Source organism: Dermacentor silvarum, chromosome 8 (genome assembly GCF_013339745.2).
Source record: "Dermacentor silvarum isolate Dsil-2018 chromosome 8, BIME_Dsil_1.4, whole genome shotgun sequence".
Lineage (NCBI taxonomy): Eukaryota > Metazoa > Arthropoda > Arachnida > Ixodida > Ixodidae > Dermacentor > Dermacentor silvarum.
The window spans coordinates 168,338,311-168,410,399 of NC_051161.1; the positions used below are offsets into that span (position 1 = coordinate 168,338,311).

At 50.2% G+C, this 72,089-nt stretch overlaps 1 long non-coding RNA gene and 1 pseudogene across 1 annotated transcript; one reads left to right on the top strand and one right to left on the bottom strand.

Moving 5' to 3' along the window:
* Nucleotides 1-24,254: 24,254 nt before the first annotated feature.
* On the bottom strand, nt 24,255-42,738 carry LOC125947826 (uncharacterized). The gene is made up of 3 exons (XR_007468523.1): nt 42,624-42,738; nt 37,627-37,716; nt 24,255-24,479 (listed from the first exon to the last, which is right to left on the bottom strand). It is a non-coding gene; the product is annotated as an uncharacterized LOC125947826 (long non-coding RNA).
* A 12,872-nt stretch (nt 42,739-55,610) lies between these two features.
* LOC119462572 (uncharacterized) lies at nt 55,611-57,647 on the top strand (annotated as a pseudogene).
* Nucleotides 57,648-72,089: the final 14,442 nt, after the last annotated feature.

Consider the following 72,089-nt stretch of genomic DNA (forward strand, 5'->3'; position numbering starts at 1 on the left):
ATCTCTCGGCGTCAGCTCGTCCCCATTTGCTGGTTTTAAATTCCGTGTCCTTGTATTCTGCCTTCGTCTTGTAGAGAAACCTGTAATCCAGTACAGTTTCCAGTAATCTCCTTATTGGAATCTTCCTAACGATGTAGCGAGATCGCACGGAGAAAGCCACGGAGCGAAAAGCGGACGTCGCCGTCGCCGCGGGAGTCAGGCTGGGGGCAAGCCGACGTATCCAAGGCCACCATTCCTGCGTCGCTGATTGGTCACGTCGGCTTGCGGCAGCCGGAGAACGGCGCAAAAATGGATATTGGATCCATTGTCTGCACGGCAAAGAAACCTTGACAGGTGCCAGCACAACCGCCCGCGAACGTCAGCCTGAGAACGTCAAACGGTGCACGGCAAGTCACCGTGCCGCTAACGCGAACGTGCCTTTATCCCGCAGGCGTGAAAGAGCGCGCGTCAGCCACCGCTGCGGCGCCTTGCGCAATGTTGCCTAAACTCGAGCAACAAGGGACATAGGCGACAAACACTAGTATGAAAGGTAAGGTCAATATTGGCAAAAACAAAACAAAGGAAAACAGAGCAGATCTTCGTTCTTTCACAGTGCCGGGGTTCGATTCCCTGCGGCCGTCGGCGACTGCGCGTCAGCGCCATGGTTTGAATACCGGCTATGCGCGGTTCCTTTCATCGCGACCCCCAGCAGCAGAGCAACCGGACGACGCACTATACGTTTTATCAAGCGTGGCAAGACGCAGAGCGAGAGCGAGGGAGAAGCTTGACGTCACCCACGGCACTCTCGACCCAAGCGCGCGGAGCAAGACAGCAGCGCCCCGTTGTGGCCAGGCAGCCGCTCCGGCCACCGGAGCCGTGGTCCGTTTACTTTCTTGGCCGATAGTACGTTTACACGAAGCCACTTCAGTGGAGCAACCGGCATCGCATCCTGAGCCAGAACTCTGTGCAGCGCAGCCTTCAAGCATCACCACGGCTTCAACCATGGCATCACCCGAAGAGGCCCCTTTGAGAAGAAGTAATTGCACAAGACGTTCGCCTGACCGCTATCACGATTCCAATTATGATCGCGGAAATAAACGCGTGTAGCTTTAAATTAAGATGGAAGGAATGTTCTGTATCGGCCACGCGGTCTGATGAGATTGTACCAGCGATGACGTGTGCGTGACCAGAATGCAGCATTATCTATAAAATTGCGCTGCTGTCCTGAATAAAAGTTCTCTTTTTTGTGTTGCTGCCACTGCTGCCCATGCGTTATCTGCTGCTTAGAACAGAACAAACACTATATATATAGCCATCACTTTTTATGGCTACGCATAAGAGCGTTTTGATGACATTACATACGGTAATTCAACTTCGGCATATCTCAGCAGGAGGAGGAGGAGGAGGAGAGAAAGAGAAGGCAGGGATGTTAACCAGAAATGCGTCTGGTTGGCTACCCTACTCTGGGGGACGGGAATGAGGGAATAGAAAGATGAGATAGAGAGAGGAGGGGGAGTGAGGAAGGATATGGTGAGCTCGCGCACGCACGCGGAGGGCCTGAGCAATTCAAAGGCGTTCACATAGGCCAGTCGTCCTGAAGTAAGACAACAGTGCCTTCACAGCTTTGTGGGCTGACGAGCGATGGGGACGGTCTTCAAGGAGCACCTGCACGGACAACGGTCGATCGTCAAGTCGTCGCAATGCGTTCGATAAAGTTTGTCTTTCCGACTGAAATCGATCGCAGTGACACAATAAATGTTTTATGTTCTCTTCGCTGCCGCAGACGTCGCACGTGGCACTTTCGGTCATTGCAATCAAAGCACAGTACGCCTTCCTGAAAGCCACTCCCAACCACAGCCGGTATAGAAGCGATGCCTCACGTCGGTGAATCCCGGGTGGAGGTCGGAGTTGGAGCGAAGGGTTCTGTTCGTGTAACCTCGTGCGCCTTATATTTGGGGTGTTCCACCCTGTTAAAGAGAGCTTGCGTGCCAGGTGACGAAGCTGCCTTCCAGCGTCTGTCCTGGAAAGAGGAATGGGAACGCTGTGTTGTTCTTGATGTGACTCTCGGGCAGCTTTGTCAGCGAGATCGTTTCCACTGATCCCGCAATGGCTAGGTAGCCAATAGAAAATAATTTCGTGGCCTTTCTGTTTGACGTCGTGGTGAAGTTTGACAATTTCATACGTTAGTTGTTCGTGGGCTCCACGTCGGAGAACTGCCTGCATACTTTGTAAAGCCGGTCTCGAGTCGGAAAACACGGCCCATGTACCAGGACTCTCTGCGTCTATAAATTGAAGTGCACTGCGCAGAGTCGTGAGCTCTGCAGCCGTGGACGTCGTGACATGTGAGGTCTTGAATCGCATTGTTACTCCTCTCGTCGGTATAAACACAGCACCGCCAGAACTGGTCGATGTAGTCGATCCGTCCGTATATACGTGCACGTGACTGCTGTATCTCTCGTACAACAGAAGTAAGCTCAATTGTTTTAGTGCAGACGGTGATAAATCTGACTTTTTCTGAAGTCCTGGAATTCTAAGTCGGACTTCAGGGCGGCACAAACACCATGGAGGAGACACCAGCATGGCCGGAGGTGCGTACCCCGATGTAATCGAGGCACGATATGCACTGACAGTTGTGCTATATGACGTGCGGGGTCTTTCCACGGTGAGTGCGGCGAGGTGGTGGCGAGGAGTCCGGGCAATGTGCCTGACATGTGCACGCATTGCCTCGATGGCGATGTGCGTTGTGATTGAATAATCTTGAGCAATGGCGATAGTTTCAGCCGTTGACGCACTGCGTGGTACTCCAAGGCATATCCTAAGAGCTTGCGCCTCAATGCTTTGAATTGTACGCTAATTAGTTTTGCAGGTGTTGGATATAACAGGTAGGCTGTACCGGAGGAACCGAACAAACAACACCCTGTATAGCTGTAACATGGGTTGTGTGGATACCCCCCAGTTCTTTCCTGCAAGGAACTTGAACAGATGACAAATAGCCATCAGGCACTTTTTCACGTGGTTGACGTGAGGAGTCCAGGACAGATCTCTGTCAATCACAACTCCCAAGAACCTGTGACTCTTGCTGAACGGTATCACTTGTCGGTTGATTGATATGCCGTATGCAGACATTGGCTTCCGCGTAAATGCCACCACTGCGCACTTTTCCCACGTCACCTCCAGTCCTTGTTTACGAAGGTAGCATGATGTCGATGAGGCCGCCTTCTGTAGCCGAGCGCGAAGCTGAAGCCGTGTCACCCCCGACGTCCAGATACAGATGTCGTCGGCGTCCATAGAGAGTCGAACGGTGCTTGGCAGGTTCTCCGTTAGTCCAATAAGGGTCAGATTAAAAAGCGTCGGGCTTAGCACTCCGCCTTGAGGGACTCCGCGGCTACTGTAATACTGGGGTGTCGGGCCATCCCCGGTGAGTACGTAGAATGATTGCATCTGTAGGTAGCTGCGAACCCAGAGGTATGTCTTGCCACCAAGTCCTATTACTTCTAGCGCTTTAAGGATGGCTTCATGGGTGACGTTGTCGTAAGCTCCTTTAACGTCTAGAAACAAGGCAGCAGACAAGCGTTTACAGGCCTTCTGGAATTCGACGTACGTTACCAAATCGACAACGTTGTCTATAGACGAACGGCCGCGCCTGAATCCTCTTAACGTGTCTGGGTAAATTTCATAGTGCTCTAGGTACCACTGCAGTCACGCGAGAACCATCCGTTCCATTACTTTTCCTACACAACTTGCAAGCGCGATCGGACGATATGACGAACTGTCCAAAGGCGACTTGCCAGCTTTGAGGAGCGGAATCAGGCGACTTGATTTCCATTCCTGGGGAACGGTGCCTGTCTGCCACGAGTCGTTGTACAGGAGCAAGAGTGCCATTCGAGCTCGTTCACCAAGGTTACACAAAGCGCGGTATGTAATGCCATCTGGTCCTGGGGCTGAGGAACGCCTGCATAAAGCGAGCGCAGCTTCAAGTTCGTCCAGAGAAAAAGGGCACTCCATACGGGGATCACCTGAGGATGGTGAGTGGTCAGGAGGCTGCGTTCCAGTGGAACTTGCTACACCGGCAATCCTCCTACAGAAGGATTCTGCGACTTCAATCTCGCTGCATTGTAGGTAAAGGGTGAGGCAATTAAATGGGTGGCGCTGTCCAGGGGTTGCACGGAGGCCCCGAACAGTTCTCCATATAAGAGACAAAGGCTTTCGGGGATCCAGAGACTCGCAGAAAGACGCCCATCGTTGTGAAGCCAGCTTATTCATTCGACGCTGTATTTTCTTCTGTGTGCGTCTGGCCAATCTCAAATCATGAATGGACTTTGTGCGCCTATATCTTCGTTCCGCACGGCGTCGAAGTGCGCGAAGTTTCTCTAGCTCGATGTCGAATTCGGTGCGTTTGGAGCTTTTCAAAGTCGAATGTGTGGAAACCTGTAAGGCACCTTTTATTGCGTCCCCTAGGCTGGATGGCATCTCGTCTCGACAGCGGTCTTCCAGGATTGATTTAAATTTCGGCCAGTCGATGGACAATTGGACGGCACCGGAGCACTTGGAGCTAGTCAGCCCCTCAATCGTGAGATAAGTTGGGATGTGGTCACTTCCCCGCGTTTCCAAGTCCGAGAACCATTTAACTCTTCTGTTAAAGGAGGGCGAAACAAAGCTGAGTTCAAGACAGCTACTATACGCCGTTCCTCGCAGATAGGTGGGGCTTCCGTCATTTAACAAGCAAAGTTCTTGTTCAGAAGCAACCGACAGCAATCCTCTGCCCCTCGAGTTCATCTTGGAGCTCCCCCAGAGGTAATGGTGGGCATTGAAATCCCCAGTGATAACCCATGGCTGTGGAGTCGTTGTCAAAATTTCCCGTAAGCGCTCGCAGTTTAGACGACTTGATGGTGATAGGCAGGCTCCCAGAATTGTGAAGGTGACCTTGCTCTTCTTCACAGTCAAACACACGTACTGGTTTTCATTGTCAGGTGGCATTGGATGATGAACATATGTCAAGTCACAGCGTATGAAAACAATAACCTTGCTGCATTGCCCTGGGTGGAAGACGTAATGCACTCATACCCGGACAGTCTGATGGGATACGACAGGTTTGGCTCACAAATGACAATAATGAGAAACTGATTTACGAATACAAACTGTCGAAAATCGGACATACGCGACTTAAGTCATCTGGCGTTCCATTCAAAGACAGATGCATTCTGGACCTCCTCTCTGAACGATGACTTCTGGCGGGCCATTCCTTTACCCTAGGGCCGCAAGCACTGGACCCAGGGCATCCAGCACCTGCAGCGCGCTCTGCGCCGACGGGGTTTTCATGTTGCTGAGTAGAACTCGCATAGCATCCATCAGTGACCGCAGCATTATTATAACTTGGCGATAATCAGTCGTCGTTGGAGCAGGGGTTGGTGAGGGTGTCGATGGAGGTGGCATTCGAGGTGTCTCCGTGGCAGGTTGTGCACTTGGAAGTGCGGGCCACTCTTCGGGATGATCGACACTTCTCAGCAGGTATCTCAGCATCTTGACAATCTCAGCAGGCATCGCCAGAAAGCAGGCAACTTCAGAAAGCCTGCACAGGTTTGTATTCATGATTATTCTGGGATGGAAGCAACGAACCTGTGACTTCAGATTTTTCTATTATAATGGAATTGTCTGTACTTTTTCAAATGTTTCCTCTGGAGACGTATTGGAGGCATAATTTTCAATAACTATTGTTTCCCCGGGAGACGTAATCGCGCTTGAATCGCACGACCATAATTGATGTGCCTGCTCATCGGCTTGGAACCGCATTTCAGCCTCGCCTTCGCGACCATATTGCCGCGACGCTATCTGTGCCCAACCACGCTGACGACAAAGACGACGACCTCGAGCTTGCAAGCGAGGTGCTAGAGAAGACGAAGTTTTGAACTGAGCGCTTTGTTCTCATTGCCTCAATTAAATACCGCTCTTCGCTCTTGTCTCCAGTGAGCCGTGACACTGGTGGAAGTGCTGGGTATCGCATCCTCGCCTAATGATTGGGACGACTCCGGCGAGTAGCCCTGCATCCAGCCCTTCAAGACATCATCCACGCGTCGAGACACCTGTGCACCGCGCAAGCCGCCGCCTGCAAGGTCTGTGCCCGGAATTCGGTCTCTTGCAAGGAAGTTTGTCAGCGACCGCACCGACTCAGGAAATGGCGCTTGCAAGTACAACACAGGTGACTGTTCAGAACAATCTAGTCCCCAAAAGCTTCCGCGGTGACACGTATGAAGACGCCGAAGACTGGCTGGACCAGTACGAACGCGTGGCTAGGGTCAATCAGTGGCGTCCGGACCAGAAGCTTTCCAATGTGTACTTCGCTCTTGACGGTAGCGCAAGGACGTGGTTTCAAAACCGCGAGGCACATTTGACAACGTGGGACGAATTTTGCCGTCGGCTAATTGATACCTTCGGAAGCACTGATCGCCGAGATAATGCACAACGCCTTCTCGAGTTGCGCATTCAGAAACCTAACGAAAGTGTCTCCATGTTTGCCGAGGACATGTCTCGTTTGTTTCGCCGCGCGGATCCCAACATGCCTGATTCGAAGAAGCTGAGCCATCTCATGCGCGGCGTCAAAGAACAGCTATTCGCTGGTCTCGTGCGAAACCCGCCTACAACAGTGGAAGAATTTATTAAGGAAGCCACAGCAATTGAGCGGGCACTCCAGCAGCGTAGCCGGCAAAACGAACGCCTAACTAACGATGCACCTGCAGGAGCCGCAGTTCTGGCACTGACCGACGAGACCTCGCTGCGTCAGCTGATCAGAGACATTGTTCGCGAGGAGATTGCGAAGCAAACTGCGACACCGAAGGAGTTTACTGTTGCTTCGGTCGCTGAAGTTGTCCGCCAAGAAATCCGGCAAGCATTTGCATCTCCTGAGCCACTCCCTGAACCGTGTCCCGAGCCGCGCTTCGAGCCACGCTACGAGCCACGATACGAGCCACGCTTCGAGCCACGCTACGAGCCACGTGCATATAGCTACGCAGACGCTGTCCGTCGCCCTCTTTCTACCGTGCCAGTACAGCAGTACCACCAGCGGCCACCTACTGCTGCCTGGATACAGAGAGAGCATTTCAGGTGACCCCAGCTTCGCAGGACCGACGTATGGCGCACTGCTGATCGCCGACCATTGTGTTTTCACTGTGGCGAACCAGGGCACATTTATCGTTTTTGCCCTCATCGCCAGGGTGGCATCCAGGAAATGTCACCTGCTACACCGCGACAGTTTCCAGAGAGAAATCCACGCTTCGACGACAGCATCACTCGGGAACAAGGCAGCTCAGCTAATCTCCGGTCGCGCTCGCCGTCACCGTTACGCTATTCTTCGCCGGACCGTCGCAGTTTCGCCGACGTGGTAAGAGGCCGCTCTCCAAGCCCACGGCGGGGAAACTGAAATCAGCGACCTCCGGGGGGAAGGTTGCAAGTCGTCGAACCGCCGAAAATCCCCCATTACTGAGCGAGGAGCAGAGCAACCCGGAGAAACGGAACACCGACGAATTTGTGAGTGCCGACCTACTCTTAACGATTGATGGACACGACGTGACAGCTTTGGTTGATACTGGCGCAGACTTTTCGATAATGAGTGAGCAGTTGGCAGACCGGCTTAAGAAAGTCAAAACGCAATGGACGGGCCCTCATATTCGAAATGCCGGGGGCCAGATAATGACACCTACAGGAAAGTGTACTGCACGACTCCAGATAGGAAATACAGCTTTTGTCGCCTCTTTTATGATTTTAAAAGAGTGCTGAAGATCACTCATCCTTGGAATGGACTTCTTGCGGGAGTACGGCGCCGTGGTTAACATACGGGATGGCGAGATAACCTTATCGAACAGTATAGACACGAGCCACGACGACGAGCGCCAACGTACATCGTTACGTGTCGCCGACGATGACGTCTGCATACCACCTCTATCATGCAGTCTTGTCTCCGTCAGTTGCGGAGAACAGTTTCACAAGGACGGTGTAGCCGAACAATTAACTGCACTTCTGTTCCATCAAGGTGTTGCTATCGCTCGGGGTATCGTCAGCCTAATCGGTGGTCGCACAGAGGTACTACTGACAAATTTTACTATTGAACGCCGGCACATCAGTAAAGGCACCGCTGTGGCATACTTTGACGAAATTGACCACGTTCAATACTGCTTTGCTGTCAAAGAGGAATCAACCACCGATACGATGCCACATGCACCCGTCGTCGACGTTGACCCAGGTTTAGCGCCGCAACAGAAACAAAGTCTCAGGGAACTGCTTGACCATTTTAAGGACTGCTTTTCTACAACGTCCCGAGTGCGTCAAACACCACTGACGAAACACCGCATTATTACGGAGGAAACAGCAATACCCATCCGGCAGCATCCGTATCGCGTGGCTGAGAAAGAGCGTGAAGCAATACAGCAGCAAGTCAAGAAAATGCTAGAAGATGATGTCATCCAGCCGTCAAAAAGTCCTTGGGCGTCACCCGTGGTACTCGTTAAGAAGAAGGATGGTAGCCTGCGGTTTTGTATCGATTATCGCAAGCTCAATCGGATTATGAAAAAAGACGTGTATCCCTTACCACGCATCGACGATTCCCTCGACAGGCTACGGCATGCTCGGTACTTCTCGTCAATGGACTTAAAGAGTGGGTACTGGCAAATAGAGATCGATGAACGGGATCGCGAAAAGACTGCTTTTGTGACGCCTGATGGGCTCTATGAATTCAAAGTTCTCCATTTTGGTTTGTGCTCCGCCCCAGCCACGTTCCAAAGGCTAATGGATACCGTTCTCTCTGACCTTAAGTGGAAGACTTGTTTAGTGTACCTAGACGATGTGATTGTTTATTCTGCCACATTTGATGAACATCTCAGACGGCTACGGTTAGTCCTTCAAGCCATACGGTCCGCTGGGCTTACTTTAAAACCTGAAAAGTGTCACTTTGGCTATGAAGAACTGCAGTTTTTGGGTCACGTTGTAAGTCACACAGGTGTCAGACCTGATCCTGAGAAAATCGCAGCTGTCGCAAAGTTTTCAAGGCCTACGGACAAGAAGGCAGTCAGACGCTTCCTGGGCCTATGCGCATATTACCGGCGATTTATTGCGGGTTTTGCACGCATCGCCTCACCGCTGACTTGCCTAACCAGAGAAGATGTCGCGTTTGTGTGGGGCGAGGAGCAGGAGGCGGCATTTAACGAGTTGCAGCACCGTCTACAAACTCCACCTGTTCTTGCCCACTTTGACGTGGATGCGCCCACAATGATCCACACCGACGCCAGCAACGTGGGTCTAGGCGCCGTCCTGGTTCAGCGGCAAGACGGCGCTGAGCGAGTCATCGCTTACGCGAGTAGAACACTGTCACGTGCCGAATCGAACTACTCCACCACAGAGAAGGAATGCTTGGCTGTAGTATGGGCCGTTACCAAGTTCCGCCCGTACATATACGGCCGCCCATTCCAAGTCATAAGTGACCACCATTCTCTCTGTTGGTTGACCAACATGAAAGATCCATCTGCACGTTTGGCACGCTGGGCCCTACGGCTTCAAGAGTACGACATGACAGTGGTCTATAAATCGGGACGGCAGCACTTAGATGCTGACTGCCTTTTCAGATCGCCGATCGAGTCGTCAGGCGGAGATGATGAAGAATCCATAGGCTTTTTAGGAGTTGTTGATGCGGCCACCATCTCTCAACAACAACAAGAGGACCAGGAGCTCGCTTCTGTAATTGATTTCTTAGAAGGCCGCACCACAAACAAGCCTGGATTGTTCTCAAGGGACCTGTCATCATTCTGTATACGCAACAGTGTTCTTTTTAGAAAGAACTTCTCTTCAACAGGGAACCGATATCTACTAGTCGTCCCTAAAACTCTCCGCAATGAAATATTGCAGGCCTGTCACGATGAAGCTACCTCAGGCCACCTCGGGTACACAAGAACATTAGCGCGGATCAAAGAGAAGTACTACTGGCCACGGCTTGCAGCACAGGTGAAGCACTACGTTCGAACGTGCCTTGACTGCCAGCGACGAAAAGTACCACCTGCGAAACCTGCCGGACTATTACATCCTGTTCCAGTGCCGGAAACGCCGTTTGCACAAATTGGGATGGACCTTTTGGGCCCATTCCCAATATCTGCCGCCGGAAATAAGTGGATCATAGTTGCGACAGACTACCTTACGCGATATGCAGAAACCAAGGCACTTCCGAGCAGCACAGCAGCCGAGGCCGCACAGTTCTTCATTGAAAACGTCGTCCTGAGGCACGGTGCTCCAGCGGTCATCGTAACCGACAGGGGAACCACGTTCACGGCTGAACTTTTGCGAACTGTACTAACGCTCAGTGGCACGGCACATAGAAGGACGACAGCCTATCACCCGCAAAGCAATGGACTTACGGAGCGCCTCAACAAGACTCTCGCAGACATGCTGTGCATGTATGTCGATGTGGACCACAAGAACTGGGACCAAATATTACCCTACGTCACGTTCGCTTATAACACGGCTCGGCAAGAAACAACAAAAATGACACCATTCAGTCTCCTCCACGGTCGAGAAGTGACTACAATGCTGGATGCTATGCTGCCTCATGATTCCAGCGATTCCGAGACTGACGCCGCAGATTTTACAGCGCGCGCCGAAGAAGCAAGACAGCTCGCGCGCGTTCGCATAACTGGCCAGCAAGAGCGAGATGCTCGACGTTACAATCAACACCATCGATGCGTCGTCTACCATCCCGGCCAAAGAGTCTGGGTTTGGACTCCCGTACGCCGCCGGGGCCTCGCGGAGAAACTTCTACGCCGATACTTCGGACCATACAAGGTTCTACGACGCCTTAGCGACGTCAACTATGAAGTTGTTCCTGACAGCCCATCCTGCTCGAGGCGCCGTATGAACCTGCCTGAGACTGTGCACGTGGTGCGCATGAAACCTTATGTTTCTGAATGACATGGGTACTCTCAGGTTTGCTGATCACCGGGTGCTACCCGCCGAGCATCGGGTCGATGCTCCTTATGGAGGGGGCAAATGCCGCGACGCTATCTGTGCCCAACCACGCTGACGACAAAGACGACGACCTCGAGCTTGCAAGCGAGGTGCTAGAGAAGGCGAAGTTTTGAACTGAGCGCTTTGTTCTCATTGCCTCAATTAAATACCGCTCTTCGCTCTTGTCTCCAGTGAGCCGTGACAATATGAATTGACCTTGGGCTGTGGTCGTGCTCTCTTGCAGGTCCGCTGGCCGCGCGGCAACATTGGCCAAATCGCGGAACAGAACCCGCTGAAGTGTGTTGTGTTTAGGAAGCGCTTTTTTTCAGCCGCATTTACCTTGCAAGCTTCTATTCATTTCTTTAAACCACCGCGGCGTTGCTCGTACACACCAGTGCCAAGCAATTATAATGAGAAATGTTTATACCAAACCGTCGTTAACTACCAATATTTGCTGTTAAAATGGTGCATTTCGTCATTTCGTGAAAATACTTTGAAATGCCTAACTTGGGGTTAAGTTAAGGGCTACAGTTCAACTAGTCCGCAGATACCCGAGTGAGGGCTGCATAAAGAAAATAACTTAATAGCACCATCATTCGTTAATTTTGTTCGTGTGTTGTGAAGTGGATCAACTAAAGCTGGCCAATTTCTCAGTCAGCCAAAACTGAACACAAGTAAAATTCGTACGTTTTCATTTTATTCACACATTTCGTACTGGAAAAAGACTGACCTTCACGCAGTGCGAAAGTGTCAGTCTGTAGAAGCAATTTTCATTAACAGCGGAAATTTGTACAAACTAAGCGAATATAGATTCTAGAAGATCCAAACCAATGTGAAAATTAATAACCACCACGGCTGTGTCTTCCTTTTTTTGTTTACTCTAACCTTGGCTGTGTATGTCAAAAAAGTATAGAGTGAACAAAATGTATAGCCCAACAAACATGCACTCAAGCCCTTCATTACAAGTATTTCACTGGTGGCAGATGGGCTGCCATCATGACAAATAAATCGAGTGACACTGCTCGATTCATTCAGTCCACTCAGGCTCAGTCAGTCCACTCAGGCTTGCACGAAACTGGTTTACTCATGCAAAATGAATACCTGTTCAGAAAATACAGTGGGATACTTGTGCTTACCTGTTACCATTAGGGAACCTGACAAACTTCGTAGAACTGGAAATCTCCGTGTTAGAACATCACGCAGCCGCACAAGACATGTGATGCCGCGATTTAGCCATCTTCGTCTAACGCTTGGTTGGCCTGGCTTCACGTGTCTTCCGTTCCTTGCACCCCTAAGGCTCTATTCTCGACACGCATGGCGGCTGCACGGCCGCCATTATCCGCCATCTTGGCTGTCTCAGTCTGTCCAGAGGTCACATGTTTTGAAATTTGTACCGGGAAACGGAAGTTTTGCAAAATGCAATTTTGCGTTTTCCTCAGAATGACGAAACGTGACTTGGAGCTGCAAATTTTATCGACTAATACTTTGTTGTGATCCTTGGCACCTATATTGTGACTTTAGCGCTTTAAAAAGAAATGTGGTCGCAGTTTCACCTGAAAGGCGAAGCATCAATTGCGATAGCAAATTTGTAGAGAGCTATACGGAGTAATGATAGCAGCTTTATCAGCCGTATAAACTTGGAATGCAGCAGCACCGGCAACACGCAGAACTGTTGTCGACGCCGTCGGCGTTTTGCACGCGTTCGCACAAAATGCGTGCGGCGTTGGTTGACTGTTGCCGGAGCCTCTGATATAAATAGGCACTTGGTGCTGCAGCTAAGCGTCGCCTCCCTTCCCTCCCCCTGCCCCCCCCCCCCCCCCAAGGCCTTTCGCGCATCGGAAGAAGGCGCGTTTGCGCTACATATATGGTGATTGTAAAAGAGGAAAAAGACGCCTACTTCCGCAGCCCTTCAGGAAGCACGGCGCAGAACGCGCGTTTGTTCGCCGTGCGTTCACTCCCCGTGAAAGCGCGCGTCCCTTGCGCTTTTTCACTCGCACATACAGCGTTCGGCGTGTGGCGACGGACTCTATCCCTTCTTTCGTTCCCACTTACCCCTCCCCGTTGGCGCTGAGCCGTGCTCTCTCAAGGGCTGCAGAAGATAGCGCCAACCTTTCCCTTTCCCTCAAGAACCACTTATCATGGCGACGATTTCATCTCCATTGACGTCTTACGGAACCTCACGGCGACGGCGACGGTGACGCCGACGGCAGCAATCTGCTTTGGAGTGTCCATATAATTGCTATCGCAATAAAAGTGGACGGTAGCGTGACGGTAGCCCGTGCAAAGCATCTGCAATTTCGCGAATCTGTGGCGGCGTTCCAAGATAGCCGGCATGTCAGCTTGTTGATTGCCTGAAGGAATATCCCGAGAAGAGCGTCACAGGAAGGGCCGCTTTGTAAACATCAATTTGTCGTTGCGTGACGTTGCGCTGGGCCACCATTGCAGAAATTTTCCGCCATAATTTGTGCTGTGACGAGCCACGCGAATTATGGTAATGAGCGGTAAATCGCCGCATTTTCCCTGTCATTTAAGACCATGAAAATGTTTTGATCACAACGTGTGCTCATAGCATTTGCATCGCTATCGGGTGGTGTTGGCATTTGTCTTTTGAACCATTATTATTGCGATAGCAATTATATGGACACTCAAAAGCAGATTTCTGCCGTCGGCGTCGCCGTCGCCGTCGCCGTCGCTGTCGCCGTCGCCGTGAGGTTCCGTATGACGTCATTTGGAGAAGAAATCGTCGCCGATGATGATGATAAGTGGTTCTTGAGGGAAAGGGAAAGGTTGGCGCCGAACGCTGTATGTGCGAGTGAAAGGGCGCGAGGCGCGCGTCTTTCACGGGGAGTGAACGCACGGCGGAGAACAAACGCGCGTTCCGCGCCGTGCTCGCTTAAGGGCTGCAGAAGTATGCGTCTCTTTTCTCCTTTACAATCACCATATATGTAGAGCAAACGCACCTTCTTCCGACGCGCGAGAAGCCGTGGGGGAGGGGGAGGGAAGGGAGGCGACGTATAGCCACAGAACACCCATACAAACTTAGAGAAGGGAAACTGTACCTTCCACAGTGCAACGAAAATAAGCGTAGCGGTGGCGTTGTGAACTAAAGTATGCGACCGAGAGATGGCGCTGGCAGAATCGAAACTAATATCATCATCATTATGTAGTGAGCAATATGGCCGCTGCGGTAGCGGTTCGTAGGGCTGGTCGCGCTGCTCGCTCGCTGCTTTGGGGCGTTTTGTTACCGCTTTCGGGGAGGTATTCGTGTGTACTGTACTCTAACATGACTACAGATATCTTCATTATGTCGCCAGGTGACCGAGAGGCCTCAACTGGCAATAAAACACTTCAAACAAGTAAGCTCACATTGTTTATTGTCAATGGTGAATGAGGCAGTACATGAGCACAATTTTCGTACAGCTCAGGTGGACTTAATGTTGTCCGTCACTGAGTTTACAACATACAGAAACACAGATAACCATCTGTTTATTGGGACCCAAAGCTGAAATCGAGCGAAGTTTTCTCATCGTGTTCGGCGTGCCGTAAAGCAGGGAGAACGAAGGTTCAGTCAGTGACATTTATGCTGAGCTGCCCTCGTACTTGGATTGCGTACAGTGCTGCTTGGCGTTTTACATTATCTGCGTTCGACGATTTCAGCTAGATTAAAGAAAGGAACACAAAAAATTGCTCGGCAAAAATGTACTGTCAGCAAGATAAGCTCGAGCTGCAATGTCTCACTTCTCTCATAACACATTGGCGAGAGGCACGAAGTGTAGGAGGGGGGCGTTATGCTAAATTTTACATCACATTTCCTGCTCTTGATATTTTTCTGCTGCACATTTAGTGCTCAGGTGCGGCAGCAAAGGCTTTGACACAAGTGGAGCACTTGTAAGGAAACCAAGGAACGTTATGGAGACAGCAGTGCTTACAAGGACTTCTGGAAATATTGTGTGAATAAACAAGGGCACTAAATCAACATATAAGCAAGCCCAATTAATGCTCACAGATCCTTGGAAAACGGAATTTGTGGTTTCATGGTGAAAAATAATCTCGGTATATGTATTCAAACAGAGCAAAGAGATGAACACTTCAGTTGAGTAACAGGTGACCAAGGGAAGCCTCAGCTTGGAGCCAGCGTTTCACCAAGCAAACATATTTGTGAGGGCCGAGACGAAGACCAGTTCCCACGCTGAGGTTTCCCTTGCTCGTTCACTGTTGATTAGCTGAATGTTAAGCTGAACTTATTCTGCGAATACATTTCAAAATATTTTTGGGAGCACACCGTGCGCAGGTTTTGTCATCTGCTGTTTGAAGAGAAAGAAAATTTGCTTTTAGTGATTTCTCAAGTTTGTGAAGTGTGAAATAGGCTGGCCGGTTGTGTGAGCTTGCCTTTTCTAGCTATCTCTTATGGTGCAGTACTAGCCTAGTTATTTATTTCATGCAAACTGTATATGAGCCTCTTGTAGTAAGCAAATGTAAAATCATGCGCATTTCCAGATCTAATTCAAATCCTAGCACTTGCCATGCTAACGTTCCCTTAGATTTTGTCATGTCATATAAATAACTTAAATTGGGCCAATAATATAGAGTACGTTATTAGCAGTGCTAATCGCATGCTCGGTTACTTATGGCGTAACTTTTCCAAAGCACCGTCTGCTTTAGAACTACAGCTTTACAAGACTAATTCGCTGGAAACTTGAATATGCATCTGCAATACGGGATCCCAGTCGCGTTAATCTTATTACTTCACTTGAACTAGTACAAAATTTTATTTTATTATATTATTTATTTTATTTATCAATACTGCAATCCCCAGTGGGGATTTTAGCAGGGTGGGAAACAATACATATGTAAAGAACACTATAGCATAGGCAACGAACACAATACAAATCAGGTCAACAGAGCTTGAAACATAGCAGTAACACAGCAAGATAACAAATTTTTACTCAATACTTGAAACAAATGCCGAAAGTGATGATTTTAAAACTTGGTCATTGGTTAGGTGATTCCATTCAACGACTGTTCGTGGGAAGAAAGAATACTTAAAACAATTATTACGCGTAATAAATGGGGTTATTGTTCGGCTATGTCGTTGCCTAGTAGCATAACCCGATGAAAAAGTAATTATTCCCGTGAGATCTGTCTTATAATGACCATTGATGAGCTGAAAAAGGAATTTTAGTCGTGATAGACGGTTTCTTTGAATTAATGGTGGCAGGTTTGCTTTCGTTAAGAGGTCTGTTACTGAAGTGCGTCCGAAGCTGTTATAAATAAAACGAGCTGCTTTTCTTTGCACCATTTCTATCTTGTTAGTGCCAGTTTTAGTAAAAGGGTCCCAAATTACACATGCATAGTCTAGCATCGGCAGAATTATAGCTTTATATGCCAGTAGGCGTACAGTGGGAGTAGAAAGTTTCAAGGCCCTCCTTAAAAAAAAGAGCTTGCGGTTAGCATTAGCTATTACATATTCACGGTGCTTAGTCCAAGTGAGGTCATTTGTGATCCAGAGTCCAAGATACTTATAATGTGTTACTTCGGAAAGAATGATGTTATTAATACCGTACGGAAACGTTAGTTTATGCTTCTTATGTGAAATGGACATAAAAACAGTTTTATCGTAATTAATCGACATTTGCCAGGCATCGCACCAGTCGACAATTTGTCGAAAAGCATTGTTCAGCAACTCCTGGTCAGTAATATTGTCTATTTCTGAGTACAATACACAGTCATCAGCATAAAGCTTAACCATAACTGGAATACCATGCAGCATATCATTAATAAATAAAAGGAACAAGAGAGGTCCAAGGACCGAGCCCTGCGGAACACCAGAGTCTACCGGAAGTCGTTGAGAAGAATTATTATTAAAAACAACAAATTGTTCTCTGCCATCAAGGTATGCTGTGAGCCAATTAATTAGTCGGGAGTTTTTCAGTATCTTGCTCAATTTGTAAAGTAGTTTTTTGTGAGAGACCTTGTCGAAAGCCTTTGAAAAATCCATGAAAATAGCATCTATTTGTTTCCCATTGTTAATTGCTTTCGCAAAGTCGTGCACTGTTAAAACCAATTGGGTAATTGTAGAGTAGCCTTTTCTGAATCCGTGTTGATGCTTTGTTAGTATATTATTGTTATCCAAGAATTCTGAGATATGATTATGGATTATGTGTTCCAAAAGTTTACATACCGTAGATGTTAAAGAAATTGGACGGTAGTTTTGAATGCAGTGCTTTTTTCCTGTTTTGTGTAGTGGCTTCACTCTGGCCGTCCTCCAGTCACTCGGTACTTGTCCCTCGCACAATGACCTTGTGAACAGAACGTGCAAGTACTTAGATGCCCATTCTGCATACCGTTTTAAAAATGCGTTTGGAATGTTGTCCGGGCCAGAAGATTTTTTAATGTTCAGTTGTAAGAGCATGTTTAGTATACCTGGTTCGCTTATTTGGACATCGGATATAGGCGGCACAGACATTTCGAAAGGCGGCATTACATCATTATCACTTGTATAGACGGACTTGAAGTGTTTATTAAACGCATTTGCTATTTCTTTGCTTTCGTGAACTGCATTACCATCAACATGAAATACAACACATTCCTTGGAGGTCGGAGAAATAGAACGCCAAAATTTCTCTGGAGCCGTGGTTACGAAAGTTGGCAGCGATTCACCATAGTAGCGTTGTTTATCGGCATGTACTTGACTTTTAAGCTGAGAGGAAATGGCGTCGATCTTTTGTTTTACCGACTGCTCGTTTTCAATTTTTAATTTTTTCTTTACACGTTTCAGTTTCCTTTGGAGCCGCAATGTCTCGCGGGAGATCCACGGATTATTGCGATTTTTCTTTTTAATCGACAACGGCACAAAGCGATCAATGCACTCTTTTACTATTTTTTTAAACCTGCACCACAGCGACACTACGTCTTCCGCGCTACTCGAAAAGTCGTCAAAATTAAGCGAAAGTATATCAATAATTGATACATCATCGGCTCGAGAGAAATTTCGGTAAGATGAACATTCAGATTTCTTTTCTAACACGGCGTCTGCAACGGTGAGTAGTACAGCCTCGTGATCCGATATGCCAGGTACTATCTCGCAATTAGTTTTGGCGCTAATTGATCCGCTGACAAAAAAAAGGTCGAGCATTGACTGAGAACTGCCTTGAATTCGTGTGCTTTGTTCCACAATTTGCAATAAGTCAAAGGAAAAAGCAATGTCCAGCATAGCTTCCCCTAGAGGGTCATGTTTTTTAAGTGAGAATGTTACCCAGTCTACATTAGGCAAATTAAAATCTCCTGATAATATAATGCGATTACCAGGTTTTACATTCGTACACAGATATTGCCTCAGCTCATCAAATACGGCAATGGTAGAATTAGGGGGTCGGTATATTGCCGCAATAACATACCTAATATTTGCATAGTAAGCTGTACAGAAAATACACTCTACATTGGGTATTTCAGGCATTAAAAAAATTCGCAAGGATGATTTAAAAAGTATGCTAACACCCCCACCTCTAGCATCACGGTCTTTTCGATACGAACTGTAGCCGGTGGGAACGAACTCACTGTCAAACACAGTGTCATTTAGCCAGGTCTCAGTCAAGACTGCTATATCCGGGTTGTGCAAGAGCAGAAGAGCCTCCAACTGAGTGGTCTTGTTGAGTATACTCCTACAATTGACATTTAATACTTTCAGGGTCCGGGATGTCTTAGTCGAAAGTCAGTTTGATTTTCTTTTAAGCCTGTAGCGAGAACCCTTTGATTCGTCCCAACCAAATAGGACGCTATCAATGCTTAGTTTGTCGAAAGTTAGTTTTACCTTGGCTCCATCTGCTCTTTCTTTCTCACAACTTTTCCAGAGTTGTTTGCGTATTTCCCGAACTCGCTTTGAATAGTCCTCGGCTATCGATATTCCTGAGCCTTTGAGCTTATGACATGATCGTAATATTGACATTTTTTCACGAAAGTCGAGGAGTTTCAAAATAACTGGTCGCACCCTGCCTGCTTGCTTTTTACCCAGTCTATGGCATCTTTCGACGCCACTCACCGTTAAACCAATTTTTTTCTGAAAAACTTCATCGGTTACTTTCATTTCCAGTTCCTGACCAGACTCCATGCTATCTTCCTCTATACCATAAATGATCAGGTTATTTCTCCTGCCTCTGTTTTCCAAGTCGTCCATCTGGTTCCTAACTGAAGTGAGCTGCCCCTGAAGTTCTGATATTGCGGCTTCCATATCTTGTACCTTCGTGGCTAAGACTTTCAGGCTGGATAACTGTCTCTCAATACCGTCAATCCGCTCAGTTAAAGAGGAAAGTTTGTCCTCTATCTTGTTCTGGGATACCTGCAGGTACTCCATTGTTGAATTCATCTTGCTCTGGCCAGATAGTAATTCCACTAGCATCTCTTTTTCTGTCGGACCAGGATTTGATTCAATATCGCCGCAACACAACAGATCTTTTGATAATGAAAAGACAGAAGACAGAAGGCTCTGAACACCTAGTGGGCAGGGCAGCAGCACTAAAAAACGGTCGTCACTTCGGTAACAATGTTCAGATTTAAAATCACTAACCTGCAGCGCAAAGCAAAAAGGATTGCTCAGCATGTTGCCGTGTCTGCTGCTACCATGCCCACTGGCGAAGAATGGCTCCGGCGGTAGTCTTATAGTCGTTGGAAGTGCCACGTGACATGACGTCGCCGATGTCGTCAAAGGTATAGTCGCTGATAGCCAAGGATGATCCTGTCCTGGGATGACACCGTCGTAGAGCAGTGTCACTGATGCAGCATCAAATTCTTGAAAATGGTCGCCACGTGTCGTTTGATGAAGATCAGGCGGCGTCAGCAGAGTTCCGAGAAAGACCTGCAGCGCAAAGCAAAAAGGATTGCTCAGCATGTTGCCGTGTCTGCTGCTACCATGCCCACTGGCGAAGAATGGCTCCGGCGGTAGTCTTATAGTCGTTGGAAGTGCCACGTGACATGACGTCGCCGATGTCGTCAAAGGTATAGTCGCTGATAGCCAAGGATGATCCTGTCCTGGGATGACACCGTCGTAGAGCAGTGTCACTGATGCAGCATCAAATTCTTGAAAATGGTCGCCACGTGTCGTTTGATGAAGATCAGGCGGCGTCAGCAGAGTTCCGAGAAAGACCTGCAGCGCAAAGCAAAAAGGATTGCTCAGCATGTTGCCGTGTCTGCTGCTACCATGCCCACTGTACTATAACTATACTTGTTAATAAATAACTATACTCGTTTCATTATTTCTAATTATAACCGTACCGCGAGTATAACTTCAATGTAAACTGGCCTAGCACTCATTCCACTAGCTAATCACCGTAAAGTCGGCCATCGTTTGCTATTTCATAAAATTTTCTATCACACCACACTTCATGACGACTTCATACTGCGGCCTCAGTGCATTTCAAACTGCGTCAATCATCGCAGTAAGGTAGGAATTGATTCATGTAACACGAAGTCTTTCTTTCATGCCCCGTACATCTCAGAAATGGAACCACCAAGTATCGTAGCCATCACAGATAACAAACTTTTTTTTGCAAAACATTAGCTAACATTGTATAATCAGGAGAATCATTATGTTACAAGAACTCACTGCACTTGTTTGTTTTACTCTACTACTTTGTAACCACTCCCCTCTTTAATGCCTGTGGCCCTGAGGGTACTTTAAGCAAAAAATAAAATGAGTTTCAATCAACATGAAGTGTCATTTCCTTAAAATTGCATTAAGCGCTTTTGATCATTTTAAAATTCTTTGCATTTTCATGTAACAAATTATCGTTGTGAGGGAGCATGTGATACTTCGTGGTACTAATGCCCGTCAAATTGATTTGCAAATAGCAGATGACAGAGTTTGTGCATTAGCAAGTGGGGAGCTTGCTACATTGTTTCTGTTCTGGTCGTCATGGCTATAATGACTGCAAAAGAAACAAGTTGGGACTCAACATGTTACTTCTCCGATTGTCATAAAGCGCCCTTAAAAGCAACTAAGCTTGTATGTCAAATTTCTCATTCCCGCTCAGTATGATACAGAACTGTAGACTGCTGTTTTCCTAATAGGGGTCACACCTCTCTATCTGGTAAACTTCCAAACATTTCATAGTGAGGCACGTAGTTCAAGAGGACCTGTTGTCATTGTGGCGGCAGTTGAGCATCTTGTGGCTTAGCTTGGGCAGCATGCAGACCAATAATCTCTCTTTTGTCCGTCTTCCTGAAAAGAGAAATGACAAAGCCATGACACACAAGCAAGCAAAAAATGGTGAAACAAAAGTTAGTCCCATAAATGAAGAAAAATCACGGTTCTAGTTGAAGTGTTCAGAAACATACCCTGTGAGGATTCTGGCCCTTGATGTTACTTCCAGTGGAGACACGTTCACGGTTGACTTCTATGTCCAGAGACAATAGAGTCCAAAGGGATGAGTCCAAATATGAGCAGCGTCTTGGAGGCTGGAGTCGAAAGAAAAAAGAGCCTCAATTACTATGGTGGAAGTGTGCGTGAGTTTGTGATTCATGTATGACAGAGAACAGTGCACGAAACGCTCCATGACAGAAAAATGCACAAACACACACACACAACACTGTTTTGAGTGTGCATTTCTTTCAGTGGTGTCCTTGTGTGGGCTGTGCTTAGTCAAGTCTCGATTAGATTACAATTGTTTCTGCCAGATACTAGTAATAAACACAGTCATCTTATTATGTCTCAAATGCAGTTAATCTAACTGTATCACGGGAAGTACACTTGTCACTAATGTGCAGTGAATTTATCGCGGTGTATCATTTATGCAGAAACAGCCAAAACTTTATTATTTATGCTGTACTCATGTTAGCAATTTTAGCAACTTGGCAAAGTAGCAAGAGCCTCGTTTGAATTGCTTTGAAAGGGCAATAACTTTATAATTATTACTATTTTCTACTTTTAAGACATGACGACAGGAATCAGCTTTATCCGCCTCGCACGCAAAGAAATTCAAAGTTGAAAATGCGAAGCACTGCTTTTTTACTCACCGGCGCACAAGCCCAGGGGCTGCAAGGTTAATCCGCTTTCGTGGGTAGTCTTCAAGCAGACTGTGCTCGGTTCCAGCGATGAATTTTCGTGCTGGCCAGCACGTTTTTTCGAGCAACCAGACGCAACGCGGCCAGACGCGGCAGATCACAAACGGCGGAAGCCGTGCATGCAGCCGCCAGTGAAACGCCGCAGCTGATAAAGTTCACCGTCTTTAAACACGTTCGCTTGGCGGCAGCTATCGAATGTTGGACGCATAAACTGGCTGAGGTATTATTGATATCTAATTAAAATGAACCTGCGTGATGCTACTCAAAGGAAACGACCACGCCGTTCGCAAATATAACCGCCGTACAATTTGAATCGATAAACGGCACGGACTGCAATCGATACCAGTGGGCTGCCGCTGATCACATGTCAGTGAGGCCACAAAACCTTTATTCACGTAACAAAGCACGGACTTTAATAACATAAGTCCAATAAAAACAATGGACTGCTTATTTTGTAAAAAAATGACACTGTAACTGTGTCTGTCGGTAATTATATGTACATTAATCGCTCAAATATTGAGTCGTGTTGAGCGCCCCTAGCAGAAAAAATACAAACTAAAGTATTCGACCAAATTACAGTAGCTCCACTTGCGCGCTTATGCTGGAACGCGCCGCGGTTGATTTTTCGCCCTCTGTGGCCATTTGGTGAACTCGAGAGTTTCCGGGGCCTGGTATAGCTGCGGCACCAAGTGCCTATTTATATCACAGGCTCCGGCAACAGTCACCAACGCCGCACGCATTTTGAGCGAACGCGGGCAAAACGCCGATGGCGTCGACAACAGTTCTGCGTGTTGCCGATGCTGCTGCATGTCCAAGTTTATACAGCTGATAAAGCTAATATCATTACTCCGTATAGCTCTCTACAAGTTTGCTATCGCAATTGATGCTTCGCCTTTCAGGTGAAACTGCGACCACTTTTTTTTATGAAAAACGCGTTTATTTAAAATATTATTGATTGAAACTAGCAAACTGTCTGTGAAATTTTGCACTTTTCACTACTGCGTTTGTATTGCAATCAATATTAATTACTTTTCGCGTCATCAAAGGCTATGACAACGGTGACTTCTTAATTTATAAAAAGAAATGTACGCAAGGTGGCACCTTGAAGTTTCCTCTCAACGTGCGAGTAAGCAGCGAAGTGCCCAGGAGATGGCGTCGCGCAAGCGGATACCTGTGGCGCGCGCAACGCTATCGATGATATTCGGTCGGGCTGAGTCACTTGCGTTTGACGATATAGTGGTAACGCGACCTAGAGCTTGCGCTGATCATCACTGGCAGGTCACGTATGTTGTCTCAAGGTATAAAGCAAGTGCAAGCGCTACTCATTCCGTTTCCCGAGGACATTTGAAATGAAATGAGACACGCATCCTAGCTAATGAAGCAGACAGCTTGTGCGCATGCAGACGACGGAAGCGAGAGACGATTTTGATGGAATAATCGTACGCTTTGAGCCAGCTGCTTTATTTTTACTACGGAAGAAAACTGTTTTTCTTTATCAAGAATGCTAGATCCAATGCCTACATTACAGTTTCTTATGCGAAACGTCAAATTTGCGTCACGTTACGAAAGCAAAACGGGGCCATCAGCGCCATTTTGTAAGCGTCGCGCCTACGTGTCGTCTCAAAGAAAATGGCGGAATGTCCAGAATAGAGCCTCTGATCAAGTATGTCACATCTTCATACTTCGCACGACAACCGAAGCAGGGGCGCGATCTTGTACGCGTTCCAAAATGGAACGGAGGCGTTCCGTTCCATCGAGCCGCACACGATTGGTCAATTTGAACGTCGCGGTTGAAATTGGCCAATCGTGTGCGGCTCGATGGAACGGAACGCCTCCGTTCCATTTTGGAACGCGTACAAGATCGCGCCCCAGGTGACCGAGCGCGATCCGACTTGTGATATCGCTGAGCGAGTGGCAAGGGTGAGCGAAGGCAAGTTCGAAGGATGCACGAAGACAACCAATTCCCCCGCTTCGCCCGATTTAAAATTAACAAAAAGATAAATAATCAAATAACTTAGGATGTCTGGCAACCACTAGGAGCGCGCATGTTCCTTGAAACCGAAACTCGCACTCGTCTTTCGGGCATTGCTTATACACGCGCGAAGATTGCACATTGTTCTTAGAGCCATCCACGCACTCGCACAGCAATTGGCAGGACAGTCATTCTCGGTACACATGCACAGAGAGTGATCATCCTTTTGTAATCAAAAGTCAACACTCGCTTTCTAACTTGTAGCATTTTTTATTGCGTATGAATAACTGTGGGCCTCCTATGTCCATACGGGAGACAATTCCTTATTTATGCGGACAAATCTCCAGACGTTCCAAACTGCAGCGGACTGCCATGCTATCTTTATTGCACGCTGCTGGTTTGATTTGGCTAGCATCTTTTCCTAGCGTCGCCATGTACGTCGGCACTTGCGCTGAATGCAGACAAATGGGACGCAACATTGGCTCTTGGCTATACACTGGAATGGAAAGTGTAATACATCTTTCAGTCACATATACAGCGGCAGTGCAAAACCACGCACGAAACACAGAGCACTAAACGTGTCGTTCAAACCTGGCTTTCGAACATATAGGTTTTCGTGTTTGGTTCGATTCGGGCTTCTGAATATTTTCCGGTTTCGTTCAGGTTCAGCTCCGAAGCAAAAAAAAATTATTGTTAGAACCGATTCAAACTGGTTCAAGCGGGTTCATACGAGTTAATAACACTTCGGAATTAATGAAATGGTTTCGAAAACAACGTCTTTCAGCCTCCCTCGTGAATTTACATGAGGAATGACAGTTTATTTGTACCATTAGATGACGCGTACCAATGTAGTACGAGGCTTGTTTTAAAAGGTTATGCAGTGAGCCCGCAAAAAAGCAGGAGACTCAAACACAGATGCAAGCAAGGAACGAAATGGCAGAAGCAGCAACGTCAACACGAGCAGGAAGGGTAAGGAATCTAACAAACAAACAAACAAACACAAGCAAGCAGCAAGCAATTTGCATACTGCCTGTCATAGGTGAGAAAGGTCGTATCATTGACTCAAAATGCAACATTCTTGAAAAAAAAATGTTTTATCAGCTTCGTGTATTTAGATAGAGGACCTACTCTTCTCATCAAATGCGCTCACAAGTTTTATTATTATTACTATTATTATTATTATTATTATTATTATTATTATTATTATTATTATTATTATTATTATTATTGTCGCAGTGACCCGCATTCAGTGCTAAATTAAAAGTATCACTGAAAAAATTCGCGGTTTTGCCCGAAAGGGGCAGTATCAATTGCGATAGCAAATTAGTAGACAGCTATGTAAAGTCAGGATAGTAGGTTTATCGGTCGTATAAATTCGCAAACATTCATTTGCTAACAAGCATGGTGTCACGCGCGCACAGGCAAACATAAACACATCGCACTCGATAAGCTAGGACACTCGCAGTCAAAACACTGGCGTAAGGAAGAGCGCCCGCAGCAGCGAGCGAATTGACTTTCGTGCGATTTAACAAAGCTTGTTGCTGAGCCAAACTTGTAGCTGAACTGTTGTTCAACTAATTGGTATGGTGCGATCCGCGCGTGGCACCGCCGTATACGCAGCCGCCGCCGGAGTTGGACGCCCCTTCTCCCTCGCCTCCTCCCGGTGCCTTCCGCACGATGGAAGACAGCGCGCTTCCTCTTCGCTTTCCTCCCTTGCGCGCGCGAGATGGAGCCGCCTTCGTCGGCTGACCTTAGCACGCTTTCATTCACACAGCCGCATACGGCGGTCGGCGATAATGTTATCGCCCTTATACCCCTGACACACGGGCAAATGTAAAGTCCTTTGCAGGAAGCCCCTTTTGTTACTCTGAAGGACCCTTTGCAAAAAGGAGTTGCGCCGATTACACACGGCAGCGCAATAACTTCTTCAGGTGGTTCCTCAAATGAACGCCGAAAAAAAAGAAAAAAACGCTGCTTGTTAAAGCAGCAAGAGAGAAAACATTTACAAGAAGTTGCGCGTGTAGATTACATTTAGTGATTGTAGAACCTAAAAATATTTTTTCACATTTTTGATGGCTTATAATGCGCATATTTGGAATTTAACATGGCGGCGCTAGCGACGTGGTGCGGGCGTTTGAGAGTATAGCTAGAGTAAATCTTCACTGTTCGACAAATCGCATTACCCGCTAAAATTTAAAACATTTTCCAAAATAAAACCAATACTTACAGGGCACCTTAGTTATGCAACAGGTTTTCTTCTATTGGGCCAGTATTTTGTAGCGATGCCTTTCCGGTAATAATGCCTTCTCGCGCTTATCGCGCTTTGTCAGTGGCAAGAGTGACGGTCCGCTCGCGTTATCAAGGGGATCCGCCGGCCGTGAGCGGTGGATGATAAGACTAGTGTAGAATAAGTCGTAAGGCATCGCTACAACATCGCGGCCCAAGATGAGTTGTGCACGCTGTATGCGAGAGTACACCTTTACGCTTGAAAAGTAGATGCCCGATCTTCTTTCCCGCAAAGGAACTTTCCCGGGAGGGAGATACTCCTTTGTCGTGTGTCACTGCGCTTGAACGCCTATGCAGTAGATGTCCCCTTACCTAAAAGAACGCCAGTGTTTTGACTGCGAGTGCCCGTGTGTCAGGGGTATTAGACGTACTTTGTGCGGAACATCATGATGACGGCGACGACGATCACAGAAAAACGCCTGGATTCTACCACGCCGATTGAGCATCGTCAGTGCTCTATCGACAATTTGAAACGCTGCTTTCCAGACCTTCCGCGCCGCTCACGGACACATGTCACCATCGGACGTGAAGGAGAGGAGGAGGAATAAACTTTATTTAGAGATGAGCAGACGGTAAGATCGTCCGAGGTGGGCGGCGTCCCTAGTCCAGGATGCCGTGGGCCTGAGCTGATAGCTTGGCCCTGCTCACCAGGCGATGCTGGTCTTCAGGGCTCGGGCTTGTCAGCTGGGCCTCCCACTGCTCGACGGTTGGTCCGGTGATGGGTGGTGTCGATGGGTTTTGTCGACATTCCCATACCATGTGGTAGAGAGTATTGGGCGCAGAGCAGAAGGCGCATTTGTGAGTATAGCTCGTAGGATACATGGCGTGTAGCAGGGTGCCGTGCGGGAATGTGCCTGTCTGAAGTTTGCGGAAGATCACCGCTTCTTCTCATGTCAGCTTGGGATGCGGGGGTGGTAGATCCTCCTACCCAGTCTGTATTGATTCAGGATATCGGCGTATCTTTTCGGGATGCTATCATGTTGGTCTACCGGTGGTCGTGAACCCGGTGGGATAGCTCGGAGAATGTGATCTCGGGCAGTGGCGTTAGCCGCTACATTACCCGCAAGGGACTCGAGTCCCGGGGCCCAGACAATGTACAGTTCTTGAAAATTGTCTAGTTTTTTGAGGATGCTCAGGGCTTGTTTGGAAATGCGGCCCTTTTAGTAATTTCTACATGCTGTTTGTGAGTCCGTGATCACTGTTATGTGATCTTCCTCTCGCTTGCCCGTAGTGGCCGCCAGGGCTATCGCCGTTTCTTCCGCGCAGTCGATGTCTGGAGTGCTTACCGAGGCCTCTGCTACCTCTTGTCCTTGGCCGTTGATCACGCTGATAGCGCAGGCCGCTCTGTTCTTGTACTTTGCCGCGTCGGTGTATCTGACTTCTCCTTGTTTTGGTCATTCGTAGGCCTTACGTAGAGCTTGCACTCTCGCTCGCCTCCTTTCTCTGTTGTATTCAGGGTGCATGTTTCTCGGGATGCTGGCCACCGTGATCTTCTCCCTCAGAGATAGAGGAAACCGCTGTTTTCTGGACTCATATTCGACTGGGTAGTCCAGTCTTATAGGGTGTCCCTGCCCGTGCTGGTGAGCTTGAGTCGCTCTATCTGGCTCATCTTGTGGGCCTCTGCTAGTTCTTCCCAAGTATTGTGGATGCCCAGGCTGAGCAGCTTCTCCGTCGACGTCGTCGGTGGAAGCCCCAGTGCCAGCTTGTAGGTCTTTCGTATTAGGGTGTTCAATTTGTCTCTCTCGCTGTTCTTGATACCCAGGTACGGGGTGCCGTAAGTGACTCTGCTGATTATCAAGGCTTGTATTAATCTGATTGTGTCCTGCTCTTTCAGGCCGTGCTAGGAAGTACATTTTATTGTGATAGCAATTATATGGACACTCCAAGCGGATTGCTGCCGTCGCCGTCTCCGTGAGGTTCAGTATGAACTCCAACGGCGATGAAATCGCGGACGCGCGCCATAGGCTGTCTGTGTGAGTGAAAAGCGCGCGAGGCGCGCTGTCACGGGGAGCGAGCGTATGGCGGAGAGCAAACGTGACTTCTTCCGTCGCGCGAACGGCCATGGGGGGACGGGAGGGAGATAGTTGAGGCGACGTTTAGCTGAGGCACCAAAGGCGTATTTATACAAAACCGTTGCGAGGCGAGAAGGTGGTAAGGACTTCCGACGCTGCTCGACGAGTGTGCCGTTCTTTTCTCGTCGAAGACCTCCGAGCAGCCCCCAAAGGCACCGGCAACAGTCACCAACCACGCAGTTCGGTGCGAACGCGGGCAAAACTTGGCAAAACGCCGACGGCGTCTACAACAATTCTGCGCGTTGCTGGTGCTGCTACATGTCCAAGTTTATACAGCTGATAACCAGAGATCGGATTTTAGGCAAATGCATTTTTTGTTCCTTGCACTCCTATCGCCCCATTTTGATATATTAGCAGGAATTAGAGGTTAAGAAGGGCTTTTATAGTGTTTTTATAGTGCCTATAAATGCCTATTTGAGCGTTTGTGAGTAAATGCCTATTTTCAATATCGGTGCCTATATGAACACTATTTAGCATCAAGTTTCGCTTTCGAGTGCAGTTAGACCGTTATTCATGTTACCGGGCAACATTGGCTGTTCGGAACTCTACGGGGTTCAGCCTAGTCCTTTAGATTAACCAACTCCCGGAAAACAACTGCTAGCAGCATTGAAATTGAACGCGCCGGCCAGCATACACCGCCGCGCTGACATTGCGCGAGCGGCTGGCAATGCGAAACCGCGGAGAGCCGTCAGGGGAAAGGAGAGTGAAGAGCAAAATAAGAAAAGTTGTCGCAGTTTCACCCGAAAGGCGAAGAATCAATTGCGATAGCAAATTTGTAGAGAGCTATACGGAATAAGGATAGTAGTTTTATCAGCTGTACAAACTTGGACATGAAGCAGCACCGGCAACACACAGAACTATTGTCGACGACGTCGGCGTTTTGCCCGCGTTCGCACAAAACGCGCGCGGCGTTGGTGACTGTTGCAGGAGCCTCCGGGGGCGGCTCGGAGGTTTTCGACGAGATCATAACGGGACACTCGTCGAGCAGCGTCAGAAGTCTTTGCCACCTTCTCGCCTCGCAACGTTTTTCTACAAATAGGCATTTTGTGCCGCCGCTAAACGTCGCCTCCCTCACCCCCCCCCCCCCCCCCACGGCCTTTCGCGTGTCTGAAGAAGTCGCGTTTGCTCTACATATATGGCGATTGTAAAGGAGGAAAGACACGCCTAATTCTGCAGCCTTTAAGGGAGCACGGCGCAGAACGCGCGTTTGTTCTCCGCTTTGCGTTCACTCCCCGTGAAAGCGCGCGTCCCTCGCGCCCTTTCACTCGCACATACAGCGTTCGGCGGCGCGCGGCGACGATTTCATCTCCATTGACGTCATACGGAACCTCACGGCGACGGCGACGACGACGCCGACGGCAGAAATCTGCTTTGGAGTGTCCATATAATTGCTGTCGCAATAAAAGGAAAACGTGATGTGCACGCGGCTTTTGTTTTGTTTGTAATTTACTTTGTAAGGTGTTCCCCGCCGTTGGGCGTTCCTTCTCAGCGTACGAGATCATTCTCAGTGACAAGAGGCACAATTTTGAATCCAAAAATCTGGAGATGGTGGTAGTTTGCTATTGTTTCCGCAATCTTCACAGTGATTTTTAGACTACGTTCCGCGTGCTCTCCAAACAGATTTATTCAAACATGTGCACTTCAAATGGGCGGAAGTGTATTTGGCAGTGCTGGGACGTCTGGCATGTACAATTCGGATTATGTCATTGTATATGAGAAAATTGCGAAGAGTTGTACCTAACAGTCCTCATGTAAGAACATGCTAATTAATAAATCGTAGTCTCACTTGCATTTGGTATTTGTCTGTTTTTGTTGTGTCTTCATTTATTTGCGTCAGGCCGACATAAAGTATCCGGTTTTTTTAAATCAGTATTTCCAGCTTTCAAGTATTCTTTTTCATGCCTGTTTCACTATATGCGACGCTCGAGTACAGTGGCCAATGAACATGAATATGAGCAGTGTGCTTATTGAATGAAGCCAATTGATCGTCATTAGTCCAGCAGTTTTATGAGACAATTTCATGGCTATGTTCAACTGTTGGCGCCTTTGTGCCATCGTAGACAATAACATTTCTTGTTTTCCTATCGTAGATATAGGCCGCGCACGTCTTCGTTTGAAATTATTTACATTTGTGTGAAAATTTATTGTGCCTATATTTACGACGTTGGAGGCCTAAAACATTGTTTTGCCTGCCTATTTTTGGCACCTAAAACGCGCTTTTTTAATGCCTAAAGATCCGGCCTCTACTGATAACACTACTATGCTTAGGGAACGCTGCCGGCGCTCGGAGCCAACGGACGCATCCGCATCGAGCTCCGTGAGTTCCCGACTTTCTCGCCGTAAATATGCTTCTAGGGCAATGCTTTTTGCACAAGTGGGTGCGCGAAGTGTTTCCGAACCCGTGGATATCAATTCTCAAGTTAGAGTTTCTTTTTGCCTCGACCATGCACATTTTCTCGCCCGACGGTTGGGCCAGCTGCGCGCCTATGCTCAGCGCGGCCGCGCGATCTCTCGCGGCCGCCCGCCTATCCTACCACACCTGGCCGCCCACCGACATGAAATGTGTATATAGTAGAAGGAAACCCGATCTCGACGACTCTTGGCAGCCGCCGCCCGGTTTTCGTGCCCAGGAGAAGCGAAGGCTCGAGCTTCGGCAAGCCACGCCGGACCCGAAGGACGCCGAGCAAACGCGGCCACCTAGCAACGATCCGAAGCCACGACCGCCGCCCTAGCGACGACGTGGCCCCTTACCTAGGATGCCGGCCGACGCCATCCACATCGTGGGACGGCCCAAAGCCCCAATCGACCTCACGAAGCTGCCGCCCTGGCAACTATACGAAGCAAGGCAGCGTCGTTACCGGACCAGCCGCCGGCGTTTTGCGACCACGCAAGGGTCCACCCTACCAACAATACATTCACTCTAAGCATGCAAGACTCAGCTATACAATATTGCAGTACAATATTGCACTCAGCAGTACAATATTGGGTACCCCACAATACGCCAAGTCCGCAAGGGTTCAAGATACGGCGATTCTTCCTAAACTCGACGAGCTGGCTCAACTTCACCGTGAAGCACAATTTACCCGCCTCAAGCTCTCTGCACAAGGACACGCCCTGCTTAGTGAGTTGGGCTACGATATACCTCCACCATCCGCATTCGAGGCAACCCGGCTCCCATGGGCGACGCTCGACCTGATCGCCGTCGAACCTGTACCACGACACATGGACCCAGACAGACAGCCAGGACGACGACAAGCACGAGCCCAACATCTCCACGAAAACACAGAAGAGTGGATCTTGTACACGGACGCATCTCCTTCTCAGAGCTGCGAGGGCTACCGGACAGGGATAGCGTCCGAAGGAGTACCATTGTCCTGGGGCTTCCATTACAACATTAGCACGCAACGCCTGGCAGAAATCACGGCCGTTGTAGAGGCCGTTACCATGCCAAACCCGCATGCCCGTAATATACTGATACGCACAGATAGTCAAGCAGCCTGTCGAGCCCTCGCGACAGGTGACATTCCAGACGCGCATTACAACGCATTAGCTAACCAATTTGATGCCCACCCTTCCATACGTGTGCGGATACAGTGGATACCTGGTCACTCGGGGATTAGAGGGAATGAAGTGGCACATGCCACGTCCCGCGCAAGTCTCCCGGGCCCTCCCCTGTGGTGGCCGTATTCACTGAACCGTACCGAATTACTTGCTCTGGCACGTTCCGATCGGCGCGAAAGATTAGACGAAATGCGTAGCAACTGCAGAGTTTATCCGAATCCACCCCACTCCATGACGCGACGCGAGGCGGCCCTAGTGCGGCGTGCGCAAACACACTCTCTACTGACCCCCCACATACATACAGCACTAGATACAAGGCAATGACGGGCCTCCCACATGTGTGGCATGCGGTGGTTTCCCGGATAACGCCCACGTTCTGTGGGATTGTCCGGGTGCCCATGCAGCCATGCGCGGGAGCCTCAGTCAAATACCTACTACAACAAGACCTGCGACCCTGGAGGAGTGGCTGGCGGACTCCTCCCCAGACATTATCAAAGCACTGCTCGTACACCTTAAACTTCTGGGCCTGTCTGAAGATTAGGCCTCGCTCTTTTTGGTGGACCCTGACTGGGGTCTATTTTTTTTAATAAAGTTGTTCTCTCTCTCTCTCTCAGCTCGAGCAAAGACGTACCTCCAAGTTACGTCCCTAACATTCGGGTAGCGGACCATCGAAATTCAAATTTACGCCACGCCGCCAGACGATGCGTTTCGTGGGATCATGTTCCACGCATTCGACAATTTTTCCGATGAAGAAATCCTGAAAGACCTACAGGAGAGCAGCCCGTGGTGGGCGGCCGCGGTATGGGATGGACCAGCCACATACTCGTCACGATGCTCTAGGATCATCTACCCCGATGGATATTTTACCACGGCGTACGTGCACATACGCCTCTACCCTTTCTATCGGTAGGTGGAAGCCTGCTTCAATTGTCGCAAGGTGGGCCTCCGAACCGACGTGTGCCCTCATCCCAGACGCAACCGCTGTTCCAGTTGCGGCGAAGACTACCCACCGGCCCCGCCAGACGCCCAGCCGACATGCCAGGCCCGCTGCATTGTTTGCAACAGCGGAGACACCACAAACAGTTCGAACTGGAAATATCGCTTCGTGAAGAAGCCAACGCCATCTTGCCCAAACTCGAAAAGGTCTAAATCGCCTCGACGACCATCGATCCTACGAACTGGCCGCTCGCCGTCCCGCGATCGGTCTTTCCCGCCTCTCGGCCAACCGCCGCAACAAGAACGGGCCAGTCGCTCAAGATCCCGCACCGGCAACAGATCTCCGTCCCGCTCGAGGTCCCGCTCGAGGACCCCGTCAACCAGCCGCTACTTCTTGGCCTTGTCCTCCCGGGGCCCTTCGACGTCGGTCGACTGTTCCGTGGATTCGACCAAGGGCTCGTAGCAGTCCTCGCCGGAGCTGGTCAGAGCGAATACCTCTCTTAAGGCCCGATTGTCCTCGCAGCAGTCCCAAATCTCAACACTCCTATCCCGAATAGAAAACCTCACTCAGCACATACAGTCGCTCGACTCCAAATTGGATAGGGCCCTCACGCAACCGCCCGTTGCAACCACCGTCCCACAGCAGCAACAGCCGCAAGCCGCCGCTGCGGGAAAGCGTAAAGCCACCACTTCAACTGAGTCGCTTCAAATAGACGCATCCATTAATTACAGGGGCAGTCACGAAAGCCGTAGCCGAGGTATTTCAAGCCAGCGATGCAAAGCTCGAAGCCGGCTTTAACGTCTTGCATGCGAAATTCGAGACCGTCTCAATACCATGCCACGGGCCATAGACGCCCGCTTCGCAAATCTAGAGCAGGCAATCGGCAACACGCATGCTTCGCACAACACTCTGAAACAATACACAGAAAATGCGTTCGCTAGCGTTCATAAGCATCTTGGACGACCCCGCTCCTCATCGCACAGTCACCCCTCCACGCCGCAAGGGGCCACTCCCATGAAATAATCATGGCTCGTACCAATCTGATCGTATGGCAGTTGAAATGCAGGGGGTTCCGCAAAAAACAGAGCCATCTGCAGCAACTCGTACAGAAATTATAAAACGATCCGTAGGCAAACACTGAATCAATTCCGGACGTCATAGCGTCCGCCCCAGCCACCCTTCCTAGCTGCGCGGCCTACCAGCAGCTCGACCCGCACGGCTCCCCTTGCACTTGCACGCTTGTACACAACAACCTCACGAACACACAGCACAATATAGAATACACAGACATGCCACACACACTCGTCGAAATCCTACCACTAAACCGCGCGGACCGGTCGCAATTCGTTCTGAACCTTTATTGTTCCCCGCGAGAAGCTGTAGAAAATTTCTCTCGTCTTTTTCGCAAAACACTAGCACTCGCCGGCGACGCGCAACTGCTCGTGCTCGGCGATTTCAACGCACGCCACCCTGACTGGGGCTACATGCACACAAGCCTCCGAAGCAAAAAGCTACGGTACATTGTGCAGGATCCGCGCCTTACCTTGCTAAACGACCCACAGCAGCCACCCACCCGCATAGGCAACATCGTACGTCGCGACACCTCGCCAGATCTCGCGTTTTGCAAGAACGTGACGCAAGCGTCCTGGGAGAACACAGGCCTACTTGCGGGCAGCGATCACTACATCCTTGCGACCAAAGTGCAGACGTTCCTCTGCAAGAAGCCCAAGCCCACGGCACGCATCACGAATGGCCCAAGTTCCGCAAGCTGCGCGAAGAGCAAGCCCCGGACGCCATTACCGACCTCCGCGACTGGATCTCTTCTTTGCACGAGCACGTGAACATCACGACGCGCGAGATAGAAGCGACCGCCACCGATTCGCCTACGACCGACTCCCGTCTTTTGCACTTGTGGGATGCGCATGCGAGCCTCCTCCGCAGGTGGCGATGGCAACGACACAACAGGAAGCTGCGCCGCCGCATCGAGGCGCTCGCACGCGAGATCGAAAGCCACAGTCACGCCCTCGCGCGGCAACAGTGGGGCCAGTTGTGCGATGGCCTGAACGGGCAGATGAGCAGCAAGAGAACGTGGCATCTTCTGCGTCACTTGCTCGATCCTGACACTTCAAAGTAGTCGGCCCAGAAACAGCTGCAACAGCTACTGCACAGCTGCCCGGGAACGGACGCCGACTTACTCAACGAGCTAGCCGACCGCTACGTGGGCCTTGCCCCACCGAATACACCGCCACCATCTTTGCCCCCTTACAATGGCGACCCAAACCCCACGCTTGACGCCGATTTTACGGAGGCCGAAATGTATGCGGCTCTCCTCAAACTTCGCACGACCTCGGCGCCCGTTCCCGACGGCGTTACAAACGAAGTACTACGAAACCTCGACAACAAATCGGTTGCCGCACTCACGCAATATGCAAACGAGTGCTGGCATTCGGGCAAAATACCTCAAGAATGGAAACACGCGAAACTCGTGTTCATCCCGAAACCGGACAAAAAGATTGATATCGCCAACCTACGTCCTATCTCGCTCACCTCGTGCCTCGGCAAATTGATCCAACACGCGGTCCTCGCCAGACTGCAAACTTACGCGGAAGAGAACGACCTGTTTCCATCGATGATGCTGGGGTTCCGTGCCCATCTTTCCACGCAAGACGCACTCATTCAAATACATCACGACCTACTTCGGACACCGTCTCCTGCAGGAACTCGCGCCCTGCTCAGCTACGACCTCCACAAGGCCTTCGATACGGTGCAACACGCGGCTATTGCCTCGAACCTCGCCGCCATACATCCGGGCGAGCGCACGTACAATTACGTATGTGATTTCCTTTCAAACCGAACAATAGATCTCTCATTGGCCGGCGGCCTCACGTGTGCACGAATGACCCTCGGGGACAGAGGCACCCTTCAAGGGGCAGTCCTCTCCTCATTTCTTTTCAATCTGGTCACGAGTACACTTCCTGCCTCGCTCAACGAGATCCCCGGCTTACGCCACACCATCTATGCCGACGATATTACACTGTGGACGGCCACGGGCTCGGACGGCCAGATTGAAGAGACCCTTCAACGTGTCGCCGACGCCGTCGTTCACCAAGCACCGCAGGCAGCCCTCAAATGTTCGCCGAGTAAATCTGAACTCTGGCTGCTTAGACCTCCCGACCGCCGCAAGATCAAACCCCCTCCTTTACCGACCATCCGAGTTTACGTAAATGGCACGGCCTTACCGCAAGTGAACCTGATGCGAATCCTAGGTCTTCACGTCCAAACAGGCCAATACAACACCACCACGCTCGACCGGCTGACCGTTGCGGTCACACAGACGGCCCGTCTCATCGCACGCGTGTCTGCCCGCCGGCAAGGCATGCGCGAAAAGTAACTTCTCCAACTCATTCTAGCCTTCGTCATATTGCGCATCACCTACGCCCTACCGTACCTCCGCCTTTTACGCACCGAAAAGGACAGAGCAGAACGACTCATTCGCAAGGTCTACAAGCTAGCTCTAGGCCTTGCCCCCACCACCTCCACGACACATCTCCCGAGCCTTAGTCTTCACAACACCCTTGACGAATTGATTGAAGCACATCGCACTGCCCAAATACAACGTCTTCGCGGAAGCAAGACAGGCCGGTGGATCCTCGAGCGTATCGGCCTCACTGCATCGCCCTCGGGCCAAGACCCGATCTGCCTACCTCCTCCGATACGACAAAGCTTCGTAGTCAAACCACTACCGAAAAACATGTTGTAAAATGTAAGTAGGGCCGAGCATACGCCGCAAAGATACATGACGTCACGGTGACTTGAGGCGGGAAATTGAAGGTGGTGTCAACAACCCTCCTTTAGCGGCACGAGCAGCGAGTGACACTCTTTGTTTCTTAAACAACGACTTCCGGTCGACCACCGACTTCATGTTTGTGCTAAATTAAAAAAAATGTTTCTAAATTTAAATAAATCATTAAAATAAAAACCGTACGAAATCAATGGTTCTACTTAATGTTGGTGATAGATATGACATCAGAGCTTAAGTTTATTTAGAAATTGAGTTAGTTAAGTGACAGGAATGATTAGAAACGATTAGGAAAAGTTTAATTGCCATACACCAAAGCACACAATCGTACACTTTAGATACCTACCGCATCATTATAATTTCGCTCCATGTGCGTGGCGGTCTCCCGCCAGTTCCGTTCACTCGCTCCTCGGAGTTCGGTCCCCCCCCCCCCCCCCCCCGTTCACTTCGCCATGGAAGTAGGTGACGAGGAACGCTGGGCCTAGTGTAGTGTAGTGTAGTGCAGTGCAGTTTACATCGTTTACATCAAGAATTCACCAGCATTCTCTCTGTCTGTGGCGTACTTCAATTTTATAACAGAAGGTTAATACAATGAAAACACAAAGTTAACCGAAGGAATACACCAGGGCATACAAACGAGGTGGTAGTGCCACAACCAGACACGTAAGTCAAGGATTAGAGTGGCCTCCAGCTTGTGTTTCGTGATAACAGAGGCTTTTCTTGTATTGTATAAGGGTAATTTACAAGCACGGCTGACATATTATTTCCTCTTAGTGTCAGTGAGCGGAGCGCGTCACGTGTGAATGATATTTGCCTAAAGAGATGAGATCCCGTGCCATGGAAAGAATACGTTCGCCCGACTCACGTCGATATAGTACAGTGTGATATAAACCCAGGCTGTGGGCCCTTCCGAGCGGCCGGTTTGGCATGTCGCGCTTGCAACACATACGCCCCTTTAATGTCGAGAACCACTGTTTGGAGCACTTACTTTCTCTTTCAGGCCCATGCAACTTGTAGATGGCGTTCCGCAGACCGGAACTGTAGTAGAGAGTAGTGTCGAGAAAAACACCGCCGAAAACTGCGCAAATAAAAGCGTTTGTTAGAAGAAGTTGTTGTTGGGCAAGCTGGTGCATCTTAGCAAACATGTTTTTTAACTGCGCGAACAAACGACCACAGAGAGAGCATGAAACAAGGACTGGCGCAGACTTGCAACGAAGTTTTATTCCACAAAGCCCATATTTATGTACATCCCAGAAATACACCACAGCGCGTGCGTGGCCAAGAAGATGATCAAAAATAACTTTCTGCTCATGCAGCACTTAACTGTATCCTCTTCAATAAACTTCATCTCACTGTTGCGCAGGGAAACTGACGTATCGCTGACACGATCATGTCCCTTCTTTCTTATATGGTAAGCACCGCGTGATTCTCTCGCTCGGCTAACTCGGCACCGACACACAATCTTTACTTCTTTAAGGATCGGCTTACACGTACACGCCAAGCATTGGATAGGAAGGTGCCCATTCGTGTTATTCCTAATTGACAATTCGTGCTCACGCAAGCCAACATTTACGCACCTTCCAGTTTAGCTTACAGAGACATCGCCACATGATAGAGGCATCCTATAGACTACCCCAACACTGCAATCTACGTGGGAATTGGTGTGCTCTTTTTCGCACGCTTCCAACATACATTACTTAGTCTTTTGCAACATTACTTGGTCCTTTGCGCGTGCAAGCAGTCCAGCAAGCTTGCCGGGAGCCGAGACCACCACCCCTATATCATATCTTTTCACAACCTTTATTAAGTTGTGGGAGGTCTTGTGAACATAAGGCACAACTTCACGTTTTTTATCTTTGCATTCCCTCGCAGCTTCACTAATAGTGATTTCAGTTTTTATCGTCATAAGCATTGCCTCCGCTACTGCTGAAATGACTGATTGCGGGAAACCAGCTTCTTCTAACCGAACCATCAGCCTGTCAAAGCTTTCCTGTATTTGGTGTGTGCATGACTTTTTTAGGGCTGACTTGATACGCTGGGTGGCTATTGCCCGCTTCACCGTTTTCAAATGAGCCGATTCATAGGGCAACTATTTCTTGGCAACTATGGTTGTCAAGCAGGTTAGAGCGTTCTTTAAAAACTTTATTTTGTTATGCATTGTTAGTTCATGAGTGAAGGTTAACCCTTTGACAAGGCGCTGAAAGACGTGTAGTACATCTGCAATGGTGTCGTCATGCGTGTAACAGGCTCGCTTTTTTAACGTACAAGGATATCGTCAACATAACGAAAAGCAGTAACAACCTGGTCACTGTCGATCTCTCAGTTCACAGGTCTGTCATATTCCGATAAGAAAACATTGCACAAGATAGGAGCAACGCAAGAGCATATGCATAAGCCCTGTTTCCGCACATAAAAGCCCTTTTCAAACTAGATAAAGCTAGAGTTGAGGTAAAACTGAACAGGGGCGTAGCCAGAAATTTTTTCGGGGGGGGGGGGGGGGTTCACCGGCCCGACCGGGGGGGGGGGGGGCAAGCTTCTGCTTTCCTCTAGGTCACGTGATCGATAATAAATGTCGGTAGTTTAAGCACACTCTATACATGTATATCAAAGACATGCCCCCCCCCCCCCCCTCCCCGTGTGCTTGTGCGTGTGCTTGTGAAGAAATTAAGTAAAACGTAACGTAAGCTCAGTAAATACAGTAAGTACGACATGTACAATGGGCGTTTGGAGCAACGGTCTCTCATCGCGCCACTGAGTGGACCAGTCTTCGAAAACGCATCATTGAGACCACCCGTGCGATCGGAGAAGACCTCATTAATTGTTAATTTCCGTTAAGCGTAGATGGCGTCGTTCTCGTCGGGGCGAAGTGCATTTCACAAGTCAAGGACGGCTATACGCGTGAAAGTGCACGTGTGACCAGGCTATACCTACTCCCATAGCAATAGCTTGTTCGCTGCGTCTTCGCGCTAGAAAACTTAAATACGCGCAAAAACGCGTAAGGCTTTTTTTTTTTTCGAAGCTTTCTTCGCCCTGCTCCCTCATACGAGAGGGTTCCATTTCCTGCGGCAAGTGCATGGCCGCTGTGTCTTCCGCTGTGTGCGAGCGTGCAGCCGTCATTTGCCTTTACGTAAACAGATTCAGAATTGTACAGAATATTTCACCGCACAGCATAGATATGGCATGTGTACGCATTTTAAGAAGTGCGTGCAACTCATTTCTGCTTCACTTACGCCGGTGCAAACAGGAAGCGGCTTTGTACCTCACAGAATCTCGACTTATTGGTGTACTAGTGATGCAGGAAAGAACTCCGGTATTTTTTAGCACATAGTGCACATAATTTCTCAGGACGCGCGAACTCCGACGAGAACTGTCAGCGCCTGCAACAAGAGTTTATTTACGCTGTACTGCGCACAGCAGTAATTCATGCTTGTCGGCTGTCTGTTTCGTGTATTCTATTGCGAGTCGGTGGAATTTCACTGGTGTCATCAACCCCTACGTGTGTACATTGCTGGTTTGGGATTCCACAACTGAAACAGCAACACCAGCCTTCCGTAATTGCTGGTTTGTGATTCAACAACACAACAGTAATTACCAGCCTTCCGTAGGGGCGCAATCGCAAACAAGAGACGTTTCTCGCGCAGACTAAAGATCCTGCGCGAGCGGGGCCTAACCGGCACCTGAAGGGAAGCGGCGGAAATGTATACCGGAGATTTCGACCACCTGGGGTCTTTAACGTGCACCTAAATCTAAGTAAACGGGCCTCGAGCGTTTTCGCCATCACCTAAAATGCGGCTGCCGCATTTGTTGCTTCATTTGTTGCACATTTGTTGCTTCAGAATGCGGTCGCCACATCGCCCAAAACTTCACAGAGTGTCAAAGCCTTGTCAAACACCGTGACAGTTTTTTCCATATGCAGACATGATTCGCTGTAAATTACCAACCAAACGGAAGCGCCCAGGAATGAAATTGTGATAGTAGCACCGGTTTCATGAATTATGTCAGCGCGAAGCGACGAAAACAAAGGGCGGGTAAGTGAGGGGGGGGGGGGGGGTTGCGGAAAAAATTTCGTGGGGGTTTCAACCCCCCTGGCTAAGCCACTGTTGAATACTATCGCGAGTATTGCTGACAGTACGTTTTAGTGCCACTCTTGTCGTAAAGCAAGGGCTGGTTCTTGATCGCGTCGATCAGCATGACAGCCTACACTTCTGGTGCCATGTTCAATTTTACGACCGGTTGTTTACATGCTAGTGTAGCTTGCAGTGAAGCAGAACGACTTTCCGCCGCGTTTCCGCTTCGCCATGGCGAAAAAATCGGCCCGAGACTGATTTGGCTCGCAGCCTGTTTTTCTGCCTGTTTTGCCGCCTAGGCGGGCGGATTTTTGCAAGATTTTGCCGCTTCCTACAGCTTCGAGACCAAGTGTGAACGTAGCCTAAGATCCTGCGCGAGCGCGGCCTAACCGGCACCTGAAGGGAAGCGGCGGAAATGTATACCGGAGATTTCGACCACCTGGAGTCTTTAACGTGCACCTAAATCTAAGTAAACGGGCCTCGAGCGTTTTCGCCATCATCTAAAATGCGGCTGCCGCATTTGTTGCTTCATTTGTTGCACATTTGTTGCTTCAGAATGCGGCCGCCACATCGCCCAAAACTTCACAGAGTGTCAAAGCCTTGTCAAACACCGTGACAGTTTTTTCCATATGCAGACATGATTCGCTGTAAATTACCAACCAAACGGAAGCGCCCAGGAATGAAATTGTGATAGTAGCACCGGTTTCATGAATTATGTCAGCGCGAAGCGACGAAAACAAAGGGCGGGTAAGTGAGGGGGGGGGGGTGCGGAAAAAATTTCGGGGGGGGGGGGTTTGAACCCCCCCAACCCCCCCCCCCCCCCTGGCTACGCCACTGAAACTGAAGCAACGCTAAAAAAATACCTACAGTCAACCCGGTAGATTTTGGTAAAGACACTTCGCCATTGACTTCAATACATTTTCGAACAGCCTGAAACAAAGACACATGAAGGACAGAATAAAACAAATCGTCTATATGTCAAAGAAAAAAGCACTACCAATGTCGACGTTCGACTGTTGCAAAGGTGCGGGAACAAATTCCCACGTAGATTGCAGTGTTGGGGTAGTCTATCAGATGTCTCTATCATGCGGCAAAGTCTAGGCAGGCCAAACAGGAAGGCGCGTGAACGTACGCTTGCGTGAGCACGAATTGTCTATTAGGAATAACGCGAGTGGGCACCTTTCTATCCACTGCTTGGCGTGCACGTGTAAGCGGATCCTGCAAGAAGTAAATATATTGTGTTGGTGCCGGAGATAGCCAAGCGAGACAGTTACGCGACGCGTACCATGCCAGAAAGAAGGGACATGACTGTGCGAGTGATACCTCAGTTTATCTGTACAGCAGTGAGGTGAGGTTTATTGAAGAGCGTAGTGTTAGGTGAAGTGCTGCATGAACAGAAAGTTTTTTTTTGGGTGATGAAGTTAGGAAATTTGCATGCGCAAGTTGGAATCAGCTAGCGCACGATAGGGGTAATTGGAGGTCACAGGGAGAGGCCTTCGTCCTGCAGTGGACATAAATACAGGCTTATGGTGATGATGATGATGATGACATGTATGCGGGTGTCTGTTTCATGCTCTCTCTGTGGTCGTTAGTTCGCGCAGTTAAAAATATTCACTAAAACCGTATAGCCGGCTTTTTGATAGCACAAAACATGTAATCATGATAAGCATAATCGTATTATCAGTTGCGAAACAACTCACATACCTTTTCGTAAGGTTCACCAGCTTGTAATACATGAAAATGTTCTAGCGCTAAATGTCCTAGCTCAGGCAGCTGCTATTTGGAACTGCCGAATGCTGCGAAAAATGTCGGGGGACGTAACCCAGGAATGGCGATTACAAAGTAACAGCGAGGTAAGAAGAATTAAAAGGAGTTAAAGCTTGCAGTGTTAGTAAACACGTTAAAGCTGTGAGCTTACCGACGTGCCAGAGTGAGCAAATCGAGCAAGACCAATTGATAGTGTTAGTGAACACAAAGTGAACCATTGGGGCCGCATTCCTAGATGGCTGATGTTCCTTGGAGCTGCAATGCTGTAAGAAAGTATGCAAGAAATGTGCGATTAGATTCACGGCACTGAATGCACAAAATCATTTCATTTTCTCTATACATTTCCACTCTTGCACTACCGAGTTCACGCAGTGCAACAGACAAATTAACTCAGAGTATTCATAAGCCCTACTGTGTTAAATTCAGACACCTCCATGCCTTCTGTCTTTCTTCCTCCTCCTCAAATAGGTCACTCTTGTTTAATGAGCAGCTACTGTGGTGCTAATGAAAATTCGCAGTTTCGCCCGAAAGGCGAAGCATCTAGCTATCGCAATAGCAAATTAATAGACAGCTATACGAAGTAAGGATAGTAGATTTATCGGCCGTATGAAGTTGTAAATATTCGCTTACTAACTAAATAAACAAGCAGGGTGTCACGCGCGGGCAGGTAAACATGAACACATCTCGCTCGACGACCGCGGAAACTCGTCAAAACGCTGGAGTGAGAAAGCGCGCCAGCGGCAGCGAGCAAGTTGACCTTCGTGCTGGCTCTCGCTTCAACGGGAACTAAACGCATACGAAGCTACCGGCACTCGGCGCATGCACTTTGTCCCCATCGCAGATCGCTTTGAAGATGAGGCCCCCGCGTGCGCGCACTTCAGCCACATCGCATTCAAGATATGGGGCCCGCGCGGCAGCTACGTGAGCAGAAGCCGCGGGAGGAGGATGCAACCCCCCTCAACCCCCCCACCCCGCCTCCTCTCCGTGCCTCGCGCGGAAACGCAGAGCGCGCGGTTACGGCGTGCGCGAGATTAAGCTGCGGTTGCCCGCTCTCCCGTGCGTGCTTCTCACTCGCACACGCAGCTTACGGCGCGCGGCGACGATTTTATCGCCGTTGGACTATATACGGAACCTCATGGTGACGGCAAAAATGCGCTTGGAGTGTCCATGAAATCTTTATCGCAATAATAAGCATACAAAGAGCACTTGATGAGAAACGTTTCACGCTTCATGCGAAAAGCAATGTGTTACACCAGCGCATCGCTTAAGTTGTGTGACGAGCGCTGCAACAGCTCATGTGGCTATAGTACACAATGGGTGGTTGCGTCACACAATATCGATGCTTCAAGCACGTCACTTTTCATATGTTCATTACTTCGTCATCGCGGGACGGGGAAGCAAGAGGACTTTGACAGAGCTTACATGAGTACTTGAAGTCAAAACGGAGAGTGCCTTTTGGGATTTAAACCGGAGCCAATCGTCTCACGTTTCTTTTTTTTCTGTTTTTTTTTGATTGCCGAAATGTTGTACAAGTACGCATAAGAATGAGAGTTTCACCAGCGTCCGCTACAGACATCCAATAATCTTTTGTTGTGTTTAAAATCCTCTGAACATGTGACGAAGACTCCCCGCTTTTTTACCTTAGTTTCATACATGGTCTCTCTCCTTTCAGTGCAATGAATAAGCAAGGTTTCCATCTATTGACTCAATTTTAGCACACCACATTGTGAACAATGAGCGGAGGTTGCTATAAATCTAACACATGTTTTCTAAACGCCCGTCGCCATGCTTTTGTGTAATGTTCAAAAGAGCTACGCAACGAGCTCGCTAAAAAAAGAAAAGACGTTATAGAGATTTTTGTTTCATATATCTTTTGTCTCATTTACCCATTTCTGCAGCTGTACGTTGGGGAGAACTGCACGAGTATATGTCTTTTTTTTTTGCTTTTTATTTGGTGATGGCTGTTCCGAGAAACATTTCTTCACAAGGTACTGTGGTAACTCTAGGGCGCGATCTTGTACGCGTTCCAAAATGGAACGGAGGCGTTCCGTTCCATCGAGCCGCACACGATGGGTCAATTTCAACCGCGACGTTCAAATTGACCAATCGTGTGCGGCTCGATGGAACGGAACGCCTCCGTTCCATTCTGGAACGCGTACAAGATCGCGCCCCTAGTGACGGACACATTTTTCCTGTTAATTTGACCAATCACGACGATGCTCATGGGCAATCTAGCTCCGGCGATGCAACCTAAATGATTTTTGGTGCAAACTGTTACGTAGCCGTGACGCAGATATCAATGAATAAACGGGTTTTAATACTTCCGCCATACCCAAGGGGATGTCGCAGCTCTCATGCACCAAGAAAAAAAAGCTATCCATTATTTCGCGATGAAGCCATTTGCGTGTTAACTGGTAGTAGCTACTTGAAAAAGCCTGCCGTATTTATTGTTCTTGATTCGTAATCCTTACCTAACCAACAATTTATTTATTAGGTTTACACCATGTATAGGCAGGTATTAGTCATTAGGACAAGTTTTGAACCATGTTATTTGTTTTCGGCGTTTCCTCTCTCTGGCGGCTCCTTTTTTTATCGCGTATAAGAGACAGCCAGCGAAATATGTAGAATCGCTAAGCGTAGACAAATGGTCTAGTTCGTTGTGAATACACACACATGCTTCATAATGCTATCTAAAAGTGGGCAGAAACCGTCGACGATGACTGAAAATGTAAAGGCATAGCATGAACAAACGAAGGAGAGCAGCCCCCTTTTCCCGCCCTCTCTGAGTGATCTTAGTGCTGTTTATATCAAGCGTGAAGTCAATGAAGCTGCGGTGATTTTTTTGGCAGATTTATGTTTAAGTGTCGTTTAGCAAGATTACAGTATTTACAACGAGACATTACTTTGTGTATACTTTTACTTTTCCTTAGGCCCATGCTCGAGCAGCTTCCGGTCGTCTTTCCTGCTGCGCCGCTTCTTCCTCCGGAGAAAGTTGCTTCTTCGTCCCCGCCATACTCGTAGCCGAACGTTAGAAAGCTCTGCGCCGGCAGTTCACGCTTTTAAGGCCACTTTATAGACGTTTTCACGAGCGCGCTTCCGACGGTCTGGCGTGGAGAGTATGTGTCAGTGTTGCCTGTTCGGTCTGGACTGTGAGGTTGCCTTGCGCTTGCGTTGCGGAGTGGTAGCTTTCCTTCGATGTTTCCGTTTATTTTTGTGCCGAATGACTTACGCTTGTAAATAAAGGCATACACTCATCAAAAGGCTCCAGGCCAGCATTGCGAAGATTATTGGTTTACAAAGAACCAGTGGAAAAGAACGCTTTTGGGGACTATAGTGTGTCCACAACGCAGCACTCCGCGAGAGCATTGCCGATGTTCGCGCTTCACCGGTTTCCTGCATCAGCTGAGGACTTAGCATTTCAGTTTAATGTGAACCAATGCATACATCAGTTAAATATAGTATTTTGGTAAACCTTTTTTGGCACATTTCCCAATAGGTTGCGAGCATTGTCAGCTCTTCGATGCAATATTTTCTCGTATGTAGTGGCAGAGGCTACATTTGTTATTCTTTCAAATACGACTTCATTCCAGAGCCTAATACGAGGGTCGCACGGCGCACCTTTTGATCGTGATCGCGCCCCATCTGGATCGAATTTATCAGTAGCGATTGGCTTCTTTGCTCAATCTGCGGAAGGGAGCCAATCGTGTTCGAACATTCAGATCCAGATCGGGCTCGATCGCGATCAAAAGTGGCCGTGTGACACCGGTATGAGACAAATCGAAGCATTCTGCAAGCATTCTGCAAGATAACATAAGAGTGGGCTTGGCGGCACGTCAGTGATGGGTCGTTCTAACCAACTTCGCTTCTTCTCCACGCAGTTCTTGGTGCTGTCATGGAACCCGATGCAGTCACCGAGCTTTGAACAGCCTGTCTTGATTCCGCGACAAGCCGACGTTAATCACTTATTAGCGAACGCACCGCCCTACCATGACAAGCTGCGCCGGACCTGTCCCTACAGAACATCGCAGAGCACATCACGGACTGCGCCATCACATCGGTCACTGCGGTGTCATCAGCTGACTTCCTGGCTTCCGGGCACGCTATCTTCGATTGCTAGAGCCATCTTCCCTCGGACCGCCGATATAAAGCCTAGACAAACGATCGCCACGCTTAGTGGGCTTGGCGGCACGTCAGTGATGGGTCGTCCTAACCAACTTCGCTCCTTCGCCACGAAGGTAACAAATTACTATTACCTTTACACTAAACGCACTGGTTGCCGAACATTACTCGTGCTGCCGAGCCCACGGCGCTCTCTTTGTATAGTATGTGACTGTGTTCGCATGCTATTGAAATTACTTTTGTTAGCAGGAGATATTGAGCAGGAGATAATCCTGGGCCCGCAAATGATCCAACTGTACTTCCTACTGATATTTTTGATGTTCTAAATGCGTTGCAAATCGGACAGTCGGTCATGCTTGAGTTGAATTAAATTAGATCGACCCTTTCTGACCACGAAAGAACTTTCAGCAACTTCAGCGCACGGTTGACCAAGATTGAGTCCAACCTACTGTCCCTTTCAAATGTTAAGTTACAAATTGATAACATAGAAACTGTTGCCAGTAACAGCTCTGCTCAAGTAACTGGGCTGAGGGACCGCATTAACGAGATGGAAAACAGATCTAGAAGATGTAACCTGGTTTTTTACAGGCTCAGCGATGCGCGACATGAGTCATGGCGTGATTCCGAGGAATTGATAATTGAGCACTGCCGCAAAAGCCTTGGAATAAGTATTCAAAATCGTGATGTAGAACGTGCCCATAGACTTGGAACTTTTCAGAAGGGGAAACGAAGACCAATAATTGTGAAATTCGCCTACTTTAAGGTTAAGGAAGGCATCCTTTTCTCAAGCGGTAAACTGAAGGGCACCGAATACCGCATTAGTGAAGACTTCTCCCCGGAAACTCGCCTGGCCCGAAGACGTCTAATTGAATTTGGAAAAGCGCAACAATCTTCCTTTAAGTGCCGTTATGACAAACTCATTTCTGGCCGAAAAATCTACGTTTACGATCACGCTAAACAGTCTGTTGTCGAACGCCAATCCTAGCAGCAAGCGCAAAAGCCACTGAGGCCGGCTCAGCGTGTTAAGCACAACCTATCATTGCTCTACACTAACATCCGTAGCCTAATGCCTAAACGAGTTTCGTTATGCAGCCTAATTTCCTCGTCGTCCAGTAACATCGTACTACTAACGGAAACGTGGTTAAATTCCACAGTGCATGATTTTGAAATCCTTCCTGATCTACCTGAGTTTGACATTTTTCGCAAAGACCGACACCAGGGCACCCGGTGGCGGCAGTGTGGCTATTGCTGCCCATCGCAAACTTAAGTGCTCTTTAGTATGCCTTTAGTAAGAACGCCTTTAGAAATGATTTGGACGTGATGCTACGCCACTTCACCGTGCACGCTCATCGGTTGTTGTTGTCGACCACCCAGCACTGATAGCTCCTGTCTTTCGTTTTTTTACGACGCGTTGTTAGAACTAACAATGGTTTATCCTAACACCCCCATCTCGTTACTCGGGGAGTTCAACTTCCCAACCATGGATTGGAGTAATGTTGCGTCATGTTTAACACACAAAAACATGGCTAGCAAATTTATAAACACGTGCTTGCTCTTCGGTCTCTCGCATCTGGTTAATAAACCTACGCGAATAACTCAACACTAGTCAAATATCCCAGACCTCGTCTTGACGTCACACCCGGATCAGATGCCTCCCCTTACGTACGTCAGTGGTCTTAGCGATCACACCGTCATCCATGCCACGTTTCCTTGCAATGTACTCAAAAGTAAAATATCAAGGAAAGTACTAACACTATATGATAAAGCCGATTATTGCAGTATTAATCGTGAACTTTCTGTCTTTCACGAGGAACTTGCCCTTACATATCAACAGCGGCCGACCGAGAGTAACTGGGCGCTTTTCAAAACAGAAATGCTGAGTTTAATATGTCTTTACATTCCCATTATCACGATAAAAGAAACAGCGCATTCCCCCTGGTTCAACACTACTTTAAAGCGCTTGAACAATAAGAAAAAACAATTATTTCGCATAGCCAAATCTTCAGGTTCTCTTTCGGCCTGGGAAAAATACAACGAAGCCACTTAACAATACAACTCATTAAAAGCACATAAAAAACGCGATTTATTTTCTACTACCGTTTCAAACATGCTGCACACTAACCCACGGCGTTTTTCGAAAACGATAAAACCTGATCATAATAGTTCTATTTCACTATGTGATAACTCTGGCTCACCCATTTCTGAGTCGGATATTCCTGATGCCTTGAACCTTACATTTTGTTCCATGTTCACGAAAGAATGTACCAATGAAATGCCAAGTTTTCCATTTTTCGACTTTCCACTAATGGACGGTATTGATTTTAGGCCAGAAGGCATCGTTAAGGTTATAGATTCCCTGAAGTGCTCATCATCCTGTGGCATAGACGGAATCAATGGCAAAGTGTTAAAAAATACGAAGTATGTGTGTAGTTCCATCCTGTGTATCATTTTTCAGCAATCACTTGACACAGGCACAGTTCCAAGAGACTGGAAAATAGGGAAGGTCATTGCAGTCTTCAAGAAAGGTGATCGGTCTTCCCCACGGGATTACCGTCCCATCTCCCTCACCACGTATGCTCCAAAGTCATGGAACACGTCATCTGTTCTAATGTTGCTAACCTCACCTGCGCCAAGTGAGGAGTGCAGGCCATGCCTTGAAGCTAAACATTTCGACAGAAATACCTGTCTGGTTGGGAAAATTGATTAAGACTTAGAGATTGACTCCAACTAAATAAGGAAATTTACTAGCCCGACGTTGCGGAACCAATTCGGCTCCCTCTTCAGGAAATATTCTTCGGAGGTGGCGGTGTGCCGCTTTTAGAAGGTCCGTCGTAACAAAGGAGAGGAAGGGGGAGAGAGCGTCAGGTGCGGAGACACTTGGCAGGGCACCTGTTCTAGACAGACGAAATAGAATACCCCCTGAAGAAGGAGCCGAATCGGTTCCGAAACGTCGGGCTAGTAAATTTCCTTATTTGGTTGAAGTCAATCTTTAAGTCTTAAGGCAATGCCTCAGATAGCTGTGAGGCCACGCCTCACTGTGTAAATTGTGACTGCTAGCATCCGGCGTATTCTCGCTCTTGTCCAGGTTGGAAAAGAGGAAAAGAAATAATAACTATAAAGGTCTGTGAGAACATCTCGTTCAGGGAAGCACGCAAAAGGTGCTCGCCTTTCCGCAACACAACATACGCTGATGTGACACGTCAGGGGTCACGGTCGCATTGGCTTCCGCCACCAGCGCGGCCTGCACGCAGCGATGTCGAAATTCTTTCACCCAAACCAACACGGCTTCCCGAGAGATCACTCATGCGAAACTCAGTTAGCCTTATTTATTCATGGTTCCCCCTGGGCTGACCCACCCAGGGGAAACCGGCTGGTCGCCTTTTCCTATCCCCCTCTCTGACCTTTTTTTCTTTCCTATTTCCTTTCTTTACTGTCCTGTCTCCTCTTCTCTTCCGTTAATTCCACGTTTTCATAGGCGGCTTGGGTTAGCCTTCTGTATCTGCCCTCCCATGGGCATAATACATTCGGTTATAGTAGCGATGTCCGGTTGGCGTATGCTGTCTTAAACATTAAGAACTGCAGCGTCCCCAAGTTGGGCTCCGTGGTGGGTGGCCGCCATTACTGCCGAATACAAAGCACAATTACATGGGAACTCCTACATTTCCCCGTTTTGATCGCCAGCCTCAGAAGAGGGGGCGCACCGATGAATCCTTGTATATGTTTATGAAACCAACTGACACTTTCCCGCGATTCCACGTGATCCACAGTGAGAAAACCGAAAAATCAGCTCGAGTAATTTCACCATTTCTTGTCGCGAAATCTCTGACCGAAAACCTTGGACCTGGATACAAGATCACCAGAATGGCCCGCGGCGACCTTCTGCTGGAGGTTAAAGATCACCAACAATATCAAAAGCTCACCAGTCTTCAATCCCTCGGACAGCACCCGGTAACTCTTACGCCACATAGAACCATGAATACCTCACGTGGAGTAGTATCTGACGTAGACCCGCTAGACTTGACTGAAACCGAGCTTCTAGAAGGCTGGAGCGACCAGAATGTCACCAATGTGCAACGCATAAAAATTAGGCGGGACAATCAAGAAATACCAACACAACATCTCATTCTGACATTTTCATCAAGCATTCTGCCCCAGACGATCCTAACAGGCTACATCAAACTGAACGTGCGACCTTACATCCCAAATCCGAGACGATGCTACCAGTTCCAAAGGTTCGGACACGGTTTGCAGAGTTGCCGTGGTCGACTCACCTGCGCCAAGTGCGGAATGCAAGGCCATGCCTCAGATACCTGTGAGGCCACGCCTCACTGTGTAAATTGTGACTCCGAGCATCCGGCGTATTCTCGCTTTTGTCCAGGCTGGAAAACATGAAAAGAAATAATAACTATAAAGGTCTGTGAGAACATCTCGTTCAGGGTAGCACGCAAAAGGTGCTCGCCTTTCCACAACACTACATACGCTGATGCGACACGTCAGGCGTCACGGTCGCATTGGCTTCCGCCACCAGCCCGGCCTGCATGCAGCGAGCCGTCGGCTGGGGCAACCGCCCCTACGGTGGGAGCAGCCAAGGCTGCCCTACCGTCCCTCAACTCGGCCACACCAGTGGCCTCTACAAACCTTGGCAGCAGCCAGGGTCGCACAGAGGCAAAGGAGGGTCCATCAACCTCCGCACTGGTGGGGGCAAAGGCTTTGTCTTTAAAGACGAAGCCTGTACGTACACATCGCTCGTTGGAGCGAGTGTCCAAAGCCCCTGATGAGGTAATGGACACTACCACATGCGAGAAGGCGCATGGAGCGCCCAGGGTGGGACGAGGCTTTGTCGAGCACCTCAAAAAGGAGAAAACTCCAATTACAGGGCCTGAAAAGGCTCTGTAGGATAAGTCCAAGTACTCGTCTAAAACACACAGCACCTTTCCTTCCAACATGAACACAATAATTCAGTGGAATGTTAGGGGACTACTCCACAACCTAGACGACATTCAAGAACTTTTACACAAATTTAATCCAAAAGTGCTGTGTGTCCAGGAAACTCATCTTAACTCTAGAAACAGCAGCTTCCTCCGTCAGTATATTGCTTTCCGAAGGAATCGCGAGGATGCAGCCGCATCATCTGGAGGTGTGGCCATAATACTCGATATAACTTGTGGGGGTCTTCCCCAACCCGTGGCGCGTGTAATCGCAGCTACGCAGGGTTCGGGCGAATAAGGAAACAAGCGAGTCAACTCAACAACGTTTATTGCTGTGGGCAATAAAACACACTTGCAGAGGGAAGTCCGCTCTGTATAATAAGTAATAAAATAGGCTTGTCTCGTCGCGTGTGGTAGTCACGCAAACGAGGTCCTTCACGGCTTTCAGCAGGTAAATCCGTACGGGCAGGTAGGTGAAGCGAGGTCAGAGAGTACGGGGGTCTCTCGGTCGCGCTCTTTTATGCCTTTTTACCTTTCCGCGAGGGGAGTGTCCTCCTCACCCGCCGGATACTTTCTCTCTTCCCGCGCGGCACGCGCGTCGCGAGAGGTGAGCGAGAACCGGGAGAGGGCAAAGTGCATTTCTCCCGTTTCCGCCCGGCGCCCGCAGCTGTGCGCGCACGAGATGTCCACCCGGCTGCCGCCGCGTGCGCTCCGTGCGCCAGCGATGGGCGAGCGCCCGCGGGAGAAGGTGGCAGCGTGTGCTCCCCACATCCTCCCCCCCCCCTTAGGAAGGCCCTTGGACGCGAGAGATGTGGACGGCTTTTATTCTGCGATCATGGCCCACAATTCGGCCTCCAAGGCCAGCGGTGCCGCGTCGTCGCTCGGCACCCCCGAGGCGTCTCGGGACGCGCCCCGCAACGCGGTCGACGGACTCAATTCTGATGGGCTGCGCCGATTTCTTGGCTTCACCCTGGACAGTGAGAGCCTAGCGTACGTTCATCGATGTCGCCGGCTTCCTAACGACGAGAGGATTCTAGAGACATCAACCAGAAGTACGTACGACGACCAGTAACCTTTTTTAAGGCCAACATTCTCCTGCGAAGACGCCGGATGCTTCGCTAGGCCTACCGCCTCGCGCCGAAGAGTACGGAGCTCCGCGACGCAGCTGTGCGTTCTCCAGCTGCGCCGCGTCGTCGACCGAGTCCGCACGCCGTAGTTCAACATGACGGTCGCCGCAGAGGGCATCCCAATTTCTCGGGAGGAATTAGCAGCCAGTGATTGGTTGACTAAAGTTAACAAGCTACGGGTAGCGCGAACAACACCAGGGCCCGCCGTACCCGATTTCCCGGGAGACAAAGTGGGACCAGATCAACCGCCCCAAAACGACTAAGGCCAGGCCTCGGGTGCACCTGCGAGGAAGAAGGCAGCTGAACCAACGCCTCGGCAGCGAGGACGCTTACTAGCCAAGAATTCTGTAGCGTCGAACCAGCCTCGCTTACCCAGCAACGCCCTCAAGCTGATAGCGCGCCCACGCGGCGGACTGCTACTCTCCAAGATCTCGACCTACCAACTACTGGAAGCTATCTGCATGGCTGCTCGCTTCACCAGGGACGCCGTGCGTCACCAAGACCTAATAAAAGCTAACCTGATTCAGAACACCTTCGCGTACTGCACCCCTGACGTCCAAAGAGCTGAACAGGTCCTACGACTCAAAGCGATCACCATCGACAACAAGGAGTATGAGGTCTCCGTCTACTGTGCTCCAGGCGATAGCTCGGGCCGCGGTGTAATTCGTGGCGTCGATCTTCGACTGGACCGAGATACAATTCACGCAGAATTGCAAGATAACCGCAACCCAGCCATAGTGGACTTTCGGCGGCTCGGGAACACCACTGCAGTACTCATCACGTTCGCTCAGCCCCAAGTGCCGACCTGGGTCTACTTTTGCAACAGTCGACACAGATGTAACTTATTCAAGAAAAAGTACGAAGTGTGTTATCACTGTGGCGAGCTCGGTCATCGAGCCGACGTCTGCGCTAGCCCAACGACCAAATGCAGAGGCTGCGGGCTATGAAATCCGCCAAACGACCACACGTGCAAACCAACCTGTCGCCTGTGTGGGGAGGAACATTTCACGGGCGATAGTCGCTGCAAGGAAATCTACAGGATCCCCTATACGGTCAAGCGCCGGCAGTGGGAGAATTACCGACAAGCCGAGGCGAACATACTCAAGGCCCAAGAGCCCGCTCCAATAGTTCCTCACCGCGAGTGATCGCCCCGAACTGATAGCCCTTCAAGAAGGTGGCAAGAACACGCAACTTGCCGGTTTCAGTACATACCTATCAGAACGAGTAAAGCCTCAAGTAGCCACTCTCGTCAAACGTAATCTTACTGTCCTCCAACACAATGTGGATCCTACTTTTCCCGAACACGTAGTCCTCGACGTCCTGATCACCGGTACCCACAAAAATCGCAGGATCCCGCTGACGCTGCAGGCCAGGACAGATGACGGTTGGTGCCGTGACTGCAGCTTCTTGGGCTGGATCATCAGGCATGGTTCGGGAAGACTGGGCTGGATCGTCCGGCACGGACCGAGATGATTGAAGGGTTCGGCTCCGAAGTTCCAGCGTTGATGGAGTCGTACCCAGCACCTCCACCAAATGTCAAGGTGTTTATTGACAGGATTGAGAGGTCGAACTCGGTGCGACAGTCAGAACCCTGCGAGCAGTCAGGACAAGCCCCGTGCGTAAAAGCGCTGGTGATGCCCCTGACTGACCGGCACTTCGTCGTATTTCATACACCGGAGATGCACCTGGCTAACTGGCACTTCTTCTTCCTTACATTAGAAATATTACCTCGACCCTCGTGCAAACGTCGCACTAGTCTGTTTGTGCTTAATGTTTACAGCCCTCCCCGGGCCCATAAAGACGTTTTCGGGCCCCTTTTCCTCAAAGCCCAGCAGCTAGCGCAAGGGCAGCCTCTCCTCATCATCGGTGACTTCAACGCGCATCACCGCGCTTGGGGCTACCACTACGACTCGGCTAAAGGCAGACGCCTCTGGAATGACTGGCATACGCACCAGCTCACCCTCATCACAGACGTATCCTACCCCACTAGACTCGGTTCGGGCCTACACCGAGATACAACGCCGGATGTCGCCTTTACGAGCTCCGGAGTCAAAGCTACTTGGTGTCAAACTCACGAAAATTTTGGAAGCGATCCCTTCATGCTCGAGATCGTGATACAAGAGCCCACGAGGCAACGTATGCGGCCGACTCAGGTGATTAACTGGGACTCCTTTCGCATGCACAGGAAAGAGCAGGCCACAACTCCCGTCATTATCGACATCAAAGCAAGCATAGCCGAAATCGTCAAACAAGTGACTGACGCCACACAAACCGTCGAGGTTGAGGACACAGTCCCGCACTGCGACCGTTACTACGCCCATCTCTGGGAGCGCAAGAAGTCGCTCGAAGCTCTTCTCGCCACTCGAAAATGGGACCGCGATATCCGCCGTCGGCTGGCGCGCGCCCACACGAACATTGAGAACTATGCAATAGAACTCACCCGCCAGGGCTGGCACAACATTTGTGACCAGATGAACAAGACTCCGAACGCTCGTAACCCGCGGAACCTGCTCCGACATCTAATGGACCCGGCCGGAGGCGATCTCCGAGCACGCCAACAGCTTGAGCGAATCTTCCATCAGTATCCTGGGACACCAGATGAGCTCAAACAAGAGCTCATTAACACCTACATCCGCCCCGAACCGGCAACCACCCTCCCCCTATCAGGGCTCGGCCAACCCTGGCCTAGACGCCCCGATCTCTTTAGCGGAGGTCCGTGCAGAACTCAATCGCCTCAAGACCAATTCTGTGGCCGGCCCCGACCGCATTTCTAACACGATGCTTAGGAATCTAGATGACGCCTCTATTCACCCCCTCACCGACTACCGTCAAGAGTGTTGGGCCAGCGGTACCATCCCGCAGGAATGGAAGTGCGCCAAGCTAGTCTTCATCCCCAAGCCGGGAAAACCACCAACCTTGGCCAACCTCCGTCCCATCTCTATCACATCCTGCGTTGGGAAGTTAATGGAACACGTTATCCAGTCCAGACTTCTTCGCTACCTCGAAGACAACCACCTCCTACCAGACACGATGTTATGTTTCCGTCCTGACTTAGCAGCCCCCGACATAATGCTTCTTCTCCATCATCAGGTAGTCATGCGTCGCACACTAGACACGAAAGTAATCGTCGGCCTCGATGTTGCCAAGGCCTTCGACAATATCCTCCATGAAGCGATTCTTCAACAACTCCAGACTCTCGGCGTCGGACATCGCACGTATGCATATGTCCGAGACTTCCTGACCGACCGCAAGATACAACTCAGCGTCGGCACGGGACATCCCTCCATCATCTCTCCTGGCAACCGCGGCACGCCGCAAGGCTTAGTGCTCTCGCCGCTGCTTTTCAACGTTGCACTGATAGGCCTGCCCAAGCTTCTGGCTGACATTCCCCACCTACACCACAGCGTTTATGCTGACGATCTTACTCTTTGGATCACGCACGGCACTGACGGCGAGATCGAAGAGACTCTCCAGACCGCCATCGATCGGGTCGGAGGCTATCTGGATACAGTTGGCCTCAGCTGCTCGGCGACTAAGTCAGAGTATATAATCATCCCGTCCTCAGGACGACGCCCACCAAAAATACTTCCTGAGATCAACCTCCAGGTGCAAGAAAACCCCATCCCTCGTACAGATCACATCAGGATTCTGGGCATACACCTACAGGCAAACGGCAGCAACAATATATCGCTCCAACGCATCGACCAGTCGGTGGTACAGATCGGACGTCTTCTCAAGCGAGTCTCCAACAAGCACCGAGGTATGCGAGAGTGCAACCTCCTGCGCCTCGTCCAAGCCTTCATCTGCTCCCGCATCACCTACTCCGCACCTTACTTACGTCTCATCCGCGCCGAAAGTGAACGGCTAGAGGCGTCACTTCGAAAAGCATACAAGACGGCCCTGGGTCTTCCCATGTCAACAGCTACTCACAAGCTTATGGCTCTCGGCATCTCCAACACCGTGAGCGAACTGATCGAAGCTACCCTCAGCACCCAATACGAGCGGTTGTAACTCACACACGCTGGCCGCGCGGTACTGCTGCAAGTTGGGATCTCACCAACGGGGGCGGCCCCCAATTATATTGATCTTACACCGGAATATCGTCAAAATCTCCGCATCTCTCCCATTCCCAAACGGGTGCATCCGGAACACCACGCCCAGAGACGGGCCGATCGTGCCCGACAATTCGAGAAACGCTTCAGCGGACGTCCAGATGTCACGTATACGGACGCCTCTTACCACCCCTCGAAACCAGCGATGGTGGCGGCAGCCCTCGCCCCGCACCGCAGCTGGTACACAGCCTGAAGCATTCGCAACGCAGAAACAGTCACCGCAGCAGAGGAGGTTGTTATTGCGCTTGCGCTAACTGATCCTATTACCAAAGTCGTCATAAGTGATTCTCAACAGGCGATCCGAACCTACGATGCCAGCCGTATCTCTCGCCCGGCATCACACATTCTGCATTCTACTCCCCCCTCCTCCACATCCCGCTTACTCCTGTGGGCTCCAGCCCATGAATCGCTCAGGGGAAACGTCCAGGTGCATACACTTGCTCGAGATCTTAGCTGCCGAGCCGAGTGTAGGATCCACCGCCCCGATTCCTCTGGCACCACTATCTCGCACGATTCTCTACTCACCACTTACACGGACATCCTCCAGTACTACCGACTCGGAAGATGCATATATCCTTCCGCACAGCGTGATCTAACAAGGCGCGAGGCCGTCCAATGGCGCAAACTACAAACAGGCAGCTTCCCACACCCCCTCTTATACAGTAAAATCTTTCCGCAAGAAATAACGCCTAGGTGCAAACACTGCTCAGCTCCGGCCACTCTTATACACATGGCGTGGACTTGTACGCATTACAACACAGACAAAACAAACACCCCAGAGTCGTGGGAGTCCCTCCTGCGTATCTCCGAGACAGCAGACCAACGCCGGCTCATCCAGCGTGCGGTGGAGGCCGCGGAATCCCAATGGATCACCGCTGACCTCCTCTAAGCCAGCGCAACCGGTCCTTGGACTGGTACCCTCTTTTTGGGCGAAATAAAGAATTCACCACCACCACCACCACCCCCGAGGCCACCGCCTCCGCCTCCGCCTCTCCTCCGGCGTCGGCTGCAGCCGCTACGGCCCCCACCGCCTCTGCATCCCCGGCCGTTGTGCCCGCCGGGGGCTCTGCGGCCGGCTGCCCCGCGGGTGGCTGCTCTTCTTGAGGCGCTGCTCCAGCAGCGGCGCTTGGGTGGCCGGTCGCCACCTGGAGCAACCACTCCGCGAACTCGGTCTCCCGGGCCGCTCGGGCCAGCATGGCCTGAGCTGCCCCGCTAGGCGGCCGCTGCTGCAGTGGCGGTGGGTTGCGCGAACCCCGCGTTCGTATCCGGTGTAGGGCCCCCCAGTCGTGGCTCTGGTGGATCCGCACGGCCCCACAGCCGCACAGCATCGTAGAGGCAGCGGCAGGCAGGCGCCCCTCACCCTCCGGTCGATGTCCCGGACTGTCCGGCCTTGGAACAGCCGGAACAGCCGCTGCGGGGCGTGCCGGTGCGAGCCCTCTCCTGCCGCCGCCAAGGCCGGTCGGATACGTAGGCCGCCGGCGGGTCCACGCCGTCTTGAGACGTCCACGTCGCCACGTCCCGGGTGCTGTGACCCTGTAGGTTGGGGGTCCTCTCGCCGGGCTCCCGTGGGGCCGGCGATTGAGCCTCGGCGGGCCCAGAGGTCGGACGGTGAGGCGACGGGCCGTTGGAGAAGCGGCGTCGTGGTGTATGAGGGGGGGCGGCGGTCTTGCGGGCGTCCGGGGTGAGGCCTGGCGCTGCCTCTGGTGGCGTGGGGACTCCCCGAAGGGAGGGCAGCCCGCCGAGTCGTCTCGGCGGCGCATGGATTGCTCGTAATTCTCCATCTGTGCGGTAAAGTCGGCACAGATAAGGTTAACACCCGCATTGCGCGTTGCGCGTGACACCTTGCTATTTGCCAGAGACATCAAACGGGACCGGGAGCGCCCGGTGGTCCCCGCCTGCGGCGCAAGTTGTAGCGCGGCTGCGGGCTTGCCATTCGGTGCTGGTTGCTCTCTCTCACCGATCGCGGTTGAGGGAGCGCCTGATCGTCATCCCACTGCTCATCACGTGGCACGTAGCGTTTCAGGTCGCATACGTGTACCGGTCCGCCGATCGGCTTTCCTTTCTTGTTCTCGAGCCGGTAAACAAGCGAGGAAACCTTCTCTTTCACTTGATACGGCCCGGTCCAGTTCGGTGCCAGCGAGGCAGCGAACTGTTTGGTAGCATCGCTGAGAACGTGCTGGCGTCGAAGCACCAGATCGCCCACTTCGTAGTGGACGTTCCAATGCGAGCGGTCGTACTGCGCCTTCTGTTGTGCCCTTGCAGCGCGAAGATTACAGCATGCTTTATGTAAAGCTTCCGTCATCTTGGCACGTAGAAGCGTCGCGTATTCAGCTCGTGCTGATGGCGCGACTGGCATTCCGCTGCGATCTGCGAGAACCCTATCCATCGGATTCGGCAGCTGTCTTCCCAGGTTGAGAGAAGAAGGCGCATACCCAGTCGAGCGGTTCACTGTCGATCGCAATGCAAACCCGATCTCTGGAAGGTAGGTAGGTATCCCAGTCCTTATGCCTTTCAGAGAACGCGACGAGCATGTGCTTGATGTTGCGATTGACTCGTTCAGTGGGGTTCGACTGAGCATGGTAGGTTGTCGTTTTCTTATGCTTAATGCCAAGTGCGGCGCATGAGTCAAGAACACCTTTGCAGTGAAGTAGGACGCATTGTCCGTTATCAACTGTTCCGGAAAACCAAACCTGGTAAAAACCTCCATCAACTTATCCATGATCACCCGTGCCGCCAGTTTTCGTAGGGGGAAAAGTTCTACCCATATACTGAAGTGATCCGGGACCACCAGCAAGAATTTGTTCCTGCTCGGTGTTGTGGGATACGGTCCCATGACGTCACATGCCGCGATTTGCCAGGGAGTCTGGCTGTCGATAGGCTGCCTGAAGCCTCGGGACTTCACGCTTTGGCACACATGACACGATCGGGCGTAGCGAATCACGTCCCATTTCATGCCTGGCCAGGTAGCGAAGCGACACAACTTAACGTAAGTCTTGAGGCCGCTCGCGTGCCCAGCGCTGCACGAGTCATGAAAGTAGCGTAGCAGCGCTCCTCTCAACGCGCGCGGTATCTCCACCTTGAACGCCTCACTTGTGTTTTTCTCTGAGGGAATATACCTCAGCAGGACGCCTTCGGAATTCAGCAGATAGGAATCCAGCGCGCTCACAGCATTACCAGCTGTTCCTGAGCGCTCCGAACCGACAGCAATACCAGCTGCCTCCATGTGCGCGGCGGCCGCGCCGCCCGGCTCCCGGAGTCCGTCGAGCACTTTTCGACAAAACGGATCCTTCTGCTGAGCCTCGAACAGCTCCTTTCTGCTGAAGACAACTCCTGCGGAACCGACATCTACGTGGTTCACGCTCTCGCTCAGGATCGACGGTTGTTCCGCGTCCCTTACTCGGGCTACGGCCAGGGTTTCTCCCTCGCCTCGGACTGGCACTCGCGAAAGTGCGTCCGCTGCGGCATTGCTTTTTCCTTTGCGGTAGCGCACGGTGAAGTCGTAACGCTGCAACAGCAGTGCCCAACGCGCCAGGCGGCTCACTCAAGCGCCTCAACCAAGTGAGAGCCACGTGGTCAGTCTCAATCGTGAATGCCACTCCGTCGACATAATAGTCAAACTTTCGCAGAGCGAAAACTATCGCGAGGCACTCCTTCTCTGTCACCGAGTAGTTCCTTTCCGCCGGCGCCAACGAACGGCTCGCGAACGCAACCAGTCGGAGAATGCCTCCGTGCTCCTGAAGCAAAATTGCACCTAGACCCAGGTCGCTTGCGTCTGTTTGAATCACAAACTCCCTGTTCAAGTCAGGCAGCTGCAACTCTGCTGTGTTAGCGAGCACCTTTGTGAGGCCGCGCAGTGCCGCCTCCTGCTCTTGACCCCAAGTCCAACGCTCGTCTTTCCTCAAGAGCTTCGTTAAAGGCGCTTGCACTGCCGCGCAGTCTTGAATGAATTGGCGATAAAAGTTCACCAGTCCCAGAAAGCGTCTCAGTTCGCCGATAACTTTCGGCGACGGGTAGCTCAGTATAGCCTCGAGCTTATCCTCACTCGGCAGAATGCGGCCGTTGTCCAACGTGAATCCCAACAGCGTTATTCTTTTCGCAGCAATCTGACCTTTACTCGGGTTCAACGTGATACCCGCGTACCTCAGCCTGTCTAGGACGTCTCTCAAGTGGCGCAAGTGCTCGTCGAATGTTTTCGAATAAACCACTATGTCGTCGAGATATGCGAGAGCATGTTGCCACTTCGCATCTCCTAGAACTCGGTCCATCAACCTCTCATAAGTAGCGGGAGCTCCGACTAAGCCAAAAGACATTCTCTTGAACTGAAAGAGCCCGCGGTCACAAGTGAAAGCCGTTTTCTCTTCGTCACGCTCGACCATTTCGACCTGAAAATATCCACGACTAGCATCAAGCGTCGTAAAGTACTTCGCCACGCCTAGGTTAGATACTAAAGAGGAAATGGAGGGTATAGGGTACGCATCCTTCTTCGTAACCTCATTCAGCCTGCGGTAGTCTACACAAAGGCGATAAGTATCGTCCTTCTTCGGGACTAGAACTACCGGGAAGCCCCATGGGCTGTTCGACCTTTCCTCAACGCCTGTGTCGATGAGTTCGTCTAAGGCGCTGTCAAGTGCTTTCCGTTTAGTCAAGCTTATCGGCCGAGGATTACATTTCCACGGCGCAGCGTCACCCGTGTCTATCCTGTGCCTGACTAATGTAGTGCGGCCCGGACGTTCCGTGAAAATCGCGTCGTATTCGTACAACAGCGATGACAGTCGTGCCCTTTCTCTCTCCGGCAGGCTGTTGACCTCTGATAAAAGTGGGGGCGCTGCCCCTTGCAACGTCGCGGCACAATGTTGTGCCTCCGTTGCTTTGATCGTCTTTACCGATTACGGTTTGCTCGCTCGGCTGCGGCTGGGTGTGGCCCGCTCGCGCCGCCCCCGGAGACAGTGTTTCCGCAGGCACGGGCACTTTTGCGAAACGCTTCAAAACACCCGTTCCGTTATCTCGGTAACCACCGCCGGTGATGTCTATCAAAATACCCGACTTGGCGAGAAAGTCTCGACCTAAAATAACAGGCACTGACAGACCGGGAAGATGTACGAGGCGTTGTCGCCTGACGCGTCTCTCCCAACTAATAACTAGTCTAGCTGCACAGCTCGATTGTAGCTGTGCCGGAATCAAGGCGGAAAGTGGTGTCACTATCTCTTAAGCGGATATTGTTCTCGCGGAGATGCTGCAACACCTCGTCACCAAATAAAGAAGCGCTTGCCCCAGTATCCAATAATGCGGCAAACTTCTTTCAGGCTATCGTTAGCTCGATGAACGGCGCCTGCGAGTCCGTGACATCTCCTACGCGACAAGCCAAATGCGCAAGTAAATCGAAATCACCGGTTGTGCTCGAGATCGCCGCCCGGGACCCAAGGTGGATCACCGGGGCCTCGCCCGTTTCCCGAACCACGTGCTCGACCTCGGCCCGGCGTACTTGCGCAGTCACGGGCGATGTGCCCCAGTCCGCCGCACTGGTAGCAACGGCCACCGAAGCCTCGGTGGCGTGGGCGCCCGTCGCTCCAATCCGGCAGGCCGTAGCTTCCACGCTCGGCGGTCGGCATGTGCCGCTCCTCCGTTCTCGCATTAGTCGCAAGTTCCTGCCGCGGCGCACTGCGTGCCGCGTTATGCTGTGCTGTTTTCAGCGCGTAGGCGTACGGGTCCAAGGCGCGGTCTGATAATTCCCAACCACGCTGGACCTGCTCGTCGGCGAACGATGCCGATGCGTCGACCCTCGGGGAATGTGAAGCGACCCCGCCGCCGTTCCGCGCGCAGCGAGGCTCAAATGACAGCGCGGCGTGTGGAGGCGGATGGTATAATCGCGCCGCGAGGATGTCCCCTTGGATGTGCTTTGCTTCGGCGGCGAGCTCGTCTAGCTCTTTGAACCTACATCCCCTGAAGTAGGCCGTGAAAGTCGGGTGCGCTTGCCGTGTGACGCCCTCGACTTTCTCGGCGTCGGTGGCGAGAGGGCTCGCGAGACGATAAAGTTCGTCCATCGCTCGAACATACTCTAGCAGGGACTCGTCCGGATGCTGGGTACGCAACTCCAACTCTCTCCTCAAACGCCACTCGTAGTTGGCCGGAAGAAATTCCTCGCGGAAGTTGGCGTGGAACTCTTCTACTGTGCGGGCTCTGTGTCAGGCCAGTCGGAACCAACGAGCCGCCTGTTCAGTCAGTGAAGCAGGGACCATGCGCGCGAGAAATTCGGCGTCTGAAAGCCCTGTTGCTTGCTGGTAATACTCCAGACGGTCGAGGTACTCGTTTGCACTAGTGCGATCGTGGTAGCCACTATATGTAGGCATGTCTACCTTAATTCGTGGTCGCTCGCTCTGCGATGGGGCCTGCATTGTGTTCTGCAGGGCGCCGGCTAAGCTCTGCATGACTTGCAGCGCATTCTGCAGCATTATTTCGCTCGACGGAATACTACCGCCCGAAGGTTCGGACGCATCCGCAGCTTGCGTCGAACTATGTAGAGGCATAGGTGGCTCTGAGTCCGCGGGACGAAGCGGCGAGGTGTTAGGCATGTTAGGCCTACTTTCAGGCCTAAACCCTGCCAACGTGGCATTTCCGCGATCCCGACTGTTCCGCGTGAAACACTCAAAATCAAAGCTACCGGTTTGTTCGGAAGCTGCCGCCGCGTTAGCACTAGGTCTCTGATTATCTGCCGCTACATCCGACAACATGAACAAATCTGGAAAGTCAGACAAGCCCGTCGCCATTGTTTGCTGTAACTTCAGTAGTCCCAGCTCCAAAAAACAGAAAAAGACTCGCCGTGTTGCCGAAGCGCCAAATGTGGGGGTCTTCCCCAACCCGTAGCGCGTGTAATCGCAGCTACGCAGGGTTCGGGCGAATAAGGCAACAAGCGAGTCAACTCAACAACGTTTATTGCTGTGGGCAATAAAACACACTTGCAGAGGGAAGTCCGCTCTGTATAATAAGTAATAAAATAGGCTTGCCTCGTCGCGTGTGGTAGTCACGCAAACGACGTCACTCACGGCTTTCAGCAGGTAAATCCGTACGGGCAGGTAGGTCAAGCGAGGTCAGAGAGGCCAGGGGTCTCTCGGTCGCGCTCTTTTATGCCTATTTACCTTTCCGCGTGGGGAGTGTCCTCCTCGCCCGCCGGATACTTTCTCTGTTCCCGCGCGGCACGCGCGTCGCGAGAGGCGAGCGAGAACCGGGAGAGGGCAAAGTGCATTTCTCCCGTGTCCGCCCGGCTCCCGCAGCGCGCACTGTGCGCGCACGAGATGTCCACCCGGCTGCCGCCGCGTGCGCTCCATGCGCCAGCGACGGGCGAGCGCCCGCGCGAGAAGGTGGCAGCATGTGCTCCCCATAAACTGTAGCCTGTCAGCATTTTCCACTGCAAACCGCACTGGAGGCCGGGGCTGTTCGTGCTGTCCTTTCAAACAAACTGGTAACCATCTGCTCGCTCTATATAGCGCCAAACTACCAGCTGCACAAACAAGAATTTCAGTCTTTCATTGATGAGCTCCCCGAACCCTACCTTGTTCTTGGGGATCTCAATGCACACAGCGGTCTGTGGGGCGACTCTCGCATCGATTCGCGAGGCCGTCTAATTGAACACTTTCTTATCTCATCCTGTGCGTGTCTGCGAAGAAAAAAGAACCTACATATTATTGTCTCGCAAACAAAACATTTTCCTCCATAGATCTCAGCATAGCTTCTCCATCTATATTACCTTAACTTGAATTGGAAGTTATAAAAAACCCGTATGGGAGCGACCATTTCGCAATACTGTTGAGAGCACCAAGACAATACGAATCTCCACCACAAGCCCCCCGGTGGAAGGTCGATGCAGCGAACTGGGAGAAATTCCAAACACTTACCAGTGCGATCTCATGGGCTGACATGTCCTCGCTTGGAGTTGACGGTGCCGTCGAGTATTTTACTAGCTTCATTATTGATGCACCATCTAAGTCTATTCCCCAGACAAGTGCAACTCCATGTTCCGTGGTTCAATAAACAATGCCGCAACGCGCGTAGGCAGCAGAGCAAAACATGGAGGCAGCTTCGCGATTCTCCTACTGCTGAAAACCTTGCCAATTTCATGAAAATGAAGTCCCAAGGTAGGAGAACGTGCAGACAAGCCAGGAGAGACAGCTGGCAAACATTTTTATCAAGTATTAACTCGTACACGGATGAGGCCAAGGTTTGGAACAGGGTCAAAAGAGTAAGAAGACGACAAACACATCCACCTCCCCTGCTACACATGCAGGGAGACAGCCTGGAGGACCAAGAACCATCTGGGTGCACATTTTGAACATGTGTTCAGTTTATCACACTATTCTCCAGCATTTACAAGATACAAATCAGTAATAGAAAGAAAAAAAAATGACCGAAAGAGCACTGGGAATGAGCCATATAAGTCGTTTCTCCCTAGCAGAGCTGTTTGCATCACTCACCTGTTGCAACCAATCTGCCCCAGGCTCTGACCGCATACTATAGGACATGTTGAAGAACCTGCCCCCTGAAACGAAGAAAACCCTTCTCTGTCTGTATAACTCTATATGGACCTCCGGCGAGATCCCCTCTGCCTGGAAAGAGGCCATAGTGATCGCTATCCTGAGGAAGGGCAAGGATCCATCGTCCGTATCGAGTTACCGGCCCATAGCTCTAACAAGCTGCCTCTGCAAAGTCTTTGAGAAGATGATAAACCGCCGTCTGATACATTTCCTAGAATCAAACAAGCTGCTTGAGCCATACAAGTGCGGTTTTCGTGAGGGTCGATCCACCACTGACCATTTGATACGTATTGAGGCGCAAATACGTGAGGCTTTTGTTCAAAAACAGTTCTTTCTGTCTGTATTCCTAGACATGGAAAAGGCCTACGACACCACATGGCGGTTTGGAATACTGAGACCTCTCCCACTTTGGTATACGTGGTAATATGCTAAATGTGATTGAAAGTTATTTGCTGAATCGCACATTCCGTGTTCGAGTTGGCGATGCTTTATCATGACCTTTTTGCAGGAAACCGGAGTGCCACAGGGTGGGGTGCTCAGTTGCACTCTCTTTATTATAAAAATGAATTCCTTGCGTCTATGCATCCAATGCAACATGTTTTATTCAACGTACGTCGATGATGTACAGATTGGATTTAAATCGTGCAACCTTGCAATCTGTGACCGGCAGGTTCAGCTTGGTCTGAACAAGGTGGTTAAATGGGCAGACGAGAATGGGTTCTGCCTAAATCCACAAAAGAGCACCTGCGTCCTTTTTTCGCGAAAGAGAGGACTGTACCCGGACCCCAACATTGACCTGCAAGGAGAGAGTCTACCTGTAAAAACGGAACATAAATTCTTAGGTATAATTCTTGACACAAAGCTAACATTCATACCACACCTAAAATATCTAAAAAAGAAGTGCATAAAAACAACCAATATTTTAAAAGGGTTGTCACACACTACATGGGGTAGTGACAAAAAGTGTCTGTTAAATTTGTACAAAAGCCTCATTCGAACACGCCTAGACTACGGGGCCATAATTTATCAGTCAGCTACAAAAACCCCGTTGAAGATGCTGGACCCCGTCCACCATCTAGGTATTCGCTTGTCTACAGGTGCCTTTACGACAAACCCTGTAGAAAGCCTTTACGTGGAATCTAATGAGTGGTCACTCCACTTGCAGAGGACCTACACAGTTTTCATGTATTTCCTCAGAGTGAACGCGAACAGTCAACATCCCACGTATTCCACCGTAAATGACTTGTCCAGCTCCCAACTCTTTCATAACCGGCCTGCAGTAAGACAGCCCTGCTTGTTGCGTGTGAGAAGTCTGGCTGAGGAAATGGATATCCCACTCTTTGAACATCGTCTAATGACACCCACTATACAGGTCTCACCGTGGCAGTGGCAGATTGTGGATTGGGATTTGTCCTTTTTACATGTTACGAAGCACGCCCCGGTTACGCACGTTCGAATGCACTAGCTTGAACTGCAGCATAAATACTCCTGTCCGGAATTTTACATCGATGCATCAAAGTCTCATGATGGCGTCTCTTATGCAGCGGTTGGCCCATCATTTTCAGATGCCGACGCCCTGCACCCCCAAACGAGCATTTTCACAGCAGAGGCTTATGCAATACTGTCGGCCCTTAAACACATCAAAGAATCGAAAATACCAAAAAGCAATCATTACACAGACTCACTGAGCGTAGTAAAAGCTATAAAATCTCTTAAAAGGCACAAAAATCTTGTAATAGTATCGCTTTATTCACTCGTATGTAATATTTGTGCGTCCGGGCAACATGTTGTGGTGTGCTGGGTGCCAGGACACCGAGACATCGAGGGAAATGTACTGGGAGACCAGCTTGCCACATCCATCGAGGCAAAAGCTGGCAACCCATCCATGCTCGTCCCTGTTCCCGATATAAAGCCATATCTACGCAAGAGACTTCGAGTCCACTGGCAACGTTTGTGGGACGCCCAGGCTCATAACAAACTTCATTTAATTAAGCCTCGCTTAGGGAACTGGCCATCGACCACGAAATCTAAAAGAAATGATGTCCAATTTTGTAGGCTCAGAATAGGACTCACATACGGCACGCGCAATTGTTGTCTGGAGGTGAACCCCCGACCTGTAATAGATGTGGGGAGGCACTTACTGTACTTACAGTGCAGTGTCCACTAATAGAACATGAAAGAAAAAAGCACTTTGTTCAAGCCTATAGAGAGAATATCCCCTTCACGCAGCGATGTTTTTACATAATGACCCGGTATTTCTGCACGATTCAGTTTTAGCCTTTTCAAGCGACGTCGACATTTTGCAAGTTCTTCGCCCGAGAGATTCGTAGCGGCATCCTCTTCCAGAGGACGGTGCTACGACATCATACTTGGAATGCACTCTCCTCCAGGCCCTTGCTTCTAAGGACTCTGAGGCAGCGGTGCCTTGTATCGCTTACAATTTTTTTATACTATATTATATTCATTGCGCCCCTATCACGTCATTGTCATGATATTATTATTTTCGTCTTTTAGTGCGCAGGATTTTAGGCCCCTTTCAGCCACCCTACACCTACCCACTGCCACTGATCACACCATTGCTGACTTAGTATACCACGTCTTGGCACTCTTTGGCCATAGCTGGCCCTTGCGCCACAAAACAGCATATATCATCATCAAACCTCAACCATAGCATTCCAACTGATGGCCTGTTCCCAGATTTCGATAATGTTCCACATTCTCCTCTTTTGCTAAAGCCATCACGCCTAAACATTGATCCTTTGTTTTTAACTGGATCCAGTGTTTCTTAACTAACCGAAAAGAGTTCGCATATGCTAACAACCTTACATCTGCTGTTTCCTCCGTTCTGTCTGGCGTACCTCATTGCACTGTTCTTGCGCCACTCCTATCTTTAATCTACATTAATGACTTGCCATTTACTGTAACTTCTGTAATACATCTTTTTGCTGATGATTGTGTACTGTACCGCCCTAACAATAACCTCGCTGACGTAACTTCCCCTTGAAGAGGATCTATTTCATATTCAAGACTGGTGTGCTACTTGACTCATGTCTCTGAACACTAGTAAGACCTGTACACATTTTATTCCACCGCCGACCTAACTACATCCCCCCTGCCTACAAGAAGAATAACAGTACTATATCTACCACTGACTCCTTCGAGTACTTAGGCATTCACCTCTCCAAAGATATGTGCTGGACAAATCATGCAACCCACATAATCAACTCAGCTAACAAAAATCTTCGTTATCTTCGTCGTAATCTCTTCATGGCATCGCCACCAGTAAAATCAGTTGCCTATGAAACACTCTTGCGACCAAAACTTGAATATGCATGTGCTTTCTTTGACCCTTACCAAACTAATCTCACTAAAGCTCTCCAATCTGTTCATAACCGTGCTGCTAGATTTATTCTTTCAGATGACTCGTATAACACTAGCGTTTCATCGCTAAAATCAAAACTAGACTTGTTGCCTCTTGTCTCTCGTCATCGCATCTCTCGCTTATGCCTCTGTCACAGGTTTTTTTTTTTTATTCCATACCTTGGGACAGTAAGCTGATCCAGCTGGATCATCGTGTTCGTCGAACAGGCCATCCGAACTCGGTAATCCCACCACGAGCCTGCACCAATGCGTTCCTGCAGTCATTCTTCGTGCGAATTGCCCGAGATTGGAATGGCCTTCCTAGACAAACTGCACTCACCCGCGATAGAGCGCGCTTTCGATCTGCCATCGAGTGTTGTGACTCATTTTTGTAATGTAATCATCATCATTTCCGCCTTCTCCGTGTCCACCCCTCATGTAATGTCCTGTTGGGACCTTTCAGCTAATAATAAATAAATAAAAATAAAATAAACTAGTCGGTAAATACACTTCGCAACGATCAGCCAAAATCATGTCCTATGGAAGATGTATGCAGCCCCTGTGTCCGCCAAAACATTGTCTCTGCGTTCACACGCGCCCTGCGCAGCCCTGTACATAAAGGTAATTTCGAAATGTAGCACCTGGGCTGTATCAGTTCGCCGCAGATACCGCGCTTCTCGAGTGCCACGCTTACAAGATTCAATAAATTTTGCATGACTGAGCTGTTGAATTGCGTCGGAAGCGTATGGAGTTACCATCGCATATCTACCAACCGCTGACACGCGTCGGCAGGCCACCGGCGCCTGGTTCTAAGCACTGCCCGACGGCTACGTACGCGCCTGCTTTCGCTAAACCAGGTAACCCTAATTCGCGAAACGTTATTTGGATCAGATTCAATCGACGGCTACAGTCACATGTGCCCAGCAATAACAATAAAAAAAAGATTATTACATTTGAGAAGCAGCAAAGAACGTGTAGGGAATGCAGCTTCGTTAATGTGAAAGCTTAGGAAATGTGAAGCAGTGATGCGCCGGTGCTGGAGTAGCGCACCGGCGTAATCCCGCGCGACGGACGCCGACAGCCCGGGGCCCTAAAGGGCTTCGCACTTAAACCATGCTTAGACGCACGACGGACGCCGACAGCCCGGGCCCCTAAAGTGCTTCCCACTTAAGCTGATTAGCTCGCCAGGTCTCGACGAAGCAGATGCGGCTGCCTCTGCTATCGACGAAACGCCACGTCCACTGGCTGGGCTTGCTGTTGCCATTGCACTTCACACTGAGCGCTCACCCGAGCACGTGAAACATGTAAAAAAAGTCAAGCGGCACAAGGCAATCAAAGCGGAAGAAAACAATCGAAATAATGCTCGGCGAAGAACACACAACCGAAGTGCGGCCGGCCTGCTCTCGCCAGGCTCACAGTCCAAAATGGCGGCATAACATGTTCGGACGCAGACGTCGCCCGTGTCGGGCAATGGCGCTACTCAAACGTCGGTTTGTGAAAAGGTCTATAGAAGCAAGCAAAAAGGAGCACTTCTCCGACGCTTTCCAGTATGTGTCACGCTTGCGGACTATGATGGGCAGCTTCCGTCCCACACCGACTCGAGCAAAGCAGACTACTCTTGTGTACGTGTCCAAAGACTTGAATAACTGCACCCACGTTTTCCTGCGTCGAGATGCTGTGAAAAAACCCCTTCAGCCACCGTACGACGGCCCATTCAAAGTAGTTTGTCACAACCCGAAAAATTTCACAATTAAAAATCGTGGACGATGGGAAGTCATCTGCGTGAACCGACTGAAACCTGCGCACGTAGAGCAACAACTCCACGACACCGCCACAGAGGCATGCCCAACACTCACACATCCGTGCACCACGCGCTCAGGTAAAACTGGGCCTCAACCTGTGAGATTTTGAACATGACTGACTGTTCGCCTATACTTGTGCTGCCGACATCCTTGGCTAAAACACTCGTCTACTCATTTTATGAGGAAGGGGAGTGGTGTGGGAGCATACAGTTTCGGTTTAGCGAATTTCGGTTTCGCCTTCAACGTCTGGCAACCATGAGCGGCCCCGGTAGCGTGTTTCTATTTGTGCTCAAGCCCCGTGCTCGTCCGCTGGCGCCGCCATGCGCCGCTCGCGCGTTCCATGTTTTAGGTGATTTCTTTCGCCGAGGGCGCTCGAACCCAATCATATGGTTCGCATGAATGCATGCTTTCGGAATCGTGGCTGTATGGCCAGCCATTCGGGAGTGCCATTGTGATGATTATGTTGTGGGCGCAGGTCAGCCAGACGCCCAAGAAAGCAACCAGAGACACTAAGAGACGTATTTATGACACGAACGGCACATGGGACGAATACGGGAACACGAACTATAGAGATAAGCTGGATAAGTGTCACGCGCGAGCACTCAATTCTAAACAGGAGTCCGGCCTCGTGGTGACGGCTCGGCGGACTTGGCGCTGACGGCAGTGGGTATACGGTCGGTGGTTGAAGCTCAGGGTGGCACCAGGACGTAGCCCGGTTCCGGAGCGTTAGCTCTGGGTCATAGCCCGAGCTCGGCACCGTAGCGGTGAGATGAGAGCCGGGACGAAGCCCAGCACAGCAGTGGGGTGAAAGCCAGGACAACGCCCGGTTCGAAGAACAGGACCAGGGCTCTGGGACGTAGCCCGAGCCTGGCAGCACGGCAGCGGTCGTGCGTGCCGGGACGAGGCCCAGCTCAGCAAGACCCACGACGGTGGCAGATGCCGGGGCGACGCCCGGTTTGGAGAACCGGACCAGGGCTCTGGGACGTGGCCCGAGCCCGGCAGCACGGCAGCGGTCGTGCGAGCGGGGACGAGGCCCAGCTCAGCCGGACCCGCGACGATGGTAGAAGCCGGGGCGGCGCCCGGTTCGCAGTGCAGGACCGGGATGCCGGGACGTGGGCCGGCGTTCGGTCCGCTCCATCTCGCTGCACTGCCCGTTCTGTCAGCTTGGCTGCCCCGTCGTTCCAGATGGTCTCTCCCGGCACGCGCACCGACCACGCGCACCAGCGACGTTCACTCCCGCGCTTTTCGGCCCCGCACGCAGAGCACAAGCATGGAAAAGCCCACGCATTTCAAGTATCGGTTCCGCACACCGATCACAAACATTAAATTGTCGTCCTCCTACCCCAGCCATATACTGTGGAGGCCCATCAGCATAATCTGGTCAAACGGAAAACCATCCTCATTATCTGTTGGCAGGTACCTGATCCCGCAAGAGTCGAGCGGTAATTCTTTTTTTATGGCTGGCTATTTTTGTGACCCAGACGCAAGACCAGCACGCACGTATTTCCGCGAAAGTGTGCACAGGTTTCTGGAGATATTGAAAGCACAAAGAGATGTTCCTGAGTGGCTGTCAAGGCTTGAGCCTTTGGTAGTGCTCAGGGAATTTTAAAGTTTCAACGCCTGGCCGCGGTGGCAATTTGGCCA